The sequence below is a fragment of the Camellia sinensis genome, chromosome 8 (genome assembly GCF_055761805.1).
Source record: "Camellia sinensis isolate YWXY chromosome 8, ASM5576180v1, whole genome shotgun sequence".
NCBI lineage: Eukaryota > Viridiplantae > Streptophyta > Magnoliopsida > Ericales > Theaceae > Camellia > Camellia sinensis.
The window spans coordinates 12,946,756-13,017,827 of record NC_138968.1 but is presented as its reverse complement, the minus strand read 5'-3'; the positions used below and the strand labels follow the sequence as shown (position 1 = coordinate 13,017,827).

The 71,072-nt window shown below is 34.5% G+C and overlaps 5 protein-coding genes and 2 long non-coding RNA genes across 11 annotated transcripts; 3 read left to right on the top strand and 4 right to left on the bottom strand.

The window, feature by feature from the left end:
- The first annotated feature begins 3,113 nt into the window (after positions 1–3,113).
- LOC114258349 (uncharacterized) lies at positions 3,114–7,912 on the top strand. 2 transcript variants are annotated; one of them, XM_028198314.2, is made up of 4 exons: positions 3,114–3,437; positions 4,035–5,258; positions 6,093–6,991; positions 7,274–7,912. In XM_028198314.2, exons 2-4 carry the CDS (start codon positions 4,055–4,057, stop codon positions 7,616–7,618), a joined length of 2,448 nt encoding a protein of 815 aa, XP_028054115.2. In that variant the 5' UTR covers positions 3,114–3,437; positions 4,035–4,054; the 3' UTR covers positions 7,619–7,912. The 2 variants fall into 2 exon arrangements, with proteins under 2 accessions (XP_028054115.2, XP_028054114.2); XM_028198313.2 differs by having other exon boundaries at positions 3,274–3,437; positions 6,084–6,991.
- Positions 7,913–8,977: 1,065 nt separating this feature from the next.
- Positions 8,978–9,301, bottom strand: LOC145798414 (uncharacterized). The gene is made up of 2 exons (XR_014339263.1): positions 9,233–9,301; positions 8,978–9,154 (listed from the first exon to the last, which is right to left on the bottom strand). It is a non-coding gene; the product is annotated as an uncharacterized LOC145798414 (long non-coding RNA).
- Positions 9,302–29,553: 20,252 nt separating this feature from the next.
- LOC114258350 (protein ABIL2) lies at positions 29,554–36,813 on the top strand. Of its 4 annotated transcripts, none has more exons than XM_082882080.1 (10): positions 29,554–30,010; positions 30,552–30,691; positions 31,377–31,459; positions 31,569–31,719; positions 35,020–35,119; positions 35,221–35,325; positions 35,444–35,486; positions 35,841–35,929; positions 36,148–36,290; positions 36,469–36,813. In XM_082882080.1, exons 2-10 carry the CDS (start codon positions 30,587–30,589, stop codon positions 36,649–36,651), a joined length of 1,002 nt encoding a protein of 333 aa, XP_082738206.1. In that variant the 5' UTR covers positions 29,554–30,010; positions 30,552–30,586; the 3' UTR covers positions 36,652–36,813. The 4 variants fall into 4 exon arrangements, with proteins under 4 accessions (XP_082738206.1, XP_082738204.1, XP_028054117.2 ...); XM_082882078.1 differs by having other exon boundaries at positions 29,574–30,010; positions 35,826–35,929; XM_028198316.2 differs by lacking the exon at positions 29,554–30,010 and having other exon boundaries at positions 30,014–30,691.
- Positions 36,814–37,510: 697 nt separating this feature from the next.
- On the bottom strand, positions 37,511–42,013 carry LOC114258352 (uncharacterized). Its single transcript, XM_028198317.2, has 4 exons — positions 41,798–42,013; positions 38,131–38,203; positions 37,977–38,032; positions 37,511–37,775 (listed from the first exon to the last, which is right to left on the bottom strand). Exons 1-4 carry the CDS (start codon positions 41,863–41,865, stop codon positions 37,661–37,663), a joined length of 312 nt encoding a protein of 103 aa, XP_028054118.2. The 5' UTR covers positions 41,866–42,013; the 3' UTR covers positions 37,511–37,660.
- Positions 42,014–44,763: 2,750 nt separating this feature from the next.
- On the top strand, positions 44,764–51,465 carry LOC114258354 (uncharacterized). Its single transcript, XR_003627925.2, has 5 exons — positions 44,764–45,121; positions 45,509–45,563; positions 46,457–46,558; positions 48,632–48,693; positions 50,941–51,465. It is a non-coding gene; the product is annotated as an uncharacterized LOC114258354 (long non-coding RNA).
- LOC114258353 (uncharacterized) lies at positions 46,147–55,040 on the bottom strand. The gene is made up of 11 exons (XM_028198318.2): positions 54,788–55,040; positions 54,452–54,671; positions 53,440–53,522; positions 53,033–53,133; positions 51,216–51,311; positions 50,912–50,965; positions 49,414–49,562; positions 49,141–49,258; positions 47,402–47,489; positions 46,838–47,059; positions 46,147–46,534 (listed from the first exon to the last, which is right to left on the bottom strand). The coding sequence occupies exons 1-10, from the start codon at positions 54,903–54,905 to the stop codon at positions 46,863–46,865; spliced, it is 1,224 nt and encodes a 407-aa protein (XP_028054119.1). The 5' UTR covers positions 54,906–55,040; the 3' UTR covers positions 46,147–46,534; positions 46,838–46,862.
- A 1,885-nt stretch (positions 55,041–56,925) lies between these two features.
- Positions 56,926–69,879, bottom strand: LOC114308571 (uncharacterized). The gene is made up of 4 exons (XM_082884940.1): positions 69,479–69,879; positions 68,256–68,590; positions 67,587–68,174; positions 56,926–56,948 (listed from the first exon to the last, which is right to left on the bottom strand). The coding sequence occupies exons 1-4, from the start codon at positions 69,877–69,879 to the stop codon at positions 56,926–56,928; spliced, it is 1,347 nt and encodes a 448-aa protein (XP_082741066.1).
- Positions 69,880–71,072: the final 1,193 nt, after the last annotated feature.

Sequence of the window (71,072 nt, the reverse complement as noted above, 5' to 3'; positions counted from 1 at the left end):
CATACGTGTACGTATTATTTATTTTATTAATAGTAATTGAAGAATGGTCTAATAGGTATTTTTGTTTTGATTGCTTTGGCTTATGATAGAATTATATGGTTCAACAGGAACATATTAGTAGTTTTGTTTTTTTATTTGCACTTTCATTTACATATAAATCTCCAATACTTTGGTGTGGTTTAGGATGATTTAAATAAGTGTAATTTTTGACTTTTTATAAAATATGGATTGAGTAAGGATTGAATTTGAAATGATATGGTAAAAAAATAATGTGACTTAAATAAAATGATGTGACCTAAATAAGATACTAATGACTTTTTAACTTGTTGACTTTTTTAAATTATAACAAACGAGGCCATTGAGACATATTATAAGTCTGAATATGAATATACAGATTGTCGCATTTGCAACTTGAATTGCGAAATCAGAATCCATCTGATTTTATACTTATATAAATTAAATCTAATCTTAGGCCTCGTTTGGGATGCTACCTTTTTAGCCAATTAGTCAAAAAGTTACTAAATTAGCCAATTAGCCAATTAATCATACCAAAAAGTCAACAATTACGGCTTCTCTCTACTTTTTGCACAGCTTTTCGTAATTAGTCAAAAAGTCATCCCAAACATATAAGTTTTTTTTACTTACCTTTTTAGCCAATTAGCCAAAAAGTTACTAAATTAGCCTGTTCCCAAACGAGGCCTTATACTCAACATAATGACTTTTTGATACCAAAAGATACAATTTTTTTTTAATTAAAAATTACCCATAAATATCGAGTTGTCATGAAAGGGTACCGCATTCACAGCCAAAACTCTTCATTAACTAATATGGGATCATGATTTCTCAATCGTATGACAAAATGAGAAAATTTTCTTAAAAATGTGTGACTGAAATGCAATAGGTACAAATAACAAGAATTTTATATATGTATATCATTGGTGCAAGCAACATTGACATTGTGGTCATCGTAATTTTTTTTTTATGGGAGTGGTCTTTGCCTTTATTTATTGAGTTTATGTGGTTTAGAAGATAACCACCCAAAATCATGGCTGATTTATTAGAGGTGGGTGAGACTTAGGCCTCGTTTGGGAATAGGCTAATTTAGTAATTTTTTGGTTATTTGGCTAAAATATGAGCTAAAAAAAATTAGTATGTTTAGGATGACTTTTTGACTTTTTACGAAAAGATGTGTAAAAAGTAGAGAGAAGAGAGAATCTTTGACTTTTTAGTATGTGTTATTGACTTTTTGGCTAATTTAGTAATTTTTTGACTTTTTGACTAAAAGAGAAGGTTCCCAAACGAGGCCTTATAATATAATACACCTTAACCCAAAAAATTTCTCTTTCACATATTATTATTATTTGATTTATTATAATAAAACTCAATTAATTATAATCATAATGATGAAGATCAAATATAATATATATTTATATGTAATTAATACAAATAAACTCTTAAAAGTAAGAAAGAAAAATCTAAATAAATACATAAAATATAAGACACACACAATTTGAGAGATTCAAACCACTGAGGTTTCGTTTGGCAAGGAAGTTTGGAGTTATTTTAGTCACAAAAGATAACATAGGCTATTTTAGCCACAACAAACAAAACATCACATTCAACACATAATCATTACATTCTTCTCTCACAAAAAAAGTCAAAAAAAGCCAAAAAGTCTTTCCTAAACCAAACTTTTTAGTCCAGGCTAAAATAGCCAAAAAAGTCAAAAAGCCAACCCACTTCCCAAACGGAGGCTGACAAGAAAATAAATCACTATATTAGGCACCGTTTGGGAAGGTGGATTAGAAGCTTTTTTTGCTATTTTAGCCACAAAAGATAAAATAGGCTTTTTAGCCACAATAAACAAAACATCACATCCAATCCATAATCATTACACTTTCTCTCACAAAAAAAATTTAAAAAGTCAAAAAGTCATTTCCAAATCAAATTTTTTATCCTAGAATAAAATAACTAAAAAAATCAAAAAATTAAAAGATTGACCCACTTCCCAAACGACACTAAAGAATTAACCACAATCTTAGGGTATGTGAAAAGTACTTTCACTGCATTAAGAATTGACCACTCTCTTAGGAATAATATGATAATGTTTGATTGAGTTTTTACAATTTATTTTTTTTTAATATTTAAAAAAATATAGACATTAATGAAAAAAAAATCACATTCACATGGTTTGAAAGAAAGAATCTCCTTATGGTATGTGAAAAGTACTTCAAACAAATTTGTATAAAATTACTATTATGCACAATATATGTTTGTGAAATTATTCATACTATGGACACAACATACAGGTATGACACTCTGGAAAATTATAATAATTGAGTGTCACTTTCTGATATAGATATGCCTTTTTATTCTTTTTCTTTTTTCAGCTTTTCATTTTCTTCCCATGTGCAGTAAGGCAACGTTTGGTTTTGGCTTTTGACTATTTCAGCTAAAAAGATTTTGCCTATTTGGCAATGAATTCGGTTAGGTTTCACAATTGTGTTTTTAACGTTTTGTTGTTGATAATTTTTTCTATTGAATTTTTTTAAAAACAATTCCAAAAAACTTTTAGGTTCTATTAAATAAACCAACTTGGAAAAAGAAAATAAAACATTTTTGAAAAACGTAAAAGCAAAAAAGTCAATTTTTTCACTTTTTTTCTTTTGGTTTTTAGTAAATTTTATTTGAATTTTTACAGGTCGGTCTAGATTAGAAGAATCTAATGAGTATTTTTTTTTTTTTCGATAACCGAGTGTCCAGACTAGTACCTCTTCGGAGTGTCGCACCTCGATTAATCTTGGGACTCTGAACCGATCGACCAGGCAAAGACGCAATGTCCTAATGAGTATTTATTGACACAAAAACTCACTAAAGACTAAGAAAATTCATTTAAAAAAAATATGATTTATTTAGCTATTACCAAACAAAGACAAGACCAACCAAAAAAAAGAAAAAAAAAATTCTCACTCAAATTTTTCACTAAAAAAAATATTTTTTTTAGCATTAGTCAAATATATCAATTATTTAAAAAATTAGAATTATTAAAAAAATATATATATATTTCTTGAATCACACATAAATGGTGACAAACCAGCAGGAATCTAATGCTTTTGCTTCATAACAGTCCTACCATAACTGAAAAAGAAGAAAAGGAGGTGGAGGAGAAAAGGGTTGCAAGTGAGGTCAGAGATGGGTCAGACTTTCACTGAAAACCAGGAAAAAAAATTCATGATTTCTCTCTTTCAGTTGCATTACAATCCCTTTTTAACTGATTTTTGGCAGTCTCACACGTGTAAAACCCATGCTATTGGCATTCTTTCAATTGGGTATTGCTTGTTTTCTTTGGATCTCCATCAAAACTCACATCCCTCTGAGCTTCAACACATTCCCAAGAGCCTCCATTTCTGGCTTTAAAGTTGAAGCCTATATTTCTTGTAAGTTTTCTATTTCTTTAATCTTTGACACTATTGGATTTCATATAGTACCATGGTCTGTCTGGCTCTTAATTGGCAATGGTTTTGTGGTTTTGAGTTGAAGAAGCTCTAATACATGTTTCTTTTTTAATCTTGACCCTTTTGAATTTCATATAGTATCATGGTCTGACTTCTAATTGAGAATGGGTTTTGTGGTTTTGGGTTGAAGAAGCTTTGATACCTGTTTCTTTGAGGTCTGTTTGGTCCTGACCCATTTGGTAATTCCATAGTTTATGGCTTATGAAAGCATCTATTGTAGTTTCCAATTGGTTCTCTTGTTTCTTCTATTCTTTCTTTATATTTTCCCAAAGCAAGTTTTGTGGTTTTGAGTTGAATTGAAGGAGCTTTAATACCTGTTTCTTTGAGTTTTGTTTGGTCCTCACCCATTTGTAATTCCATACTTTTATGGTTTATGAGAGCATTTATTGTAACTTCCAATTGATTCTCTTGATTTTCTATTATTTCTTTAATAAAATTTCACTTAGATAAATCCATTTAAATTGATGAAGATGTTTAGGTAGTGTTTGATGTAGTTTCTCTGATAATTTTGGATACCAGGAGGAACATATTCTTGAGTAATGGATGAAAAGGGGGTCTTAAATCCATGTTTGGTTACATCTGAAGATAAAAGTGAAAGCTTATATCCAATGTTCTTTGGTGTTTCTTGTGCATTATTCGCACTCAGGCTCTTATCAAGGTCTGAAACGAATGATGAGAAATGGTTAGAAACTAGGAATAGATTGCTTCAAGGAAGTGCTCACCTGTTGGGATTGCTTGTTTGGAGAGTTCAGAGAGATGAATGCAACAGTACTGAAAAGGGTGAGATCCTTTGTAAACTTGAAATTGCGAAGAGAGAGATTGAAGGGTTGAAGAGAGTGAGAAGTGAAGATGCAAAGGCAAATGACAAAGTCGTGGGCATATTTGCTTCCCGAGAGCAGAGTTGGTTATCTGAAAGAAAGAAGCTTCAACGCCAAATTGGAGCACTTTTAAATGAATTAAGAGTCATGCAGACTAAAAGGGACAAATCTATTTCTGAATTGAATGATAAGTTAGAAGAGAAGGCGTGTTTGTTGCGGTCCAAAAAAAATCTAATGGAGTTAGAAGAGAAGAAGAGAAGTGAGCTAGAAGAAAAACTAAATGAGTCTGTAAAAGGTGTGGAGGAATTGAGAGAGAATGCGAAATGCCAAGCCCAAGAGCATTCCTTGGTGATTTGGAAACACAAAACCGCTTTCATTGAGCTTGTTTCTAACCATAGACAGCTTGAGGCTGAGATGGGTCGAGCCCTCAAGCAAATCGAGGCTGCAAAGCAAGAGCTTGAATCGGTTTTAGAGCAAAAGGATGAATCTGTTTTAATGGCTAGGAAACTATCAATGGATCTGATTAAAACACAAAAGGATTTGGAACAAAAAGACAAGATCTTGTCAGCTATGCTGAGGAAATCAAAATTGGACTCAGAACAGAAGCAAATGCTTTTGAAGGAAGTGAAATTATTGAAGGCAAAGAGAAAGCAAGCTGAGGTTGAAACAGAAAGGTGGAAAGCAGTTTCTGAGTCTAGACGCGATAGGCATTCGTTGAAAAGTATGATGTTTAAGCATTCCAGTTCAAAATCGGAGGCTTTATTAGATGGGAGAGGGGCGCGTTCTAATGCAATGGTGCCATCACAGAGTGGATGGAGTAGAACAAAGACAACTGATTTTCTTCCAGAGGAGCATCAAAAAGAGATGGAAGTTATTATTTCTCCACTTTATGAGCAGTACTCACCCGAAGGAAATGAGGAACTCGGTAAGTTCACATCTTCATTATGCCCCTTCTGATTTCTAGATTTTAAATGGTTTTCATTTTCAGAATCAGTTTTCACCAAACTAGTTTTTCAATAGTTAGCTCTTGGTCTTCTGGTAAAAAATAATGTCAATGACGGCGTTTAGGTGCACTATTCCGCAGTGGGGACTGGAACTTTTGAATTTCCCATTTGTCACTCAACAAATGAACTTTACTTTTTTGTTTTTTTTTTGAGGATCGATGAATCAAAGGATATTTCTGTTTCAATTTTTTCCTGTTCTTCTCCCTCTAAATCAAACTTTTCCTTGCCATAATGGTATTGAAGATAAGATTATATAATTAAACATATCAGAATATATGGAAGATATTAGAATATATATTATGATACCTTTAATAATATAATCTTATCTCCAACAAATGGTTCAGTTCATATTAATATCTATGATACAAGTCGGATCCTAGCTTATATGAAGGTAGAACTTCTCCCCATCAAAATAAATGAGATTATCGTGGATACAACATGCTAAAAAAATTAACCAAATTCACTTGATGTAGAGGCAATCAAAAAAGCTACTAAAAACTACCTTGGTGAAAACAGATTCTAAAAACTAAATAAAAAAGAGTGAGTTTTTAATCGATTTTGGGTCGCCTACTTGAAGTCCTCGAGTACTACGCTATCCGAAAGCTAAACATTAAAGATGCCATTTTTAAAAAATAAAAGAAAAATATTTATACCGTCATTAAGTGATAATAAAATGAACAATCAGTTGTTTGATTCTGTTTTATTATTATAATTACTAGGTGATAATAATAAATTTGCTTGTGAAGTGTTTGCAGATGATGTTAAGCAGTTGGAGGGTTGGGTTCGATCTGAAGCTGAAAAATATGCTAATTTAGTTGAGCAAAGGCATCACCTAGAAATAAACGCCTTTGCAGAACAACTGAGACTTAAGGATGAGAAATTAAAAGCTTTTCGTTGGCATTTACTAAGCTTGGAACTGGAATCAAAGCAGCTACAGTCCCACATTGAAGGGCTTAACCATGATCTATCACAACTCAGGCAAGAGAATGTGAAACTGGAAGCTTTGTTATTGGATCGGGAAACTGAGGTAAATTTATTGAAGCAGAAGTTAGAGCCCCTAAGTTGCCAAAAGACAGACTTAAATTCATTTTCACAGAATCAGGCAATGGGCTATGAAACTGTTTGGTCCAAAGTCAATATCATAAAGAGGAAACCAGGGGACAAAGAACAAGAAACAAATTCAATGGACATTTCACAAGAAGTGGAGCATCAAAAAGAAGAGGAATCCTCAAGCACAAGGCAGTCCAAAGATATAATTTTGACGGTCCAATCTCCAGAAAAGGAATTTGAGGAAGAAAAAGATGTCGCTTTGGACCCAAGTTCCATTCGAGAGTTTCATGCTAGCCCAGAAGAGGTTGACATTGTTGAAAATTCAGCATCATCCAGCCAATGCTCGAGTAAGAGCATTGTTTCACCCTGGAAGATGGACCTTCACGCTCTCGGAGTTTCTTACAAGATCAAGAGGCTCAAACAACTCCTTCTCATGATCGAGCAGTTGATAGGAAAACATGAAAGGTGTGAAGATAGGGAAGGTGGTGATGATAATGTGCAGGCTGGAATAAAGGGATTGCACATACTAATGTCATTGTTGAATAAACAAGTTAGTCGATACGAGTCCCTCCAAGGGAAGATTGATGAACTTTGCAAGCGGATGGTAAGTCCTCAATTTTTAACTTTTAATGCAAATTTCAAAATTATAGATATATGCAGTTTGTTTACATATTTAAGTTTTGGTGACTTTGTTGTAGCCTAGACAAAGTGCGAGCATTGTTCGTGATTCTAACCATTTTATGTTCTACATCCCTTACATAACTCATCTCTAAACAAATTAACATGCCATTGCTTCTAAGTTCAATAGGCACTAACCCTTTACTCTTTAACATTCTGCAACCGAAGCATGTACTTGCTTTAATAATTTTTTCTCGATTATTTTCAGCATGAAAAGGATTTGGATGTGACGTGTGGAGGTTCTAGTATTGCCAAAACAAAAGAGGAAATTCGAACACTAGAGCAGTTCCTCGAGGAAACATTCCAGCTTCAGAGATACATAGTTGCAACGGGACAGAAGTTGACGGAAATACAATCCAAGGTTGCCTCGGGATTTGTTGAAGCTATGGAGAATATAGATGGGCCTGCCGACTTTGACATGAAGAGATTTGCTGATAATGTTAGAACCTTCTTTCGGGAAGTCCAAAGGGGTCTTGAAATCCGGATAGCTCGGTTCATTGGCGATCTTGAGGGTACATTGGCTTGTGATGGGATTATACATCTGAGAAAGTAGTAAAAATGAGGCCTTAGAGGATTCTGAGGTATAGGTTTTTCTTGCTGAGCAAATTTGCATAGTGAAATTTCTCAGCAATTTTTGTATGCAATAGAAATCCATTGGGTCTGTCTTTTGTGTTTAGTTATTGACCCAAAATCATATATGTAAACTACACATGTCCTGTCATTATAGATGAGAACCTTATTTGTATACCTTTTTGCATTTGTGACTGTACATGTCTTCTGAATAATATATATATATATATATATATATGTCATTGTCATGTCATTCTAAATGAGAATCTTGTTTGTATACTGTTTTCAGTTTGTAATTGTAGTTGTCTTGTTTTCTATATTCTCTAGACAAAGAATATTATTTATTTACCTTTCTTTTCTTTTCTTTTCTTTTTTTCTTTTTTCTAATCATTTTTTAGGTTTGAATAAAAATTCTCTTGAATTGTGTAGTAGTGTTTCAAAAATAATGCTAAATTCTGTGTTGTTTAGGATTTAGCAAAAGAAAAAATTGACAGAAAATTTCAAATGTAATTTAAAAAACAGACCAAAAACATCCTAGATTATTGGCAAATAAAACATAGCACACATCTCCTCAAAATTTCAAAGAGTTGGTCGGCTTCTTCGCGAACAATGAGCCTCAAATTCTACAACCTAATAAGGAAGCACTGTATATACCAAATTTACCCCATTCAAAATCTGTCTCACATGCCTAGCTAGGGCTTTCATTTTAGCCCACTTTCTCTGATCATGGCCCAGTAAGTCCGAGGGTTTACAAAACAACTGGGCCAGAAGAGTCCGATCTGAATGAAAGCATTGCAAACCCAAGTCAGTTTTGTAGCCCACTGCATTCCAGACAAGCCCACGCTAGGCTTAGCAAGTCTCTGAATTAGGGCGGTAGAATGAACCAAATTACCCCACCTCGACTCCTGTCGGTCCGTTTGAGATTAACTCTTTATGTAAATATGTCAAAGTTAAATATATTTTAAAACTCATTAAATTTTGATTAATTTAAGTACTAGTTTTAATTAGATTATGTGCACCGTAAAAATAAAATCATTTAAACTGAGTTTGTGATTGAATTGATTAAAACGTGTTTGAAATTAACTTAAAATGTAACAAACCAAAATTGAATACATCCGGTTGGGTTGAGTTTGGAGCTATTTTGACTACTAAAAGATAAAATAGACTTTTTAACAAAGCATTACATCTAATCCATAATCATTATATTATTTCTCTCACAAAAAAGTCAAAAAAGTTAAAAAATTCTTCCCAAACGAGACTTTTTAGTCCCAGGTCAAAAAGCTAACTCACTTTCAAAATAAACCCATGTTAAGGGGAACTACATGCAAGTGGAATAGAAAAATTTAGCCAAAACACCTCCATTTGATTCTTATTTATTAGGATAACATGTTACTATCAAATAAAATAACATGTTAGTGTTTACATCATATATTTATTTGGCCAATGTAATACTTTTCCATCATTTCTCTAGCAGAATCGCTGTGGCCAACGTCTTCAAAATCGTTCGTTGCGTCTTTTCCTGCAAAATTCAACAACCTCGTCTTAAGAGTGTCATGATTGACGCTCATCGATCCAGAATACAAGAGATGTGTTGTACCAGTTGCAGATAGCAAAACTTCATCGCCTCCGGGATGATCATCCATGAATGGAGTGACATCATACACCTGATATAGTAATTTGAGATTCAGACCTCGTTTGGGAACAGGCTTTTTTAGTAACTTTTTTGCTCTTTGGCTAAAATGTGATGTAAAAAAAACTAGTATGTTTGGGATGACTTTTTGACTTTTTACGAAAAGAAGTGCAAAAAGTAGAGAGAAAAGGGAATCTTTGACTTTTTGGTATGGGTTGTTGGCTTTTTGATTTTTTTAGTAACTTTTTGACTTTTTGACTAAAAATGACAGTTGCCAAACGAGGCCTCAGAAATTCATCAATTGTAAAATACTTATATTAGACAAAGAAACAAATTTGCAGGAAATAGATTTCCCCGTCTCATCAACAGTTAGATTAGTGGTGCTAAACAAGAAAGTTTTGGAGTAGATACACACCTCAACAAGATGAAACACTATGACTCTAGTATTGTAAATGAAAGTAACTAGGGGTACACAAACGAGCTGAATTACCAACCAACTTGAGAAGCAAACCCATCCTGACCACCTCGGTTCGGTTCAGGGTTGGTAGGTCAGTTTACCAACCTATTACTAAAAAAATTATATGGTATAAACTTAAGCCCTCACACGTCATAGGCACAAAGTATTACATTGTGAAATTTTTTATGGGTAATTTTTTTCTCATTTTTCCACCTGTGTATAATTCTCCCTATATTTTAAAAGTCGTTAAATTTTCAAATCTAAATTATGATTGTATTAAATAAAGTACCAAAGAAATTTTGAGTATAGAAATTGCTGGCTGAATATATTAGGAAAATTTCAGTTTAATGTAATTTTAAGAAAATAATTATAAATAAATGATAAATTTTATAAATATCAATAATTATAATTTTTTAAATAAATTTATAATAATTTTCTCTAATATTTTTTTTTTTCTGTTGTCACGTGAAGAATGAACAATCATTCTGGGCTTCAGTGGGACCACTCTCACACTCACACCATTCGCGGCGCTGATTATCATCTCTTACCCGAAAATGGGCTGCTGTTTGAAAAAGTTGAAGCACTCACTATTCTCACACAATGTGGGACCACCTACTTACCATGATCGAGCAAGGATCCTCGGCTGCCGTTTTCGGCAGCCGTTTCGGCAGCCCCCCAAAACGACGTCGTTTTGGGGGTGTTTTGATTTTTTTTCTTCTTCCTCGTCGAGCTCGACAGAACCAGAGGGGAGGGGAGGGGAGGGGAGGGGAAGGAGAGAGAGGGGGAGGGGAAGAAGAGCCGCCGGTGGGCCGGACTGGAGGGGGCCATAACCAGTGGGGGAGGAGGAGGAGGAGGAGGAGGAGGCGGAGGCGGAGGAGACGGCGGTGCTGCGGTGCTGCGACGGCCGGGGTGAGGCGACGAGCTATGCTGCGACGGCCGGCGTGAGGCGACGAGCTACGACGGCGACGATCGGACCTCCCCCTCCCTCCTCCCTCTTCTCCCCTCCCCTCCCCTCCCCTCCCCTCCCTTCTGGTTTTCCCCTCTGGTTTTGGATCAAGAACGAAGAAGAAGAAAGAAAAAAAAAAAACCCCAAAACGACGTCGTTTTGGGGGGCTGCCGGGTAGGGCGGCCGATGATCCAAATTCACCATGATCATGTTATGCTTACAATCATATGATAGAAATTATCCTGTATGCTTACGTTTGATAATAGCGTTTTATGATTTGATTTGAATATTGTATTTTTTATTTTTTAAATCATACGGAACTCTTTTCAAAAAACTATCTTTCAAAATTGATTCTCAAAAAACAAGGAATTAAGCAGTTTCTCTCTCTCTCTACATGAGAGTTTCTCTCTCTACATGAGAGTTTTCCCCCTAGGGTTTCAGGGTTGATTTGGGTTTATCCCTAGCTAGTGGTTTTCTCCATTTGGTCTTCTTTATTTGGGTCTGCACCTCTTCTGCAGATCTGCCCCTGTTTTGCTCTTTGTTCTGAGTCTGAACTTCTGGGTTGCGTTGCTCTTCTATTTCAAGCGTAGTAACCATGGCGGCATTGGAATCTGTTTCTATTGAGCTGGATGAGGGCTCAGATGAAAGGTGTGACAATTCAAATTTGTGTTTGGTAGGGAAAATACTAGCCCCAAAGATTCTAAACAAGAATGCGGTCTCTAAAATAATCCACAGTGCTTGGAAAACCAGAGCCGATGTCTCAATTTCCTCCTGGTCTGAGAATGTTTATCTGTTTCGTTTTGGAAACGAAGAAGACAGAGATACAGTCCTGAGGGCAACCCCTTGGTCTGTCATGGGGAATTTGTTGGTGTTGAAACCATTGGTAATGGGGTAAGCGGCCTCAGAGATGGACTTTTCCACAAGCCCTTTTTGGGTCCAAGTGCATGGCCTTCCCTTGGAAAAAATGACCTGCCGCAATGGTCAGATTATCGCTGAATCGATTGGAACCTTGATTGGAGTTGAAGCTCCCCATGATGGCCTACTGTTATACCGAAATTTTCTTCGTATTCGGGTCGAGATCAATGTCTCTAAACCCCTCCCCAGAGGCTTCATGCTGAAGAGAAAAGATCCTACAACCCAAGAGTTAGTGGAGAAGTGGGTAAATTTTAAATTTGAACGATTATCCAATTTTTGTTACAATTGTGGAAGGATTGGGCATGATCAACACTCTTGCAAATTTGTCGACCGTAGTATAGGGAGCCAATCTGGTTATGATTCTGAGCTGAGGACAGGGGCAGCTCCAAACTTGGGGTTATCAGTAGAGTTTCACCAGAAGCAAACTGATACCATGGAAGCTAGACTTTCTTCGTCGGGTTCTCGCAATGCCACACCGACGGTAAGCTCTATGAACAACCCATCGGCGCGTGAAATCAGGGCGAGTATGCCTATGGCAGTCATTCCAAACTGTACGTCAGTGGACGAGGTGAGGGGGCAACCTCTGTGCTCTGTTGCTACGGCTGAATTCAACCCACTACTCCATGACCCTGACATTCCACGTGTCCAACCCCCAGTCCATATTCCCCTTCCACCAAGCACCTATACGTCTGTGGCCAATCATCTTGCTATCCACAAATCCCACCGCCATAGCTCTTGCTGGCGTCAGGACCTGCTCTCACCTGGGGTCTTTACTAATCTGCCCTTACATCCTATACAACCTCCACTTCATGCTGGGCCAGCCTACTTTGTTACTGAACCTTCAGAAAGCCCATCTTCTCCAAAAAGCCCACATTCTCTTCTATCCATCCCACCCTCCCCTGACTCAGACCAAAGCCCACCTCCTAGCCCACAACCTGTTTCCACCTCTCTCCCTTTGGGCCCTATTATTCCTGATTTGGTCTTGTCCAAAGCCTTCAATACATTATCCTTGAAAAGGAAAGCCCAAGACCTGGACCATCTCCAGCTACCCAACCCAAAGCTACTTAAACCCACACCTGAATTTAGAGTGGCTTCACACTCTCTCTGTCTAAACCCAGGCAGTCAAATTCCACCCAGGAAGGCACCCAGGAAAACAACGACCAAACGGGGGGCGCGGCCTCAACAGCATGCATTACCTGTTTCCCCCTCTCTTGCTTTGGTTGAGGTCACAGTGAATAATGATAAACACCTGGACTCACTTCTCACCCTCCAATCTTCTTTGAACAAACCTATACCAACTCCGGTTCTGGATGATTTCGAGACATGCTCACAGGTCCCCAGCACATATCCAGAACCGCCATCCCGGGCAAATTCTAAAAGGGCTTTGGTGGCTGGCCCATATCAGCCACACGCCCCATGCTGATTATCAGCTGGAATTGTCAGGGGCTTGGGCGACCTCTGACAATCCAGATCCTTAGAGGGTTGTGTACGACCCATCGTCCAAGCTTGGTGTTCTTGATGGAAACAAAGAATAAATGTTCCCGGTTGGAACGAATTCGTCGTAGTCTTCGTTTTCACAACAGTTGCTATGTTGAACCAAATGGACTTGCGGGTGGATTAGCGTTATGGTGGACTCAAGAGGTGGATGTGGATGTCAGATCAAAAAATAGTAACTTACTGAAGTGTCTTATTTCTGCCAATGGCCATACCTGGTTGGCAACTTTCCTTTATGCTCCTCCTAGGGAACATATCCGCCGTGAGTTCTGGGACTTGATTAGGAATATAGCCAAGGTTAACCATCTTCCATGGCTTTGTATCGGGGATTTTAATGAGGTCAGAGCCTATTGGGAAAAAGTGGGAGGGTCAAGTCCGAACATTCAACGGATTTTGGGATTTCAGCAAGTGCTCCAGGACTGCGCTCTAATGGACCTAGGATTTAAAGGGTCTGGATTCACATGGTCAAACAATCAAGCAGGCCAACACAATGTGAGGGAGAGACTGGACCGAGCCGTTGCCACGGTCAAGTGGAGAGAGCGTTTTCCTTGTGCCCAGGTTTTCCATGAGGTCATCCTCGGTTCGGATCACTGCCCTCTCATTCTCAATTTATGCCGTCCTCTAAAAAAAGTTGCCCGGTTATTTAAGTTCGAATCTATGTGGACTACTTCTCCAAGCTGCTTCGATGTAATTTCTACCAAATGGGAGGAGTTTGGTTCAGGCTCACCGATGTTCAGGTTGGTTCAAAAGCTGAAAGGGTGCAGACTAGCTCTAAAATCTTGGAGTCGGAGGGAATTTGGGGATAATCGTATTAAGCTTGAGGGCCTAAAGAATACTCTTTTACATATCCAATCCCAAGAATGGTCGGAGGATAATGTGCAGGCCCAGCGTCAAGTAAAACAAGCTATTGCCGATGTGATGCTTCATGAAGAGATGTTTCTACATCAAAGATCGAGGGTTCGGTGGCTTCAATATGGGGACCAAAACTCGGCATTTTTCCATGCGTCAATTATTCAACGTCGCCAACAAAATCAGATGATAAAATTGCTTCGGGAAGATGGCCGGTGGCTTACGTCTGAATCTGAAATTAACTCTCATCTGTATGACTATTTCTTTAGCCTCTTCTTGAGCTTACCTCCCCGAAACTTTGACTCAGTTCTGTCGGTGGTGCATTGTGTTATTACAGCGGACATGAATACCTCTCTCACCCGTCCTGTGACCCGAACTGAGATTAAATCTACAGCTTTCCATCTGGGAGCCTTGAAAGCTCCAGGGCCTGATGGGTATTCTGGCATCTTTTTTCAAAGGTACTGGGAGGTGGTGGAGGAGGATGTCTGCAATGCGGTCCAATCTTTTTTTGTGAACGGGTTTCTCTTAAAAGAACTGAACCAGACAAATCTTGTGCTTATTCCAAAGGTTCCAAATCCAGAAAAGCTCTCTAAATACCGACCCATCAGCTTGTGTAACTTCGTCCTAAAAATCATTACCAAGATCTTGGCGAATCGGCTCAAGGTTGTGTTACAACAAGTCATCTCTCCACATCAATCTGCTTTTGTCCCGGGACAGGTTATACAAGACAACATCTTGGTTGCTCATGAAGCTTTTCATCACCTAAAGTTAAAGAAAAAAGGGGCAGTGCATGAAATGGCTTTTAAACTGGATTTCAACAAAGCGTATGACCGGATACAATGGGATTTTCTGAAGGCTCTCTTGCTTAAGATGGGATTTTGTCCGATTTGGGTCCAATGGATTATGGAATCAGTGTGTACAGTGTCTTTTTCTATCTTCGTCAACGGGGAGCGACGGGCCTCCTTTATTCCGGAGCGAGGGTTACGGCAAGGTGACCCTCTTTCTCCTTATTTGTTTGTTTTGGTGGCGGATGTCTTATCTCTTATGATCTCGCGAAGCATCTATGCGAATCACTTGGATGGTATCAGACTTAGAAGGGGTTGTCCCATTCTCTCTCACCTCTTCTTTGCTGATGATGTCCTTATTTTTTTTTCTGCCAATGATTCTCAAAGTCTTGCCCTGAAGGCTATTCTTGATGAGTATTGTAGTGCCACGGGTCAGCTTGTTAGTTTTGACAAATCCAGTATCACTTTCTCTGCTAACACCCTTATGTCAGTCCAAAACGACATCTGCACATCCATGGGCGTTTCATTGACTAGCAAGGATTCGAAATATTTGGGGGTTCCTTCCCTTTGGGGGAGATCCAAGTCAGCTGCTTTTGGCTTTTTAATGGAAAAGGCGATTCAAAAAATGCAAGGTTGGAAGCGTACTCTCTTATCACAGGCGGGGAGAAAAGTTCTTATCAAATCTGTTGTCCAAGCAATCCCGGCTTATGCAATGGCGTGTTTTGCCTTCCCAAAGAAATTTTGCGACCAACTCAATGCCCATTTGAGCCGATTTTGGTGGGGAGGTGATCCAGATAATCGAGGTATACATTGGCTAAGTTGGGACTCTATGACTCTGGCCAAATCAAAGGGAGGATTGGGATTCCGGGATTTCAAGGCCTTTAATATTGCTCTATTGGCTCGTCAAGCTTGGCGTTTGTTGAAATACCCAAACTCATATTGTGCTAAAATTTTAAAAGGAGTTTACTACCCACACTCGGATATCCTGCATGCGGTCAAAGGTCGGAGTGCATCGTGGGCCTGGTCAAGCTTGCTTCAAGGGCGAGACTTACTGATCAAGGGGGTCCGTTGGCAGGTAGGGAACGGCGATTCTATCAACTTTTGGGAGGACAATTGGATCCCTAGTAACCCAAACTTTAAACTCATCTCAAGGCCTGCTCCTCACTGTCAAATTTCAAAGGTGCGGGACGTGATTAAGCCACATACCAAAGAATGGGATCTTGATAAGTTGCGAGTTCTAGTGTCCAAGGAGGAGCTTCTGAAAATCATATCTATTCCCATCTCTCACGAAAACCAAGCCGACTCCCTCGTTTGGCACTTCACAACTAAAGGTAACTATGAAGTTCGAAGTGGTTATCAAGTGGCTATTGAGGATCATCTTGGTAAAAGCACAACAAGGGCCTCCTCTTCTTTTCTTATTCCAGAGAAGATGTGGAAGCTGATTTGGTCCTTACAAATTCCTCCCAAGATCCGTCAATTCTGGTGGAGAGTATGCAGTAACAGGATTGCCTCAAAAGAAAATTTGTTCCGTAGGAAATGTGCACCTTCTCAAGAGTGCCCCATCTGTGGGAGCCAGGTTGAGTCTATTGAACATATTCTCTTTCAATGCCCTTGGACAAGAGGTGTGTGGTTTGGAAGTGACCTGGGGTTCAAAGCTGACCTGCAATCCTTTGGTTCGGTGGCAGAGTGGGTTGTTAGGCTGATGAGTTTTTGTCCCAACAATGAACATTGCAGATTTTTGGTGGGTAAAGTGGCAATTATCTGCTGGCAAATTTGGAAGGGTAGAAATGAGTTTATCTTCAACCACCAACCTACAAATCCGTCGCTTACGTTGAGTCTTGCTACATCCCTACGGACGGAGGTCCTCACCGTGAACCAGCCTTCTCCAAGGCATCCTGTCACACCTGAGGGACCGGGGAATTCTGTGCGATGGATTCCTCCTCCCCAAGGGCAGTTCAAGCTTAATTGTGATGCTAGCTTTGCTTCGGACAGTCATAGGACTTCTTTAGCTGTGGTTCTTCGGGACTGGAAAGGACAGCTGCGGGATGGTCTTACCTTTACTGTTCAATCATCTTCGATTACCCAAGGGGAAGCACGAGCGGTTCGACTAGCCTGTGCCTTGTCTTCAACCCTCGATCTCTTTCAAGTTCATGTTGAAAGCGATAATAAAGCAGTTATTGAGCTAAGTGTATCCGAGTTGGATCCTCCTTGGGACTGTCAAGCCATTATCTATGACATCCTTCAAGCTCGAGCTCGTCACAATATCATTTTTAGCTGGTCCCCCAGAGAATGTAACCGTGTCGCCCATTGGGTTGCATCTAAGCACCTAAAGGGCTCACTGCCTTTGGACTGGGTTGCTCACCCCCCTTGTGAACTTTCTGCTCTGTTAGCTAATGATGTTCTGTAAGCCATTTGGCATTTTCATGTTCAAAAAAAAAAAAAAAAAAAAAAATCATACAAATATAAATCTTTTTGTTATTGAGCAGACAAACAATTAGAAGTGTGCACAAGTCTAAATAGACGGATTGAGATAAATAATCTCAACTAATATTTTTGGTTGTTGATAATTTCTTAATCTACTACCAACTTACGAGATGTCGTAGTTGACGAGTTGATTTAAGTAACTAACGAGAGGGTCACAGGTTATGTGAACAGATTATATGAACACATTTCAAAGTCATTTTATATTGTGATAGTGAAATTACAAGATAAAAAATAAAAATACTTAGGTCATGTTTGTTTGAACGGACTGAATTAGGTTGGATTAGTATTTTCATGATTAATAGTCTTAGAATTACGAATCCCTTTGGATTGTATATCTTATCCTATGTTTGGATTGAGTTAGAATTATAAAAGGGGATTAACAAAATATTATCTAATACAATATTTGTTTAAAGGGATTGGAATGGATAAGACATGACAGGACATGGAACATCCAATATATTAACCATAATACTTCTATTATGGTGATTTGATAAGTTAGTCCATAATTTTATATCCCACCCCTTTTGTGGGATTAAATAGTCTATCATATGTGGGATATCATATCCGGATAGATTATTAATCCGTACATTAATTTTTTAACCAAATATTAAATTAATAATTTTATTGAATTATTAATCCAATCTCAAACATATATCCGTCCAAACAAACATAACCTTAATGATATAGGAAGCCGCGATGCCGGAGACATGGGTAATGAGGAAGGTGTGCAGCAACGTTGATGGATTTAGGAGAGATGAAAAGACAAAAAATATTTATTTAGAATTGAGATATTAATTTTATTATAATTACTGATAAGTTAAGCTAATTATTTGGATGAATTGAAGACCTAACTCACATAAATTGAATATGTAACTAGTCTAATTGAACCCACCAAACCTAGAGAATGGTTCGGGATGTTTGATAATATTAATCAATACTTAAAATTAAATTGATTAAGTAATAACTAATTAAATTTATTTGATAATCATAATTAACATCACTTAAAAAATTAAGTGCTTAATATAGGTTAAAATTAAAAAAATAAATAAATCACATAAAATTTATTTAATTCTGATTGAATTTATATCTACTAAACATAAGTATCCATATATATTATTATAAATTCACCACCATCACCACTACTATTATGCCACTATCATTGCCGTTGCCACTGCCATTGCTGTCACCACCACCGTTACCAGTACCACCGCCACTATCACTACAACCATCATCATCATCATGTCACAGCCACTATTACCACCACCACCACCACCATCATAACTATCGTTACTATGCCACCACCACTATTACCATCACCTTCATCACTATTGTCACTGTTATAAGCGCCACCATCATCTTACTATCACTACCATTGCTACCATCATCACCATGCCACTATTATCACTACCGTTATCACCACCACCACCACCGCCATTATGCTACTGCCACAACTACCACCACAACTATCATATCATTACCACCACCATCATCATAATATAAAAATTAAAATATATAATTTAAAAATAATAAATTTTAAATTTGATCTTATACATATCAAATAATTTATTTTTAATTCAGTACTTAAATTTTTATCAAATAATTTTTCAATTTATAAAAATTAATATTTAATTTTTAATTTTCATACAAGATGCAAATTAGATACTTTAAAGGGTTTTTTTTTTTAGGGTCCCTGATATTAAGACTTTATAGTATAAAGGACATTCAATATTTTAATAATGTCTAAGTTCCCTCAAATTGATCCAGAGAAAATTCAACTTCACAGAAAAAATCTTACCAAAATTTCTCTAGACTCACTTCAACCCAGAGAAATTCTACTAGTCCAGAGAAATTCACTTCAACTCAGAGAAATTCACAAAAACTTAGAAAAAATTTCCTTCCAACCCAGAGAAATTCACAAAACCTCCTTAAGCAAGACCCTTCACTTTGAGGAAAAAACAACATAAATCAAAATCTTGAAATCATTGAACAGAGAATGAATATAAATACTATGATATCTATGTGATGGAAAAAAACAAAAATTCATACACTTTTCACAGAGATTTAGAGGATAATCTTAGTATCATATACATCTTGCTAAGGACCAAATTTACAAAAAAAACTATCCTAACAAAAGAACCAGATACTCAATTTATTTGCTTAGATAGTAAAAAAAACAATAATAATGACTACACATAATATTATTGATCTAGAGAAAATTCAACTTCACAAAGAAAATCTCGCGCAGATAAATTCTGAAAAGAATTTCTCTAACCTTCCTTAGACTTCCCATTCTCCAGAGAAATTTGAAATTTCTTTGGCCTTTCTTGCCTTCCCTTCTCTCCAGAGAAATTTCCCTTCTCTAGCCTTCCTTAGACATCCCACTCTCCAGAGAAATTTCAAAATTTCTCTGGCCTTCCCTAGACTTCCCACAAAATTACATTTCCAGAGAAATTTTGAAAATTCTTTGGCCTTCCTTGGACTTTCCACAAACCTCTTGAAATGCATATGTGAAACAATATCAAACAGAACACAATTCAATTTCCAAATCTTAATTGTAACAAATCGAAGTAAATCTTTAATTACAAGCCTCTCAACTCCACACACACAGTGATTTCAGAGAACCAATCACACAAAACAAACACAAAATCAAAGGCTGTGAACATCAATTAAGGAAAAAGGTGAAGATGCTCCTCCGATCACCGACCTCAACGCCCTACTCGACGAGTTCCTGTTGGCTATCATGATTTCGCCAATCTTCGCCGCGTTCAGCGTCGCTCCGCTTTGAAACACCTCTTCAACTTGTGGAAACAGCTTGTGATCCCTGAGCCCTAGATAGTTATTCGTTAAGCTCTTGAAGAAATTGAAATCACAGAGGGGAAAATGACTGTGAACATCGATTCGTCCTGGTCGATGAATCAATATGTTCTTTGTTTGTTCAGCGTGAACACCATCACTCCCTCATCTTTGCAACACGAACTCACAAGTCCATCCATGAAGTTCAGTACACCGGACAAGGTCATCGTTGTCGATTTCTCAATACTGAAATCATGATAGGACGACTCTGCAAGTAGGATTTGGAACCGAATCAGTGCTGGACAAGCCTCCAAATCAATGTTGAAATGGTTCATGGTTGATCGAATCAGAGAGAGAGAGAGAGAGAGAGAAAGATGGATAAATGAGGTCAGGTCAGTGAATCGAAGAGAGGGAAGAAGAAATTGTTGGGTAGAAAGAGAAAGAGAAAGAGGAAGAGGGAGTGAATTTTCTCTGTGATATATGTGTGTAGGGTTAAAGGATCTTAGATATTACAAAATAAGATCGCGAATCTCTTCTATCACAAAAAATGAAAAAGGGACTTTAGATTAATTTTTTCTATTTTAAATTGGTCAATAATTATATTGAAATTTTTTTCCAACAAGTATAGTTTTATTCAGACACAAGTTTTAAGGGACCCCATGCCAAGCTATAATAAAACCCAATTTGGTAGCCAATTGTTGTTTGCTTGCCTTTAACGGCTGAGATTGTCCATTAGGGGACCACAAATTCAATGGTCTGGATCTGTAATCCTGGTAGAGGGTGCATTGAGAACAATGGACGCTCTAGGTATATGTATGAGAAATTTCAATAATAATAATGTCTTATTTGGAACAGACTTTTTTAATAATTTTTAAAATTTTTACTTAAAATATGATATAAAAAAATTAGTATGTTTAGGATGATTTTTTAATATTTTTACAAAAAAATATATAAAAAAAATATCTTTAACTTTTCAATATAAATTATTGATTTTTTAATTTTTTTTAGTAATGTTATCGAGTGGTGTTTTGAAAAGTTAGTAATTTTTTTTGATAAAAAATTAGGTTATTTTAGATAAAAAAAAAATTAACTTTTTAATTAAAAAAATTAAAAAGCTAAAAAATTAATTATTTACCATTGTTCCAAAAGATACCCGAATGAGATCTATGTATGAATGGAAATGATTTGATTGAGTGGGGGTCGTGATAGAATTTGGGATTATCGTAAATTGTACCAACTCATGAGTGTCTCCAAGTTCACGCTTTCATCGAGTGTTGAAGCCCCCACTTAACTAAACAGTGCGTGTAGTTCACTCCCCTAAGCAACATTTGATCAATAAAATTTCATTTTTATTTGTTTTTGTCACATTGTATGCATCACTAGAGATCAAACGTTAATAGAAAAATAGAGTAATGTGAAAGATATCAAACTCTTATGTTACATTGCGAATGGATTTTACACAACGATTAAGAAATGTCTTCATTTATTAATACTACATATTTTGTTAATTAAATAACTGAAATTGATCACATATTACCGTTCAATTTTATTAATTTTTTGATTTACATTAAGTGAAAAATTTACTATAAACTTTAAGAATTTTATAGAATCACACATCGAAAATAAATGAAGAGAAAAGATTATCATTGCTCTATAAATCCATCCATCCTAAACTCTATTGCAAAACATATAAAAGTAATTATTTATCTTCTAATACTTAAAAAAATTAAATATATATTGTTTTGACTGATGTAGTAGAAATCAATTTAATTGTTTTAAAGATTAAATCATATTATTATATGAGTTAATTGAACTTCTTTTGTTATCATTTGCATTTTTTTTTTTCAAACATTAAATAGATATCAAAATTCATGTTCTTATCTAAACTGAGTATATTGTTAATAATTGAACTAAGCACTGTCAGAGAATACAATTTTGAGTTGACATTTTTTTTCTTCAATAAAAATTTTAAAAAATATATATATATATATATATATATTTTTAAATGAAAGCATGCTTAAAAAGGAAAATTTCAAATTGAAGGAAGCCTAATGGAGTGTTTCCGCAATTATGAAAAACTAAAGGGGTATTAATGCAATTTGCCGTAAAACTATCGGACTTAAAAAAGATGCCACGCGCTTGAAGTGGAGCGTGGCAAAGGAGATATATGAATTATAATCATATGCCTCGCGTGGTTTTGAAGAAGGCGTGGTGGTGTGATTGTACGCAAAGATATGTATATCACCGTTTCAGTGCCCGAATTCCACTTTAAAGACTTCGTGGGCCAACCCATTTGTCGCTACGCCCACATCCGAAGGCGATGATCACTGCCACTGATTAAATCGGACGGTCAATACGATCTAATCAACTCACAACCATACAAACCCTAAGGAAGGCTTAGATGGGACCCAATAGAGGTGTGTGATTTGATGAGGTTGGTGTTTGGGTTTGCCTGCTTTTCCTTTTGACTGTCTCGTTTCACAACTCATTATTTTAGTTTAAAAGGCAAAAAAATATATATATATATATTAAAAAAATTAATAATTTATATTAAAAAATTAAAATTTTTATTTTTTTAAAGATAAATTACAAAAATACTTTTTGAGGTTTACTTAAATTATAAATTATCCCTTGTGATTTTAAAAATTACATTATGCCCTTTAAGGTTTCTAATTTCATAACAAATAGATTATTTTATTAATAAATCATTAAGTTAACTAACAATTTTTAATAATGTTAAAATTTTATTTCAATTAATAATTAAGATAATTTTATTATTGTATAAGTTTTAGAAATTTCACTTTTTCAATTAATTCTATTAAATAAAAAATTTAATAGGAATTGTTATTTGTAATTTTTCAAATCACATGGCGCAATTCGTATTTTAGACAAAACTTATGAGGTTTATTTTTTGAACATCTTTTTGTAAAAAATTTAAAAGTCATTTCAATACTATTTTTTTTTAATCTTATATTTTAATCAAAAAAATCAAAAAATTATTAAAATAACATATTTCCAAACGAAACCTTAGAATTTGTTTAGTATGAACTAAAAAAATGTATTTATTTATTATTTTTTAATCACATTATCTTTATATTTTTTATATATCTTTTCGTAAAAATTCAAAAAATATACTTATTTAGATCATTTCAAATAATTCCATATTTTTAGTAAATTTTTTAAAAAGAAATTTTAAAAATTGCTGACTTTGTATTTTACTCGACAAAAGAATAATTGAAATGTTATTTTTTAAAAATTTCAAAAAAAAAGTTTAAAAAAACAAAAAATGGATTTTTTGACTTATTTAAAAAAAAAAAATTTGATTTATCTTTTACTTTTGAAATTTGTCTACACAATATAGGGTTCTTTTAGGATGTGGGTTAACTTTTTAATTTTTTAGTTATTTTAGCTTGGGGCTAAAAGTCTCGTTTGAGATAAATTTTTTAACTTTTTCAGACTTTTGTGAGAGAAAAAATGAAACAATTATGAGTTCAATGTAACATTTTGTCATATTTAGTTAAAATAGTCTATTTTATCCTATATGACTATTTTAGCCAAAATGGGATCACAAACGGGGCTATAGATCGAAAAATTAAATTTTTTTGAAATAGTTAAAAAAAAAAAAAAAAAGAGTTGGCTTACTTTTGTGTTCCCAAACCCCCCACTATCGAGCTAGGGATTAACTTAATTTTCTGTTAGTTATATAAATAAAAATTATTATAAATTACACTCTTTTTTTTCTAAGGTTTATAAAAAATATAATTAGTTTCACATTTTTTATATGATTCCACTAACCTTACTTTTTTATAAGGCTAAAGTGGTCGAAATTAATGCATATGGTAAATTAGTATTGAAATAAATAAAGATAAATATACATTTTAATATAATAGAGATGACAACGTAATTTTTTTGATTCATACAATTATATAATTATTAATGAAAAAGGGCTTAATGTTATGTGAATTAAAATATTAAGAGAGACCAATATAATTATATTAGAAGTTTGAAATTAATTGTGTTTTCTCCAATCTTAGGGGAGGTGAGTGTAATTTACCTTACAACTTAACATTGTTATTTTTATATTAAAATGTATATTTTATCTTCTTTATATTTGTCTTTTCATACAATCTGTATTAGTTTTTATTCATTTAACTTCACTAAAATGAAGGTGGGTGTAACTACATTAATAATATCATATTTACCTTTTTTTTCAAATCTTACAAGAGATCAATGTAATTTACTAAATTTAAAAAAATAAAAATAAAAACAACATAGTGTAGGTCATATAAAAATATATAAATTTAATTCATACATAATAAATTTTGACACTTTTCTAAATATTTTTTGAATAGTATTATTGGACAAATTAAGAACCCATCAAATTATAATGACGAAGGAGAGAGAAAGTTGAGTTCCGTCTCAACCCCACTCGAAACACAACTCAAGTGAGTTTTCAATCAAAACTGCATGTATAATTTTATTTATATTTATATTGTAATTTAAAAATATGAAATAAGAAAGATAATAAGAAATATTTTACTTCTTAATTTTAACCCTTTTATATGTAATTTTAAATCCTTGTAAGTTGTAATTAGTCCAAATTTACAATTCGGTGCAAAGGGACCAGCATAATAATTTAGAATTAATTATCTAAAAGTTCAATTTATAAATATTATGGTTAGCAATGAGCAGCGGATATATCCATCTGTCCAAACCAACCGAACTGATATGCCACATTTTTTACGGATGCGTGATGATAAGTGGACAGTTGCGGATTGATTTTTTCCAATCCGCCTAATTTTTGACGGATGGCGGATTTGAGATTCTTTTGGCCGCAATCAAACCACCAACCGCCAAATCGTGAGAAACCCTAGTAATTTGAAAGATTTTGTATTTTTAATTTGTTTAGATATTTTATTTGTGTTTTCAATTCAAAAAGAATTTAAATATTCTATTGAATACATTCTGTTGAAAAAGAGTTTTCAACTTAAATATATTTTTTGAATTGAAAAAAATAAATGTGTTATTTATCTATATTTTTTGGTTTTTAAATATAACTTTAAAAATAATAAATAAAAAAGATGATATATGCTGGTTGGTTTTTGTTTTAAAAAATAAATATAGATGTAACAATACAGACGCATACAATTTCTACTACTGCTCTGTTCATGGTTTTGGTGATTTGAATTGTTTTTATATTTTAAAAATTGTAATACTTTATGTGGATAAGGCATGCTGTGATTGTAATATGTGGATGATGCATGTAGTGATTGTCATATTCTAAAGTTTCAAACTTTCTTTTTTTGCATGAGGCATGCAGTGATTGTAACACTTTTTTAAGTCATTGACTATAATATATATATATATATATTTTTTGAGGAAGTACACAAATTGAATTATATTAAAAATTTATAAAATTTTAAATCGCCAAACCGATTCGCATCTATCCGTCAATCCGCTCAATCCATATCCGCCAGATTGGCGGACGGATGCGGATTAATTTTTTTCAATCCGCCAATTTGGCTGACGGATTAGAGGTTCCGTGGCCGCAACCGACCCGCACCCACCCCTAGTTATGGTAGTTCTAATCCTATTTAAACTATTTTGAACTAATAAGTCTTATTTAATAAACTGAAAATATTATCAGGTTTTTTCTCAATTTTTAAAAGTAAGAACATTATCAATTTTGCATAATAATCTTCAAGATAATTTTTCACTAATTGATGAAAAAAACAGAGTATGAGATTAAATATTTTTGCCATTCTACTTATTGGTTTGATTCAACTATCCAATAAAAAAGAGAACATTACTGTTTTTTACAGTTTTTAAACTGAGAACATTATCAGTTTTTTTTTTTTTTTTAATTTTGCATATAAATGTTCCATCATCATACTCCTTTATTGATACAAAATTTTCAATTTTGCATAAAAAATAATTCAGTTTTTTTTAATTTAAAAAAAACATTATTTTTTTTGTTTGCACATATTTTTTTTTTAGTTTTTTCAATTTGAAAATTGATATTTTAAAGTTTTGAAAATCAAAATAATTGTCAAATCATCGTGTTCCTTTATAAATAATTATAAATGATGAACAATCCTTGTTTGAAGGGTAATTTTGACTATTAAAAATTTAATAGGACTTCAAAATCGAAAAAATCTTAATTAAGATTTAACGCAGTATAAGTTCATAAATTAAAACTTGTGAATAAATGCCCCAGTAATTTAAAGGGACAAAGTGAAATTTTCACATAATCTGAGGGGCAAAGTGAAATTTTCTTAACGTAACAGGAAGCGTTACAAAACTCGATCAGCTTTCAAATTGGAGTACTTTGCTTGTTCGTATTATCAAACTGAGTCAACTCGGACAAACGGAATTGAGTCAAAATCTCATATAGATATATCGGTGGTGTTACATTTATCAATTAATGTACATATTAATGTATAATTAGTGTTATATCATTATTACTAACTCCACTTATTATACAAATTACAAATATTTAAAATTTTTAAAATCATACTATATTATCCGTTAGTATACTAACTAATACATTAATTAATACACATATCATTATTCATTGTTATATAGTGATAGAACTTTTGGGTTGCATTTGACAATATTAATAAAATGTATAGGCTTTGTTTGGCTTAATTTTTTTAAACTAATTTTGAAACAGATTTTTAGTTTTTTTTTAATTATATTTTAATCATTTTATTTACTTTTTAAATGCACTTAATTTAGATACATCTAAAATAATAAATTAACTAGATATGATTTTTTTTACTAAAAACAAATGAAAATTCAAATAAAAATATGTGTGTATTTTTATTTGAGTTTTCTTATGTTTTTTGTTTTTTTTTTTTAAAAAAAAACTTTTTAGAAAAACTAAATTTTGTTGACTAAATTATAAAATTTCACCAAAGGCAAACAAAAAAATATCTAAAACTAAAAGTAATTTTTTTTTTTAAAGTACTGAAAGAAAATCTTTATTGCAAAACTAATAAATTGAATCAATATAGTAAAACAGTATCATAAAATAATTTGGCTTCTCTCAAGTTGTCATCTCAATTTGAGAGAGTATTTGGACTTGGTGGACTTATTTTGAAATTAATTCCGATGATTTAAACTGTTCACTTTTTTAAACTCGTTGAGTGGAATATTCATGCAAAAAATAATATGATTGGACATCATTAACTATATTTGAATCATATTTGTTTTTAAAAAATTGACGATAAATGTAATTTCAAGAACAACTATCAATTTTTTATAATATAAATTTGATTCAAACATATAGTTACAAATGTCCGATCATTTTAAGTTTTTGTATGATTATTCTACTCAATAAATATTAAAAAGTGAACGATTTAAATTACCAAAATAAAACTTCTAATAAGCTCCACGTATCTTTCAAATTCTTTCATATTGAGATTTACAAGACAAGTCGAAAGAGGAAAATCTCAAAAAGCGATGAGAGCGGTTTATAATAGAGGCTTTTCCCAATATAAGCCTTTTTTACATTGTATTTTCAAAACTAGGCCAACTTCTGACGGAATTCCAAAACTAAGCTAAAGCGCCATTACTATTCGCGCTTTTACTGTTAGGAGGCCAAAAGTTGATGAATAGTGAAATCGCTATTTGAAATCGCGATTTTAATTAAGAAAACGCTGTTCCAAATCGCGCTTTTAACATAAAAAAAATTTCTGAAAAAAACGCTATTTAAAATAGCGCTTTTACTGTGCATATAATAATTTTTTTTTTTTTTTTTTTAAAAACGCCATTTGAAATGGCGTTTCTACTATTGATACACCAACCAAAGCCAACACACACTCACACACACCAATGAAATAATATAATTTTTATATATAATAATAATTTATAATAATTAATTATATAATTTTTATAATTTTCGTAAATATAAATCATTTTTAGGTTATGAATGGTTTGATTTATAATACGTATGTAAGGATAAAAATAATTTATAAATTATCAAAAATAATTTATAATACGTATGTATTATTTAAATCTTTACATTTTTTATTTAAAATTTTTTACAGTAAACCGATCTTCACATTTTATAATACGTATGTATTATTCAAAAATAATTTATAAAAATTTATAATTAATACGTATGTAAATAATTTAATACGTATCTTCACATTTACATTTACAGTAAACCCATCTTCACATTTACATACGTATGGTTTAAGGGTAAATTTTTTTATAAATGACTTAAATGATAAATCAAACCATTCATAACCTAAAATTTTTTACCCTTACATACGTATGGTTTAAATAATTTATAAAAATTATTGCCATACGTATGTAAAAATCGATTATAAAAATTGCAAAAATTGATTATAAATTTTTTTATATATAATAATAATTTATAATAATCAATTATATAATTTTTAAAAAAATTTAATTTTTACAATTTTTGTACCCTTTATTTTATAAATAAAGGGTAAAAAAATGATTTATATTTACGAAAATTATATTTTGCAATTTTAAAAATTACAAATAATCTAAATGTGAAGATGGATTTACTGTAATAATTTTTGAATAATTTTTGCAATTTTTATAATCGATTTTTACATACGTATGACAATAATTTTTATAAATTATTTAAACCATACGTATGTAAGAGTAAAAAAATTTAGGTTATGGATGGTTTGATTTATCATTTAAGTCATTTATCAAAAAATTTACTCTTAAACCATACATATGTAAATGTGAAGATGGGTTTACTGTAAATGTAAATGTGAAGATACGTATTAAATTATTTACATACGTATTAATTATAAATTTTTATAAATTATTTTTGAATAATACATACGTATTATAAAATGTGAAGATGGGTTTACTGTAAAAAATTTTAAATAAAAAATGTAAAGATTTAAATAATACATACGTATTATAAATTATTTTTGATTATAAAAATTGAAAAAATTATTTTTGATTATAAAAATTTTTATCCTTACATACGTATTATAAATCAAACCATTCATAACCTAAAAATGATTTATATTTACGAAAATTATAAAAATTATATAATTAATTATTATAAATTATTATTATATATAAAAATTATATTATTTCATTGGTGTGTGTGTCAGTGTGTGTTGGCTTTGGTTGGTGAATCAATAGTAGAAACGCCATTTCAAATGGCGTTTTTAAAAAAAAAAAAAAAATTATTATATGCACAGTAAAAGCGCTATTTTAAATAGCGTTTTTTCAGAAAATTTTTTTATGTTAAAAGCGCGATTTGGAACAGCGTTTTCTTAATTAAAATCGCGATTTCAAATAGCGATTTCACTATTCATCAACTTTTGGCCTCCTAACAGTAAAAGCGCGAATAGTAATGGCGCTTTAGCTTAGTTTTGGAATTCCGTCAGAAGTTGGCCTAATTTTGGAAATACAATGTAAAAAAGGCTTATATTGGGAAAAGCCTCGTTTATAATATCAAACTGAGTCAACTCGGACAAATGGAATTGAGTCGAACTTTCACAGTGATTGAGAGCCCTTTTGGGTTTGCTCGCATTTCCCAAAAACATTAATCAAATAAGAGTTTTGGTGGGTTTGTTTCATTTCATCAAATAATAGTTTGGGGTTTTGGTGGGTTTGTTTCATTTCAGCTTCTAAAAAGGGTGGACTTTTATTGCTCCTCTCGGATTATGGTTGTGGATTCCCTCTTCATTCAGACGTGCTCTCCTCCTCTTCTTTTTCTTCTTCAATCATTCATCTCTCTCTCTCTCTCTCTCTCTGTACTACACACGTCTTTGCACTTTCTGGCCTTATCATTCTCAAACATGCCTCCAAAACCATAGTTGTCGTCTTCTCCTTCTTTAGTCAAAATCTCATTACCAAACTACTTTAGTCTCTTTCCATTCAATCGCCCTATTTATCTCTCCTTTTCCCCTTCTTTCTCATATGGGTTGATCAATTTTGAATTGGGTACAAGTGACTCTCTCGACACCCCCCCCCCCCCCCCCCCCCCCCCCCCAAAAAAAAAAAAAAAAAAAACCCAGGTTAGTCTCTTTGCATTTCATTGTTTGGTTTCTGAGAAAGTGCTTAAAAATGGGTTTTTTAATCCTCCATTCACAAGGTTTCATTTTTCATTTTTCTGGGTTCTTGGATTTCTTGGCAACCAAATGGGGGGTTTTGTGAAATACACAGCTTTTTGACGTTTTTAAGGATTGAATGTTAAGTTTTTGATATGGGAATATTCTTCTTTTCCCTTTTTTTGTTTTGTTTTGTTTTGTCTGTGTGTTATGATAAACAATTAATTAATCTTTGTTTGAATACCTCCTTTTGAATATGAATCGGAATCATATCTTAGTTCGAACTTGTAATTTAAGGCTGTCTCTATCTCTGGCATTTCCTTTTGATTTTCTCAGTGCTGATTGGGGTTCCTGTTTTGTAATTAAAGATTGAATTATAGCGCAACATTTAGGCATAGAATCAGAACTAGAATGTCATCTAATTTGTTTTTGTTTTTGTTTTTAGTCCTTTTCGTTCCCTTGAGTTTGATTTTGGATGGGTTTTGCTTTTATTCACAATTTTTTGTAGTAGGATAGACAATTCTTGATGCAAAATTTTCCTTCATGGAGACAATGATTTCCTCTGTTTCACCGGCAATCCCTCGAGGCCCGGCAAATTTTGATGAGGTTTCTATGCATCAGAGCTTGCTCTTTTCTGACAGTCTCAAGGTAATTTCTGTTATCTATTTGCACTCTGTTTGGATTGAGGGGTTTGGTGAGAAAAGAAAAGAAATGGTGATAATGAGGTTTCTCATCACTTGTTTAGATGATTAATGAGGTGAGTGATGGTGAGAAAGACAAATCCTCCTAGTGCTTTTGTTTGCACATTAGGGACCTTTTTAATTTTTTTTTCTTCTTTTAGTGCTTCCTTCAGTTCGGAGGAATTTATGGGTGTTTTTACAATCTAACTTAGCGATTTTTTTGAAGTATCCAAAATGAGAATTTCAGTTGCTGTATTTAGGACAAATTTTTCGGGTCAATTTTGAGTATATTAGCTTTATTCTGTCTGTAAAGGAAAGTGCCTTGGTGGATTGCATTGAACATATGAGGTAAATTATTTAATTGATATATCAAAGAAGTGCTTGCAGCTTGGAAATGAATTCAAAATGATGAAAGCACTTAGCTCTTTGTGTTTTGAAGTAGTCGAGAAACTTGTACATTCATTTTCTTCAATCCCTTTATGCTCCGATCACTCTCAACTTTGCGATTAATAACTACGCATACACGCATTTAGTATCTACAATTCCAGTTTTTCAGCAAATACATTGTGTGGCCTGTGTTTTTTTAATTGAGGCTAGCGATTATCCAAAGAAAAACATGGTTTTGAAACTATCTATTGTATTTGTTTCTTTAGGATTTGAAGAATTTGAGAACACAGCTGTACTCAGCTGCCGAGTATTTTGAACTTTCATACACCAATGACGACCAAAAACAGATGTGAGTTACTCCGATTCATTAGAGCTCTCTTGTTTACTGAAGAGGAGATTGATATTATCTAATTTATTTTCTTTTGGTTTGTCAAATATTTCTATTTCTACACATACAGAGTAGTGGATACATTGAAAGATTATGCCATTAAAGCCCTCGTGAATACAGTGGATCATTTGGGTTCTGTTACATATAAGGTTAATAATCTCGTGGATGAAAAAGTTGATGAAGTTTCTGGAACAGAGCTTCGGGTATCTTGTATAGAACAGGTATTCTAATCTTCTTTATTATAAAGGATTCGACGGTTATAGTGTTTAGTTCGAAGAATTACTTATTGATGAAATTTATGGTTGAGAGTTTGGAAAAGTTACGGAAAGAATATGGCCATCATTAAGTCACAGATCCTATTTGTCTACCTTAAATCTCTTATAAGCTTAACAAACATTACTGGATCAAAACTTTTTATATAAACTTGGAATTATGAATCCTTAAAATAGTAAATCTTAAAACTAGGAAATTTTAAGGTTATTGAAGGATCTACAGTTCCTCAGTTAACTAGTGAAAGATGATGTGGATTGCTTCACTTCTCCTACTATCTACTTTAGATACAGTAATGGTTACTTTAAATTTGAAAAATGATGTTTCAAAAGTTTTGCATCTGCCGTGCTAGATAGGATAATTGAAAGTTCCTAAGAATGATCATAGACTTACTTGTTTTGGTAATAGATGCTGAACATGGGGGAAAAAAGAGGGGCAAATTCTGGAATTTTACGTGGAGCAGGATTGTGTATAATTATGTTTAGGGTCAATTTGAGTGTTGCTTTTATGTATTTTATAGATTAGAAAGCTGTCAAACAAATTTTATGGCTTTTTATTCATAGGTTTTAGGTGGTAATTTTAAGGACATTTTGTTAAGTTGGCAAATTGGTGGCATAGACTTTGGTGGTTGTCAATGGGTCAAAATTTGTTTTTGGGTCTTATATGAAAATTTTATTTGATCTAGAATATTCTAATTAATTAAATGTTTTTTCGTTTACTAATTTTTGATTTATAATCTTTGTACAGTTAGGAGAAGTCTAACAACCTATAAATATGCATATAATATTTTGTTTTATCGGAGTTGAGTTTAGGGAATTGTGTGAAGCTTTTATGGCTTTGTGTAACTAGTTCTAGGTGTGATTTCTGTTTTTTTTTCTTTCTTCTACTTATTCTCTCTCATTACTATTATTCCTGGTTTAATGTTCACAGGTCCCAAAAAGGGCCCATTTCAGTCCCAAAAGCCTACCCGATCATGCACAAATCAACGTTAAGCCCTTCCTATTGATCGTTACTTTAACCTTTAAAACTCGAAAATTGTTCATGTCCAAGCCTTCTAATTGCACCATATTTGAAAAATTCTACTACCCTACAACTTTCGGAAATTGAACTAAAACTTTCATAAACCCTAGAAACCTTCTTATACCATTTAGAACCTCAACCTTAGAATCCATTCCATAATCCCTATTGCATGTAGCCTTACATCTTAGTTTCCTAATCTGTCTTGTATCAATTTGGTATGAGGGGTGATTTGCTGTTTTAACCGACACCATATTTACCAATGCGGAGCTTTCATCAAAATGCATGCTCAAAACAAACATGAAGCTAAAATCACAAGTTTGAAGCAAAATATGATTTCCATAGAGAATATTCTTGACAAAAGATTTGACTGTTTGGAGAATAAAATTCAATCAAAAGTTAAGTTGATATTGATGCCATCCTTTATCAAAGTCAATGGAGGGATTATAAATAGTAAAATGCATGAAGATTCAAACTTTGTAATTCAATTGCCCACTTCTTTTTCATCCTATTGAAATTCATATTATTATTATTATAGACTGGTGAGAGGATGTTAAAACCTTTACCCTGGAATCCATTCCTACCCTGATCCTGTCACAAATCCTATTGTGGGTAGTCTTAGGCCTTATACTTTCCTAATATATTTTTCATCAGTAAGAGCCAATTTTTCAGGGAGTACTTAGGCCGTGTTTGGATCAAGTATTTGAGAGGGATTTGTGGAGGGAAAGGAAAAGGGAAGAGAGAAGTGAAAAAAAAAAGAGAAAAGCTTCTATTTCGTTCACTTTCCCTCCACAAATCCCTCCTTATTTAACTGACAAAAGGATTAGTTGGAGACAAATGGCTGTTGCAGACACTCGCACTGCATCCATGAATCGCCTGCAGATCAGCTTTATATTTAAGGATATCTTAATGTAATAGTTGTTCATACATGATCTTAGGTTAGATGGGATACGACTGTAAAATACATTAAGGAGTTGTTTGAGACGTTCTAAATAAGTGCACATTTTGACTTTTTATGAAATATGAGTTGGGTATGAATTGGGTTTGAAGTGATGTGGTAGAGAGGTGATGTGATTTAAATAAGATGATGTGACTTAAATAGGATAGTGATTTTTAACTTTTTGACTTTTTTAGGGGATGATAAACAAGGCCTAAATGTAAGCATGGAGAAACCACAAACAAAACACAGAGATTCATAAGGTTTCAAGTTAATACTTTCCTGTGGCCAAAATGGTAGGAGAGAAACTTAATGCAAATTTGCCCAAAACTCTCCTAGATTGAATGCCAGTTTCGGCAAGGCAAAATTACCTTTTTGTTTTGTTTTGGGGACTTGCTGATTCAAATGTATGGCATAAGTTAGTCACTCGAACTTACCACAAATAAGTTAGTTATGCGAGACTTGAGATGCAACTTTGGCTGGGAGGTAGCTTCCTCTTTTTGCTTTTGCATTGTATATTTATTAAAATTGACTGGTGTATTTATTTATTGATCGGTTGCAAAAGAAATTTATTTATTAAAAAAGTCAACAAATACAAGAAGAGGGGTACAAGAAATACACTGAAATCAAGTGAAAAGAAAAAGATGAATCCTCACTCTACAAATAGTACTCCAGTCTCTTGAAATTAAAAAATGGGAATCCTTCAAAAGAAAGGGGTCTCCGAAATCCAAAAAGAAGCCAAACAAATTTTCTCCCAAACGCTCTCAACATCTTTACTCTTTTCCTAAAAAATCATAGCATTCCTTTTTAGTCATAAACCCTAAGAATCGCGCAAACAACTCATCTCCAGAGATCTTGAGCCTTGACATTTCGACCAAGTCTTATAAAATCAATGCATATAATATTCTCAAAAGAGGGTGGAATAACCCAATCCTCCTTTGCCAAATGAAAAACTCTCCACCATAAATGTCGAGCCAAAGGACAATGCAAAAGTAAAAGATCTATACTTTCCTTTTTTTCCCTACACATAACACACCATTGCAGGGACAGATACCATCTCGGCCTTCTCTATGGAACCAAATCACTTGTAGTATGAGCCGATGCCATGGAAGTATTTTTCTTTAACCTTAAGAGGCACACAGGCATTCTAAATCATCTTATGAGGAGGAAAAAATTGTACACTTATTAGATTGAATCAACTAGTATGGTTGCCCACTATGCTTTTTGCTTTGAAGAGAAGGAATCGAGATTAATGCAGAATATTGACCCTCTTCATTCCTTTGACATGGTATCTTAGAGAATACGGACATGCCAGGAGAACATTGATCGTGAAGGCCTTTCCCAGCAGTCGCTAGTGATAAACACTCCCAAGTACCACAAGCGATACATCTTGCCAGGCAATTACTCTTATCTTATCCTATTCATTTTTTCCCTCTTTTTCATGGAAGTTATTTATTCTGTTGGAGTTTTGGAGTTGAAGATGTTTGATTGTTCACAGATTCACACATTTCAAGCTCAGTTGGGGAGACCATGCAAGGCACTAATTCAAGTTATCAAGGGTTTAGTCTGGACGATGAAGACAACTGGAATCAGTTTAGGCACGGTACCACGTTCTTTCATTTGCTATTTTGACTCAAATTGTACTTCATTGATCATGGTTTTGCTGTAATTTCCTCACATTTATAGTTGCTTTTTGTTTTTTGTTTTTCCTCTCTCTGAAGTTGTTCGGCCTACAATTAGAGAGACCCCATCATCCTCTGCCAGGTAAATTCCAATGTTACATTTTGCTTGCGCATGTCATGTAATATCCTCTATCACTATACTCAGAAAGACAATAATCACCCTCTTTGGCTTTATTTCATAATCTTCTTTGAAAAAATAGAAATTAGTTTGGCAAAAATAAACTCCAAAACGATATTTTTGAGTTTCAAAACCTATTTCCGCCCCAAAAAAGAGAACCGTATGAAAATGATGAATGCTTTTTTTTTTTTTTTCATTTTTTCACCAAACTAGATATTAGTTTTTTTTTTTTTTTGAAAATTTTATAGAAAACATATTCTGAAAGCGAAATTAAAACTATTACCTGGATCATTAGAACTTTAGCTTTATGCCATGCAGGAAAGGGCGATCCCCATCACCTTCTCCAGGACCCTTGCAACGATCTGGAACCTTCTTGTTCACTAGCAGCATGCCAAAAACAGAACTAGGTTTGTACATTTCAAGTTAGGATCTTAGGCTCTGTTTGGATATGGATGGATTTTAAATGGAGTTGAGGTTGGATTTTATAAAAGACATAAGAGATTGAGCTATTATCTTTATAGGACTAGAAAGTTTTCAAATAATTACTTTCACGTTATTTTAAATTCATCATGACAAAGCTCTCAAATTCAATCTTGATGTTTCATTGGCAAAACTAATGAATCAGAAAGGAGGACAGTTTCACCTCATCGATTTCCTCTGCGACGTTCTGGATCTGTCTCTAGTCGGCCAACCACCCCAAATCGAAGATCGACCACCCCAAATCCAACTCGGCCAACCACTCCCACCCCTCCTGCTGGAAGACAGCGGGTAAGCACCGGAAACTTATGTTTCTTTATTCATTCTCTTGTTAAAATTGAATGTTTGATCTTTCAATAGAACAACCCATCTATCTTTCTAATACATTTATGTTTGTTCTGTTTAAATTCATATTATCTATATATATACCTGTTTTTTGGATTCTTAAATATCATTTCATCTGTACCAGTATGCTTCAGAGCCTCGGAAATCGGTTTCAATGCGCCTCCGTCCTGAAAAAGAAAAGGAGAAGGAAAATTCCAAAGAGATAGAACAATACCCGAGTAAAAGTAAACGTCTGCTCAGGGCCTTGCTCAGCCGGCGCAAGTCCAAGAAAGATGATGTGCTCTATACATACTTAGATGAATACTGAGAGAAATACAGCCCTATTTCCGTAGGCATTTGTGCCATCATGTAACTTTTCATGATTTTTTGGGCTGTCCTTTTTCGTAATTATTCAGCAGTGATGTAATTTATCATTCACATAATAATTTTAAGTTGGTTGATATATATCATTTTATTAGGTTCTATGGAAGGTTGATTAGTGTCTCAGTACTTGGAACTAAAATTCTTTCCCAATGATGGCTTCAATGCCTATAATTTGAGAGATAACATGATGCCTTCTCTCGAATTCAAAGATGTGACACAAACAATGACTCTTTGCTGGAATTTAGAAACAGTTTCTGAATATTGGAATTGTAATTTACTTCGATTTTCCATCCACATTATTGGTCTCATTTTGTTTTTGGGGTGGATTGAGAAATTTAGTGAGAAAAGAAAACAATGGAAAGGAAAAGAAATATTTTTACTTGTTTGTGGATGATAGGAGAAATAAACAAACTAAAGGGAGAGAAGCGTGCTAAATATATTTGTAATATCTAAATTATCACTTTAAACTTGAAGCAAAGAAAATGAACATAATTATTTCCTTTTATTTTCTTTTCTCACACAACCAAGTTCAAAAAGAAAAAGGGAAAAAAAAGGAAAAATTCCAAAAAGACAAGAAAAAAAAACACGAAAGGTAGAATAACACAACGCTCGCTGTTGGTGTGCTTATTGCTCACGAGGAAAGAAAGTGCAACAAGCTTCAGTTCATGTTCGACTGCTTGGAGCATGGGGGCGGATTACCCACAAAATCAACAGGAAAAAAAAAATCATGATAATACATAACTGTTATGACATCACATATGTTGTCCCAGCAAAAGTTAGAAAACGACCAAAACAGCTGCAGATTTCTTTAAAAACAAAATGGTTGTAGATTAATCGAGTATAATTAGGGTCCGCCCTTGTAACAAAATAAAATTAATGGTATCCAAAGAGGACATGAACCAAGAATTCAAGCTACAGCCAAAAACTTAGGAAGTACAGAGCTCTATGGAAAGTCATAATTCCATTCCTTCACTGAATTCTTCAATGGTTTTTGTGGCAAGTGTAAGAACGTCTACAAAAGCACTAAATGATGCACGAAGAAATCTTGCTTCAACAGCTTCAAAATGCCTGCGCAATATGAGGATGAAAATGATAAAAAAGAAAAATAAAGAAACATAATGTAAAACATGTCACGAACTTTTGAGCTGTTCAAGGGTTTTTCTTTCGAACCATCCAAGAGAATCCAATGGATAAGTAGATAATAAACTAGGGTGTAATTTTTCAAAAGAGATTCATAAAACCAATCTTTGATGAGGTCAAGGAACTTACACAGAAAGCTTTCCATTAGACACCGACATCTGCCTTTTCACTTTGTCTGGTTGCAACTGCAATTGAATATAAAATTTAGCAAAAATCTAATTGAAGAATCAAGAACTATTAAAGGAGCAAAGATGGTAGGAGTGGGAGCATCATGAAACAACACCTCCTTATCAACAGCTAATGCCGAGTAGACAATGTGTGCATTTTCATCAGACTCATAATCTACTTCAAAATCACTGCCAAAAAAATAATAATAATAACGTCAGTCAAAGAAAAAGAAGCAAACATTGATCTTCAGAAAGAAAATTCCAAAGATTGAAAACTAAACATCATCCCTTATTCCCATATACCCTCCAAATTACCAGTTTATTTATTTATTTATTTTGTTGATAAATTGAGAAGTACTATTAAAGAAAAAGCATCAAACCAATGCTAAAAAACACAACCAATGCACCAAACTCAAAAAAATAACAAAACGAAACTTAGCCCTGCAGAGTATCCAAAAATCAATGAAGGAAAACACATCAGGATCCACTTTACCAGAGACTCAACTATACAAAACCACCAAAAGATGATTTTTCAGACGTGACACAGGCGCTGCCACCCATTAAATATTCATTCTTAAATCGTTATTCTTTTCTTTTTTTCCTGAGTATCAATAACCTTTCCAAATGTTGTTATGACCTTTGCCTATATTATAATTAGGGGTGAGCAGCGGTTATACCGATCCGCCAAAACCGACCGAACCGAACCGATCCGCCGCATTTTGGACGGATGCGTGATGACGAGCGGACGGTTGCGGATTGATTTTCTCCAATCCGCCAATTTGGCGGACGGATGGCAGATTTGAGATTTATTTGGCCGCAACCGAACCGCCGAACCGCCAAACCACGAGCACCCCTAGTAATTTATAAGATTTTGTGTTTTCAATTGAAAAAGAGTTTAAATATTCTGTTGAAAAAAAGTTTTCAACTTGAATATATTTTTTGAATTGAAAATAATAAACGTATTATTTATCTATAGTTTTTGGTTTTTAAATCTAAATCTAAAAATAATAAATAGAAAATATGATATATGCTGGTTGGTTTTTGTTTTCAAAAACATATGTAGATGTAACAATATAGAGACATACAATCTCTACTACTGTTCTGTTCATGGTTTTTGTGGTTTGAATTGTTATTATATTTTAAGAACCACAGATTGTAATACTTTATGTGGATGAATCATACTGTGATTATAATATGTGGATGAGGCATACAGTGATCGTGATATTCTAAAGTTTTAAACTTTCTTTCTTTAGATAAGGCATACAATGATTGTAATACTTTTTTAAGTCATTGACTGTAATACTTTCTTTTTTTCTTTTTTTTTGAAAAAGTGCACAAGTTGAATTATGTTGAAAATTTATAAAATTTTAAACCGCCAAACCGATTCGCATCCATCCGCCAAACCGCCAATCCGCTCAATCCACATCCGCCGGATTGGCGGACGGATGCGGATTGATTTTCTCCAATCCGCCAATCTAGTGGACGGATAGCGGATTGGAGGTTCCATGGCCGCAACCGACCCGCGCCCACCCCTAATTATAATGTACAGCTATGGAGAGAAGATGTTGATTCGTCATAATGCTTTCTCCATACTTTTTAAAAGGACTCAAATGAAGCATGAATGGACCGATAACCCTAAAACTGGGTAACTACTGACCTGAGTTTAGTACTAGTAGCTTGAGAAGTGGTGAAGGAGTACATTCTATCATGTCTCTACAACTTGGTTTCAAATAAAAAACATGAGAAGAAATTGGGTATTTCTGTTATTCATCACATAGCAAACATTGTGTCAAAGCAAGTGCAGCTTCTCGTGATGAACAAATAGGTAGAACACTACTTTATTCATCTTTTACTTCAAGTTTCTGAGTCATATAGTTAATAACACGTAGTTTGGGAAAAGGGGAAATAGTGGAAATAATGCGTTTGGAAACTTTAAGTTCAAAGAGGTTGAAGTGAGCTTAAACACTTGTTATTACAACAAATCTAATATCGTTGGGAGGATAAAGAGAATCCAACGTAAAGTGGCCTGCAAAAAGTTGTTCAATATAGGGGTTTATTGCTCTAAATTTAAACCATTGCAAGTTTAAGTCTAATTTTTTGCAAGAAAATGTCTCGTCTTTTTAAAAAAATTATAACAAGAAATTTAGAAAATAATCAAATCTCTGAAATGAATTTGGCTTAAATTATGGATTGAATTAGCTTCCAAGATAATTGATTAGAGTCATTAGACTTACAAAATTTGTCATTATATTTACAAAATCTTTAAACCTATATTGTTCTTCAAATAACGCTACAAACAATTTTCACATATTCAAGAGTTCTACTGTCTAACCGAAAATCAACAGAAAACACTAAATAATCATGGTTATATTTTTGATTGTATAAATGTTAGCTTAGGTCAATTGGCTTAAAAGCTGCTATGTGTTGCAAATTCATAAAACTCGACTAACTAACCTTGAGGTTTTGTGATCAAACCTAAGGGCGATCACTTTGTGCAAATTATGTCAAATGTTAGGTTTATACCCAATCTACCTCCCCCATCAAATGGGGACTAAACTGGGTACGAAATCATAATAACATCAACTGAATCACAAATTTCAACATCAAAATCATAGGATTATAACTCTACTCAGCAATTTAAGCAGTTCTCTTCACGATTGCTTAAATAGAGAAACAAACACAACTGGGAGCTCATATATGCTTTAAATGTAGTAATAGAGTAAAACATACATATGCAGGTATGTATATGTAGTAAGAGGAAAAAGAAAATGCCTAAACAGAAACAGATGAGCAGAATATAAGAAGTTAACACGAGGAATTTCATAAATGAAACGGAAACAATATGGAGATTTAATTGGGTAATTAAAACAAGAAAAAAAAATGATTAACCAACTAAAATCAATGAAATTAAACTTGGCTTATAAACCAGAATCTTATCACACACAGAAAAAGAGAAAATCCCATCATAATGAAACAAACCAACATAAACCCTGTAAAACCTACACAGACAAATAGAAAGCAAGAGTGTAACCAGCTGAATCTAAAAAGTTAACATAAGGAATTTCATAAATGAAATGGAAACAATATGAACATTTAATTGGGTAATTAAAACAGGACAAAACAGATTAACCAACTTAAATCAATGAAATTGTGTTGGATTATAAACCATAATCTTGATTACTTACACAAAGAGGAACAAAAAATCCCACCATAATGAAACAAAACAATATAACCCAGTAAAATCTACACACACATGTAGAGAGAGTATAACCAGCTGAATCTGAGAAGTTAACACTAGGAATTTCATAAATGAAATGGAAACAATATGGACATTTAATTGGGTAATTAAAACAGGACAAAAAACAGATTAACCAACCTAAAATCAATGAAATTATATCTATACCTTGATTACACACAGACAAATAAAAAATCCCACCATTATGAAACAAAACAACATAAACCCAGTAAAACATACGCACATAGGAGAATATAGAGAGTGTGCAATCTAAGAAGTTAACATGAGGAATTCAATAAATGAAATGGAAACAATATGAACATTTAATTGGGTAAATAAAACAGGAAAAAAACAGACTAACCAACTAAAAATAATGAAATTATATCTGTATCTTGTTTACACACCGAAAAATAGAAAATCCACCATAATGAAACAAAACAACATAAACCCAGTAAAACCCTACACAGAATATATATATATATATATATAAACATGTATAAATGTAGATACACAAATATAGATATATAGATATATAAAGAGAGAATAACCAGGTGAATTCCCAGTGAGAGGGAAGAGTTTTGCAATCTCCTGTAATGTTGGAAGCAACAGTGTCCATCTTCTCTACCTTCCCAAACCAACCCACCAAAAAAAAATAATAATAAAACTATGTAGAAAAATTAGGGCAACACCAGGAACGAACGAGTTGTGAACGATGCAAGTCGGTTCCGATTCGGCCGAGTATAGGATTAGGGGAAAACGACCCATGTTTGGTGATGCTTAAGGTTAATATATATTTTATTATTATTTTTTAATTTTTAAAATTTGTGTAAAAATATATTATGTATTTTTTTTTTATATTATAAAAAAAAACCTCAAATAAAAGTTGATTATAGAAAAGTTAGTGTGATTAGAATTAATGCAAGTGAAGCTTACAAACAGGAGTAAACAAGGTTAAAATATATATTTTAGTGTAAAAAATATATTAGAATTATTTTTTTAATTGAGATGACTAATAAATTTTTAATAAAAATGAGACATAGAGAATTAAAATTTTAAAAGAGTTCAAAACAATTACGCTAAATTGTAAGATTCAATGCATTTTATTTATTTTTTAAATATCCAAATAACCCAATAAAAAATGTTAATAACTCTTAATAAATTACACATTTTTTTTATCAGCGAAAATCAATTATTAATTATTAAATTAATACTTAGAAAAATTAATCTTTCTATTCTTATAAAATATCAAATACTTACCTTCTAATTCAACTTTTTCATAAAAAGAATATGACCCCATAACTTTTCTTTGGAAAGGTGTGTTTGATTGGACGGACTGGATAAGGGGATTAGAATCGATCGAACTTGAATCCTGGGACTGTGAATTTCCCGAACTATTTGGTTCGATTGAATATGTATCCTGTGTTTATTTTCTCACGAGATTAGATGTACTATTTTTAGTAAATCTAATGTTTGGTTGGACGGACTGAATAGGATAAATGAACAAAAGACTATTTTACCATTTTTCAATTATTTACTAAGTAATAACAATATTAAACATATCTTTAATATTTTAATTATTTTTTGCTAGATTAAATAAAAATTTATTTTATTTTAGTTTTTACACAATTAAATAAATTTATTTTTAAAAAATAACATAAATAAAATATCAATAAAATATATGTTATTTTTTAAATTAAAATTTTAAATAAATTTTTTTTAAAAATAATAATAATTAAACAATGAAATTAAATAAAACATCTATTGAAATTTAAATAATGAAATTAAATAAAATATAAACAAAATTTTAAAATAAAACATCAATAAAATATCTATAAAAAAATTATTTTTAAAAAATTAAATAAATAAAACATCAATAAAAATTTAAATAAAATTCTTTTATTTTTAAATTGAGACATTTAAATTTTATTAAATATAATACATAATTAAATAGTAGATGGTCAAAATGGTGATTTTATCACCTAATTCCAACAGTAAATAGTTCCTCCAAAATTGTCCCACACCTCCCCTGGGATAGTATAATCTCCCATATGGGCGATAAGAAGTCCGGCAGACTAAAAAAAAAATAAACAAGGACTACTTACTCCTTCAGATAAGCAATCCGAACAGTGAATAATCCCCCCTTAATCCTCCCAATCAAACACACCCAGAGAGTTATGATGGTGTCGGTTGAATAAATTGCACACTTACCAATCAATTTATTGAAAGGGCTGGGCTTCTTCCCGATCTGTGATCAAATTGATGGGTATTATTGGGTCTATGGGAGCCTATTATAGATTCTGTTTTGATAATTCGAACTGTTCAATGTGTAAAACTTGCCGAGTACTATATATTTGTAAAAAATCATATTGATCGAATATCGATAGTTATCTCATTGGATCAGATTTCTGTCAACCGTTTATTTTTTTACCATCCATTTTTTTAATACAAAACTAATTTGATCATGTAGCTATCGATATCTGATCAACGTGATTTTTTACAAACATATAGTACTCGACGAGATCTACATATTCAATGGTTCAAATTATCGAAACGGGATCCGTAGTGAGCCTCCACAAACTCAACAATACTCTCTAATCCGATCACAGATTGGAAGGAAGCCAGTCCCTTATTGAAATTTGTTAGAAGGATTCAAATAAGACAAAATTTTAAATTGGTTAAAAATAAATTTAATTTAAAATGAAAGGTTATCATTATTTTAATTAAATAAAATTAATATTTTGTATTGTTAGATGTGTGAATAAAAAGTTGAACTTTAAAATTGTTATCTGTTGCAGAAAATATAATCTATATAGAGTACTAACGTGGTGTTTGAATTTTATGGATTTAGATAGGGGTTTGAGGAGGGGGGGGGGGGAGATAAAAAAATTTATTTTATATTTTATTCATATTATTCTTACGTTTTAATTTTTTTTTATTTAAATTCATAATTCAAATACAATTTTTAAGAATTTAACTGAATGAGAACTTATTATTCCGTCACTAGATCATAAGTTTAAAAAGAAAAAATGAAGTAAATGCAACTCAAATATAAGTTAATTTTTTTGTTGATTCTATTTCTCTTTCCTTTTCCTTTTTGAATTTTTTATTCAAATTAATAATTCAAACAAAAGACAAATTTCGAACTGTAAATCCTATATGCCATTTAGTTTAGACATTGTTTGGTAAGTGACTTTTTTAGTTAAAAAGTTAAACAGTCATTAAAAAAATTAAAAAGTCAACAACTCATATTAAAAAGTCAAAAATTTTCTTTGTCTCTCTATTTTTTACACATCTTTTCATAAAAAATCAAAAAATTATCTCAAATATATTAATTTTTTTTACATCATATTTTAATCAAAAAATTACTAAAAAAATAAACGAGGCCTAAATCCTCCTCCAAACAAACGGAACACAAATGATGTCATTGAATTTGCAAATTTTGAGACTTGAGAGAAATTAAAAAATTGTGAAAAGACAAATTAAGATTAATTACTTGTTTGGCTGTTACCGTATTGTAAGGGTTATATTGCTTGGTTGGTTAAAATTCCCTTGGGGAGTGGGGTTTGCGTAAGCACATTTTAGTATATTCCTCTCGCATATTACTCATTTCATTCATTCCCCCTTCTTCCATATTCTTCTTCATACCTTCAATTCCCCATCTCTTTTTCCTCTAACCACTTCTTCTTCTTCTTCTCTCTCTCTCTCTCTCACACAAAACAAGTATTTAGTTCGTATTATTTGATATCAGAGCCAATCATTATGTCGGGAATCAGATGTAACATGAAGAGAAAGGACTATTGTTAGGTCAGTATTGATGGAGTGGTCATTGTGGATGCCAGTTGCAAGAGAGCATAGTATAGTCGGTTTTTAAGGTGAGTTCTAGCCTAGTTGGTATCCAACTCTCTCTCTCTCACTCACTCTCTCTCTGTTTGTTTGTCTTATGTTATGCTTTTAGGTTTATGTCATGTTTTGGCTGCAACATAGGTGGTTCTGTTTAGCATATCAAATGAAAGAATGAACAAACAAATAATAATGAATATAGTTTCAATTACATGAAGACCCTAATAAAATATCACAGTATAATTTTGATATAAGTTATAAAATTATATTATTTTCATCTATCAAAAAAATATTTGTACAATTTTTATAGTTGAGAGAAGTAATATATACGGATTCATAGATGAAAGCTATTAGATGTTTATTATGTGTAATTGACCCATTAATATATTTAATATCATCTGCTTTTGATAATTTTTTAGCCGCACTGACAGTCCAAACCAGAATTTGTCGATTGGGCCACCGTAATCAAATCTGGTATGTAACTAACTATGATCTGTGGTGTGGTGTTTTATTTGTAATTATTACCAACAATCTGTTTTACTAATTTTTTGTAATTGTGACTTGATACCCCAATTCTATATCTATAGTCGGGAGGGGCGGCTATATTTGTATATGGTTTGCAACATTTTGTGCTCATAGTAAAATCGAACATTTTGTGATCATAGTAAAATCAAACAACCATGAACGTAATTAGTTTTAGTGAAGTACATAAATTTTATGTTCGTTTATGTGCGTATAATTACTATTTTTGATTATTTTCTCTTTTTCAATTTTTTTTTGTTTCACTGTTCCGAATTATGAATTCCTAACAATTCTCAGGGTAACCGTAGGGCGTGTTTGGTGTGCCAAAAAGTGGCACTTGACTTTTGAGAGGCAACTAATTGGAAACAGCTTTTGTTTGTTAGGCAAGATTCAAACCCAGGACATATCATGAACCTACCTTGTTTATCACATAGGTTAGGCAAGGGTACAATAGGTAGTTCACCTTGTTCATCATACAAAAATGAAAAATAACTAACATCACTCTTACACTTTTAACACCAAAAGCCCAATCACCTTAAAAACTTTGGATTAAATTAAATTTGTCACCTCTATAAACCATTCAAGAGCTTTGGGAGATGTTTAGTACAACACATCATTACATAGAATACAATTATTTTTTCTGTACTTCAGAAGCATAAAATTTGTTGAGCAAATTGAAATCTTTTCAAAATCCAAAGATAAATAAGTTCACTTCGGGAAAAAATAAATTTTGTTGGCTCGGAAAGAAGAATCCGCCTTGATATCGGTTGTTTAATCTCCTTCGTCACCTGAATTGCATCCTCACATAATCTCCTTCCATGTCAATTGTGTATGTTATTTGACAGATTTCAGTTGCGGTAATGTTACAAGCGCACCACTTATATCTTGAAAGAGCACCAGGGCGACAATCTAAAACACATCCCCTGCAAAGAGAAGGGACACAAGCGGTTAGGTCTCCTTATTCTTGTTTGGTTATGTTTTTTTTGTTTTCTTTGTTTCCATTTTTCATGTTTTCGAGAACAACCACTTTATCATTTTTTCATTTTTTTTTTTTTTTTGAATTTTCAAAAAAGTGGATTGTTTTCAGAAACTTTTTCCAAAAAAAAGTTCATCAAACAATGCTTTTTGGAAATAGAAAACAGAAAACATGAAAACACAACCAAATATGTCCTCTAACAGGAGTAACTAGAATGCTGGAGTCGGAAAAGCATGAGAAATCGGCTTACCAGTATAAAAAAGAAGTTTTGCGAATTATATAGAACATGTTAGGGCAGGTCCAACTTTGACCGGTTTTAGACTTTTTAAACCTCGTCGTAAATACTCAAACGCCAACACAAAGAGGCTGAAGAAGTATAATACAAAAACATGTAGCTTCTCTAAAATGTAAATCATGAAAGATAATTTGCTTCCTCCTTCAAAATTTGGTTTGAATGATATTACTGCAGACCCTGAAAAAACACAATACATATTAGGAAATCAAAATTTTTAGGAAATGCTCATAAAACAGAGCATGCGATTATATATATGCAGAGAAGTAGAATTCAATAGATATATGCAGTTTCTTTTTCGATCACTATTAAAACTCATTGTAGAATAGCCAAACATCCACACTTCTGAGGGTAAGGTAATGGCTGAGCAGGGTTGTACCCTCAAACACCCTTTTCTGGTTGCCATGCCATCTCATCTCTCTACCCCTCACCCGAGAGAGAGAGAGAATTGAAAATAAAGCTTAAGAAGCCTCAAAGTAGAGCCTTTTAGGCAATTTAGGTGAAATGACATATAATGCTTACCAGAGTTTTTCTTGTGTATATTTGTCCAGTCATATGGGTTCATCTTTTTTTCCGATGCCTGGATCAATTCAACAAGAGCTTGATTGACCTGAAATTTGGCAATGAAATCAATGTATTGGTAATCAATCACAAGCTAATCTAGTCAAACATTGCCTGCAAACTCAACTGCACAAAGTGCAAGTGAGGAGGGGTAATGACAATCGCAAGTTTAAAATGTCAACAAAGTGGGCACGTCATATACAACTACCAGAAAACAAGAAATAATTGAAACATAATTTGAAAAAAAAAGAAGCTCTGGGTTGTTGAGTGCTTTGATAGTAGAAAAATGTAGAACTTGATGCTAATGCTTGCATTGCAAATTCATTTTAATCCGTGAGTGTTACTCATTTTTAGCTAGTTAAATTGTAAGTTCTCAAGCCACAAATTTTACAGCTGCAACTTGGCCACAATGTATCATGCTTGCACTCTATGCATCAAGTCTTCAATTTGACCCCATCATAACATATGATAAAAACTTTCAAGTGTGCATGTGTGCCCCAAAAATTAAATTTATGGAGTGATGGATGTCATGATAGTGGCAATGCCATGGGAAATTCATATGTAATCTGCATAATCTTATGATTCAAGAATTTTAAAGTTGAAAGTTGGCTTTATTTGTCATTTCACTTATTAAAACAATACATAAATATTTCTATTTGCTTTTTTTTTTTTTTTGGTCCATTTGCAAGTCTCCAAGCTAATTGCTAATTGTAAGGCATGTTTCTCATTAATTAGAAATTTTACACGATCCATGAGTGTATGGTATTTAACAGCCCATCTCATTCAGTTTTTGATGTCTGAATTGTAAAAATATTTAGCAGGCAGATATATTTGAAAGTAAACTTTGCATTTGAGAGCATAGCCCTTGTCAAGCATAGTAGGTTAACTTTATTTACAGAAATTGGATACATAAAAGAATTTTGAAAAGATTGTACCACCTTGAAGAATTCTGAGGAATAATTCATTTATAATAGGGCCTAATCCTGGTATTTTAGTTATTTGTTGATCATTTGCAAACTTCCTGTATTTCTTGTCTTGAAACCTATGATGCATTGAAACTTCAAAACGGGTTCTGTGTTGGACACACCACATGTCAAAATTTTTAATTATTATCTTTTCGTAGGAAATTTTGGGGACTCGTCGGACATGACACACAGTGTATCAATTTTTTTAATCATTCTCTTTTTGTAGGACATTTTGGGGACACTTGACAGACATGTGTCTTGTAATTGGACACAACTCAAGACACCTTTGTGAGTATCTTTTTTATAATTTTGGAAAGTTGATTTGGGATCTTAGTAAAATATATGAAAGCAAAGAGGGAGGAAAGTGGAAAAAAAACCCACATATACATAGATGCCTCTTATATCACTGTGCCCTAAAGTTATATTCATATACATAGCAAAAAAAGAAAATCCTGCATCCCTGCCGTGTCTGTATCCTAAGTTTTTCAAAAAATCATTGTGTCCTATGTCTATACTTGTGTTCATGTCCATAATTTTTAGCTTGAAACCATGCTATGTTTTAATCAAATTCATTACCAAAGTCGTTCTTTTTTTCAACATACTCTTGATGTATTGCCTACTATGACCCAGACCCTGCAATATTTAAGTTGGTCCTGAATTCAGAGTTGCCACCAACCAATTGTTTTTAATGACCAACTTCATCATATTTAAATCCATCACAAAAAGATTAGATACCTCTTCAGTCCTCTCATGACTCACTAGATGCCCTCCATGTAGTTCTACCATTCGAGCAACAGGGTTCAGCTTCTCAGCAAGTTTTCTTGCATAGTACAATTGAGCAATTATATCATGCCTATTCATTCAGAAAAAATCTGGTTAGAGCAGGAATATTCCCGAAGAGTGATCTTAAAAATAAATAAATAAATAAATAAAAGGGAAAGAAGAAGAAGAAGAAGAAGAAGAAGAAGAAGAGGAGAATTGAGTAATGCTTCTGAGCTGAGAAAATACCTGCCATGGATGACTGATATTAGAAATCCCGCAGAGCAGATTAATTCAAGTTCTTTTCTTGACATTTTATGCATCCAACATGCATTAATTTGGCCATCAAAACCACAATTCGATTGCATCCCACTTGCTGATATGCCTCTCACATATTGCTGCATAAATGTGTCCCAAATGAGGCCGTTGACATAAAAGCAAACTCAACTTGCTTGTGTGATATTACAAAATTCGCTAAGAATATGATGACTTCTTTATCTATAGAAAGAGAACAGAAAAGCTAATTTGAAGAAATTCCACCAATTTCAACATAATGATCAGCCAAATACATAGTTGAAGTAACATAGAAGCGATTGTCAATTGTTGATAGAAGAATCTTAAATGAGCTGCTTAAGTTAAACTAATATTGTTTAGCAACAATTACTTAGTAAGTTCTCTTTCTTAGAAGGTAAGCAAGATTAGTTTAAGTTAAACTTGACCCCTTAAGCTAACGAAACAATGAGTGGCCTAAGCAAATTAATTCCTAGAACAATATAGAAAAGGACGGAGAAAGTTAGAGAGAAACATTTTTCTTAAGAGCTAGAAGAGAAAGTTAAACAAAAGCAAGAGAAATAGGAAGAAAATCAAAGGGAATTCAAATTCATCCTTTTGGACTTGAGAAGTGAACAGTTCGGTGATTTAGAAAACCTTAAATGAGTTGCTTAAGTTAAACTAATATTGTATAGTTACAATTACTCAGTAAATTCTCTTTCTTAGAGGGTAAGTAATATTAGTTTGAGTTAAACTTGACTACATAAGCTAATGAAACAATTAGTGGCCTAAGCTAAATAGTTCCTAGAACAAAATAGGGAATGATGGTGAAAGTTAGAGAGAAATGTTCTTCTTGAGTGCTAGAAGAGAAATATAGAGAAAAGAAAGAGAAATAGGAAGAAAATCAAAGGAAATTCAAATTCATTCTATTGGACTTGAGAATTGAACACTTAAGTAATTTGAAAAACTATAAATGAGGTGCTTAAGTTAAACTAATATCGCTAAATTTGGGATTTTCAGTAAGGGGAGTCTTTGAAAAGACTAGCATTGCTCTGAAAAGCTTGTCCTGTGAACTAAGAGCCAAGCCAAAGCAATCCTTCTCTTTTTTTTTTGGTGGTGTGAGAGACGTTAACATAATCAACTACTTCAATGTCTTTCACAGTGATAATAACAGTTCCGTATCATCTTTCACAATCATTGCCAAATCCAACGTCGATGATGGTCACATAAAGCTTTGAGCATTCATGTAATTTTTATCCCATTGTTTGTATTTTCATCCATTTAAAATCTTGGATAATATTTTCCATCTTTAATATGTGTCGACTAACGTAGAAGGAAAGTTGACCAATTAAATGAATTTGAAGGTTAGGCTACATATTATGGAAAAAATTTGAGAAAAAAAAAAGAAGTAAAAAGAAGCTATTAATCAGCTTTTGTATCCCATTCAGTTAAGTTTGATCAGCTTAGCGTTCCTTACTTGATACAAAATTGCTCTTCTTGTGTTAGGTCCTACATATTCCTCAAGATATTCCTGCACAGCAGACGTAACATGAAACCCGTTAAGTTGTCACATGACCACGTAAAGCATGCAAGAACTATGTTCTTCGGGTCAGATCCCAAGAGTACACATAATTTCTGATGGATGACTGAGTTGAAAATCATGAAAGAATATTTCAGAGAGAGAGAGAGAGATGCTTCTGTTAAAAACAAAATTTTCCAAATCAACAATGACCAAGATGAAGAGCAGCACAATGAAAGACAAGATGAAGAACAACAATGACCTTTGAGTAATGGGTGTCCAAATCAACAGCTGCCCTCTGCTCAGGAGTTTTAGCCCTCAAGAAACGAATTGCAATGGATAATGTTTTCCGGTCAAGCTGCAAAGGAGTAAAGAGCATGAACATCAAATGGGGTAACTGGCTTCAATTGTAAAATAAATATTCTTGATCTTCTTCAACAACAAATAAACATTTGGTACACAATATGACTCTAAACAGAAGTTAAATTTATATTAATGCGAAAATTCCGAAAGGTGGGAGCCAAATGGTCACTCTGATGAATGATTCCATGCCTTTGAAGAAAAAAAAAAATCAATGAATTGAGATTACTTTTCTCATTCACTATTTGTTTGATATTTTCCACAAAAAAAATAAAATAATAAATAAAATAAAATCAATGGCATAAGCTACAATCAAACAACATTTCTATGAGTGCAAGATAATCAGGCTGTGGCGCCATGGTAATGACTACAAGCAAATATGAGAAATATATTCCAACGCACCACTGCCGGATTTGTAGTAGATTGAAAAGTATTGGAGTTTTGGAGGACTAATTTCTTACAAAAATGGGTCAAAAACAGCAGTCAATGAAGACTGTTTTAATTTAACCACTGTTACATGTTTGCAATCTATTGACTTTTTATGTTTGAGTAAACAGTGAGTTCTTTGTTTTAAACGCAGTTCACCTCATTATTTTAACCAATAAAAGTTAAGAATTTGGACCAACAAAATTATTTTCATTTTTTGGTAAGCTTTCACCTCGGTCTAGAAAGTCAAATAACCAAAGAACCTTCGTTGGATTACATGTCAGATAGCAGAATAAGCCCTCTTCGACCAGGTCTTCAAATTTTATTCAACTCTGTCTCAGTCTTTCTAGAAACTCACCCACCTCTCCAATTTGCTCCCCCATCTGTATATACCTACTACATCTCCCCCTCTTCCTCAGCAATCTCTCTCATATTAAACCTGCCTACACTTCTAGTCAAATTTTGTATCTATAGAGCAATCAATCCTTGAATTCACAATGTTGATATCGATTTTCAGTTCCTTCGATGCCCTCTGTGCTGAATCCTTTCGGCCAGAAAAAGGTCGGTCTTTCTTGGGCTCCTTCTACCAAAAATATTTTCATAATTTCTTTGGGACTCTCCCGGGCAGGTGTGGTCTAGGAAATAAAAATGAAAAATAATCCCTAGTAAATCATATAACTGCCACAAAAAATTAAGACTTTCATGCTCACAATATGCCATAATGCACACACAGGCAAATGTATTTACAAATTACAAATCATGACACAGGCAGCATATTTCATATGGAAGTTGAGTTCATAGCTAAAATTTAGTGCTAGCAGAAAGGCAAATGCTAAGGACCAAACATTTTGGAGATCCAAATGATCAACATGTATATAAGAGAATCGTAAAGTTTGGCCATTTGAGAAAGAATATTTTATTGTATAGTTTAATTTTTTGACAAGGAGATTATGTGAACAAATATATTCCCAGCAAACACATTCAACAGAAAATAACTAAAATGCATGCACAACATAATGAAAAATTATTGATGAAATCTTAGTGTCTTATATAGATATGAACTCCGTGCTTGTTAATTGGGAATGTTTAAGAATCTGCACCACATCTGTACTTTAAAATTGTGTCCTTACCAGCAGTGAGCTGGTGGATTACAACATTAGGGTCTTTCTCAAATTTCAAAAAAATAAAATCACATAATTCGTGTCCATTTCATGGAACTCAAAATTTTATGGGCCACAGTTTATGTATATATCGCACGTAATCCGTGGCATGGATCCTAAAAATAAATGATACCTTTGGAAGACATTGATAACCTCCTCCAGTTACATTAAGTAGAGCCAAAGACAGAACTCTTTCTGGAACCATTGCTGCCAACTTACAAGATATCATAGCTCCTGTGCAATAAGAAAAGAAAAAGACAAAAAAGAAAAAAATGAGCCAAAAAGTCATTAACTCAAAAACAAATAAAATCTGGAACCAGCATTATGCATAATGAAAGGTCAAGTTGCAGTCATTATGCAATCGAATTAAAGATCAAATGAAAAATCATTGAACTTTGCATGCTAGGAATATTTTCATGTGGCAATGGCACAACATGAAGGCCCCATTTCAGTCATTGTAGACCAAATGGTAAAAATATTCATTTTTATTAAAGAGTAAGGCTAAAATTTTATCGGAGATAATACGAGTCATGGACTCACCCATTGAATGGCCAAAAACATGGGCTTTTCTCCAACCCAAATGATCCATTAGGGCTACTGCATCTTTTGCCATGATTGTTGTTCTGCACCCAAAAAAACATAGAACATTGATTGTAATTTCTTTTGAAAACTTAATCCACTGTTTGGTAGCTGGGAAACAATCTAAAACAACACCTCAACTAATTCCACTAGCTGTATTAGGCCCACTCAAGTGGAGATTTTTATATCTTCCAATCCCCACATAATCTAGACCACAAAATTTCCACTTTTTCCCCCACACATTTTCTCACCGACCAAACAGATCAAATATAGGTAAAAGGATAGGAGAGATCAACAATTTTGAATCTGTCTGGATTCTCAAAATGTAAATGGGGATTAATTTCAACAACAACATAAATAATAAACCAATTTAGGAAACAATCTAAAACACCACCTCAACTAATCCAACTAGCTGTATTAGACCCACCTAAGTGGAGATTTCTATTTCCTCCAATCCCACATAATCTAGACCATTCAATTTTCACTTTTTCCCAGCAGATTTTCTCACTGACCAAACAGACCCAAAAAAAGGCAAAAAGGACCAGACAGATCAACAATTTCGAAATCTATCTGGATTCTCAAAATGCAAATGAGGATTAATTTCAATAACCCAGAAAGCCATAACATAACACAAATAACAAACCAATTTAGGAAACAATCTAAAACACCACCTCAACTCATCCAACTAGCTGTATTAGGCTCAGTTAAGTGGAGACTTTTATTATTTCATCCAATCCCCACAAAATTTCCACTTTTCCCCCCCACAGATTTTCTCACCAACCAAACAGACTCAATAAAGGTAAAAAGGAAAGTAGAGATCAACGATTTCAAAATCTTTCTAGATTCTCAAAATGCAAATGAGAATTAATTTCAACAACCCAGAAAGCCATATCATAACATAACACAATAAATAAACCAATCAATCAACACCATATCACACAAAATTAATACTTTAATCATTAATGAGACTCACGCATAATCTGATTTTTTGGTGGGTACAGAGCTGCGACCCATTCCACGATTATCGAAAGCACACACCTCCACACCGCCACTCTCATCATCTCCGTCACCACCAAGCTCCGCCGCCGCATCACGGTGGTCGACGGCGGCCATCAATTGATCAACATTGGGAATCACGGTACCAGTGAGTCCCTCGATTTGTGGAAGCCATGAATCGTGGGTTCCAGCTAATCCTGATCACCAATCACAAAAATCATCAACTACCCATTAAAATGGATCCAAAACCCAATTCAGAAAACAAGAGATTTAATTAAAAGATAGAGAGATAATGATTATATAGTAGTTGTACCAATGATCATGAGGACTTTGATGGGTCCGTGGCCGTATGTTCTGTAGAAAATCTTGATTCCATTGTCAACGACTCCATCTTCGCCGCTCTGGTACGAGGCAACGTAACAGAACGGCATCTCTCTGCTCTCTGAGTTGTAGAGAGAGAGAGAGAGAGAGAGAGAGGGAGAGAGAAAGAAAGTTGGAGGAGAATGGGTGGAGAAGAGAATGAATCAAAATGAATTAGTGTTACTATTTAAAATACTACAAAATTTAATATACTTATTTTTGGTTTTTTTATTTTATTTTATTTTATCAAAGTGTGTTAAGATGAACAGTTAACCGTGTCTTTCATAGGAGAAATTATTCCATGGATCTCACCAGTATGTCTTACTAATGAAAATAATTAAAATGGGAAATAATAAAAATATAATTGCAAAAAAGTGATAACATTTATATAAACTACCTTATTCCCCCTAATTAAGCCCTCGTTTGGCAATGGGCTAAAATGAGATTAGTGACTTTTTTAGTTATAAAAAAATAAAATAAATTAAAAAATTAATAAGATAAAATATTACATTCAAATTATAATTATTTCATTTTTTATCTCATAAAATTCAAAAAGTCAACCTATTTCTCAAACGAAGCCTAAAAATGCTAGAAATCTTAAATATTTTACTAATTTTTTTATCAAATACTCACATGGTTGTTGCTCAAATATTTTGTATTCCTAGCATTACTTGAAAATAATATATAAATAAAAAATCGGATGTACATAATCTGGATTGGATAAGCGCTATTGGAGCTGTAAGGCTCACCATAGATCCCATTTTAATAATTTAAATAATTTATGTTGTTAGACTTTTTGTGTATTTTATCTAAAAAAATATTATATCAATTCAATAATCGTAACTTATTCAATTTATTACGTTTGTCAAAAAAAAATTAATGACAATTGTGTTTTTGAAAATAAATTATTTATTTTTTTAGTAACAAACACGATAAATTGAATGTGATACGATTATTGAATTAATACAATTTGTTGTGTGAATAAAATATACAAAATACCTAACAAAATAAATAGTTTAGATTATCAAAATGAAATTAGAGAACCCACCTTAAAAAAAAAAGTCACAATACATGAAGAAATTTTAAAAATTTCGTCAATGTGTTATTATTTTAATAAAATAATTAGGGTAAATTACAATTTTTTTGTGATTTAAAAAATTACAAATATTTACTTATCAGAATTTTTTATTTAATAAAATTAACTGAAAAAATAAAATTTTTAACCGCACTTCTATACAATAAAAAAATTACCTGAATTATTAATTAAAATAAAATTTTAATATTATTAAAACTTATTAATTAACTTGATGATTTATTAATAAAATGAGTTATTTGTTATGAAATTAAAAATCTCAGGAGGTAGGATGTAATTTACAATTTTATAAAAAAATGATTTATATTTTAAACAAATTTTAAAAATGTATTCCTAATTTACCCAAATAACTATCAGTTTTTTTTAAAATTTTATTATTTGGCATACTATATCAACATGATAAACGTGATATACTGAATAATTTCTTTCTTTAAAGAAGGTAGATATATAGACACGTGGCAGATAAGGAGTGGGTGGTTGCCACGTAGATGGTCGGCTTTGGCTGCTGTTGAAAAACTCATAAAAGAAGTGGACCAGGCGAGGCGATTTGTTCATATATATGATGTTTTGTTTAGAAAAATAAAATTATAATTTAATTCATAATTAAAAAGTTGAAAATATTTTGTGAATTTGAAAAGGTAAATAGTTGAGAAATAAAAAAAAAAAATCTATAATATTTTTTGGTAATAAAAAAATTATTATATATAGTTTTGAATTTTTTATTTTTTGTGTTTAATTGTCTTTAATTAATTTTTCTTCTTCATATTTTAGTCTACATGTTTTAGGTTTTAGATGCATTTAAGTTAAATGTACTTAAAAAGTAAATAAAATTTATAAAATAATAATAAATCCAAAAAAAAGAAAAGAATATACTGAATTTTTGTAATTAATTAAATTTTAAAAGATTTTTTATAAATATTTTACTTTTAAAATATATTTAGATTAAGTAAATCAAAAAAATAAAAATAAAATTTTGATTAAAATATTTAAAAAGTTCACTAATCCATGATCCAAACACTCCCTACAAACAAAACACATACAAAATTCAAAAACAATATTTGAAAATTAAAAACCAAACAAAATGTAATAATTTCAATATACATTTCATAGATTTGCATACATTTTTATATATTGCTATATATATACATATATTTATATATTCAATACACTTTTATACATATACAAACATTAACGAAAAATTACACTGAGGTTTTAAAAAAATTCAATATGTTCTACAAGTTTAGCATATTTTTACACTGAGCTTCCTTAAGATTTTTTTTTATTTAATATTTGACATTTTTTTTATTAGAAATTTATTAGTCGTATAAATGAAAAAATAATATTGTCATTTCTTTTATATTAAAATATACATTTTACATTGTGTATCATTGTCTTTTTATATTATCTATATTAGTTTTGGTTTCTTTAATTTTACTAAAATGGAGATATATGTAATCTATATAATACTAGTGTATGCCCGTGCTTGAAGGTACGATGTAAATAATGTTAGAATTAGAATATAATTGTAATCCCAACACTATTTAATAAATTATCAATTTAATATAATTGTAATCTCAACCCTTCTGTCTTATAAAAACAATACTATTCTTGGGAAAGGAAAGCAGACCCACATGGGTTGCCCCCCACTCCCTTTGTTTTTTCTTTTCTTCTTCTACTTTTTCTTTTCTTCTTCTATTTCTTTTTGCTTTTGTTCTTTTTTGAGCAAAGAGTTTGTTGGCTACATATTTTGTAAAAGCCAGTTACAGTTCGACACGTGGCAGAGTAAGGGTAATAAAGGAAGATTATTCAAGCCTTTAATCCTGGTCGTACACGTGACAATAAATATAGGTCCTCACATGATCTGAGTAACACTAGATCAATAACGGAATGCAAGATGACATATCTTCAACGGTTACTCATATTCAAATTCAAGTACAAGAGGGAAGCTCAACTGCCAGTAGTGGCGTAATGGAGCTACTTGTAAGGAAGCATGATCAGCGATCATGGAGGAGCAGTTCGACGGTTCGAAGTGCAGTTCGAAGGTCATCACTGACGAATATAAATAGCAGGGCAGCCCCCAGAAAAAGGACGGACTCAGATCATACAAATCAGTCATTTACTTCATATATTTTCTTTTCCAGTCTTTTACATTTCCAGTCTTTAAATACCTGTTCTTTAAATACCTGTTCTTTAAATACCTGCACTTTAAATACCCGCACTGCACTTCGATTCATAGGAGTAGCTTCAAGTAGATTCAAGTAGATTGCTGTTGTAAACCTCTCCGAGGCTGAGTTCGGACCATTGTAAGTGTTCATTTTTATGAAATACTTCAATTGTTCTTCATATTACTGTTATTTCTCTTAATTTCTCCTAAGTCAAGCCACCAGTAAAAGTCCTCTTCATTGAGGCTGAAAAGAACTAAAACACAATCGTCTGATAATTGGTTGGCAATCACAATTTCTGTAAGGACTGATTGATCCTTGCTGGCACGCTCACATTCACAAAAATACCCTTCGAAAAGCCAAAAAGCCAACATATATTTTTGGCACGCCCAGTGGGACATAATTAAAAATGGCTAGAAGAAGACGACAGGGAGAAAATGAACGCTTCGAAGAAGGCGTGGAAGGAGAGGTAGAAATACCAGATCCAGAGGATAATGTGGTAACACATCCTGTGGAAACTCCTATATTGTCAGAACCTATGGTCGAACAAACCAGTACTTCTGGACAAGAACCATATGTTCATATTACTGGACGAAACCAAGGAATTGGACCATCCACTGTGCCATTTACTCAACCAGCAAATCCATGGGATGGTTTAGTAGATGCCATGGGACAACAATTAATGAACACAATGGAAAGGTGGGCAACATCCTTTTTGGATCGAATGAATAACCACCAACCAACAAACACAAGACACACGGAGGAAGTTGTAAATGTCCCCCAACAAAGATTAGCTAGAGAAAAACAGCCTATGCAAGTTAATGGACATTCTAATGGTCAAACTAGTACCCAAAACTTTGAAAGACCATCACCTCAGTCTTGGTATGAACCCATTTCAAGGCCTATAGCAGGCCAAAATGCCTCAGTACTTAATAATGAAGCCACACAAGTTGGTGGATCTGGCCAAGTACAAGAAACTGGCATAAGAATGGTTACAAATCCCATGTTCGAAGCCATACCTAGCACAAGGGGGTACACTAATCCCCTATTCGAATTTACACCCGGGGGGTTGGAGGGTTTTCCTACAAATGGCAGAGACACAACACCTGTTCTAGCACCTTTTGCAGGTCCTTTCGTAGGTCATGCTCAAAGAGGTTACCCATACCCTCAACAGCAACCTGCACCGCAAGGACAACCAGCCCCAAATTTACCACCTTATGGACCAAGAGGACCACAAGCACAAGTTTGTCCACCAAATCCTGTGTTTGGCCCTCCAGTAGTGGTTCAGCAAGCACAAAATATGGTCCCTAGAGACCAGATTGCTGATATTGTTAGGGAGATATGTGGACCAATGGCTCGGGGGGTCCAGACTCCTATATACAGAAAACCATACCCAGAATGGGTAGATAGGGTACATGAATACCCAAGGGGATTCAGGATACCAGATTTTACCATTTTTTATGGGACTGGAAATCAATCAACGATAGAACATATTGCTAGGTTTGCTGCTCAATGCAGTGAATTTACTAACCATGACTATATGAAACTGAGATTATTTCCAAATTCCCTAACAGGGGGAGCATTTGTATGGTACATCAACCTTACACCTGGCTCTATTCAAAATTGGCAACAAATGGAAAAGGTATTTCATGCCCAATTCTTCCAATCAGAGCCAGAAGTATCTATGGCAGATTTGGCTAGATTGAGTCAAAGGCCTGAAGAAAAGGCTACTCAGTTTATTGCCAGATTTAAAAGGGCTCGAAATAAATGTAGAGTCATCCTGCCAGAGCCAGAATTCGTCAGACTGGCTCAAAATGGTTTAGAATTCAGGCTTCGAAAGAAGTTTGATTCAACTGAATTCAGAGATTTGGTCGAAATGACCTATAAGGTGTCTCGATATGAAGCATTATTAGAAGAGGAACAAGATCGAAATAATGCATCATATAAGACATATTATAGAGATCCTAATTATGAAATAGATGCAACAGAGATTGTAGGCAAAGAACCTATAATCTGTGAAGCATTAGTTCATAAGGATACAACTATAGACCAACAGTTTAAAAAGAAAGACTTTCACAGAAAATACTCTTTCGATTTAACAAAAGCAGATGACATCTTTGATCATTTGCTCGCGGCTAATTTCCTTAAGTTACCTAAAGGAGTAAAACTACCATCTCCAGATGAACTGAAAGGAAAAGTATACTGTAAATGGCATAATTCTTGGTCTCACTCGACTAAAAACTGCATTGTTTTTCGAGACAGGATCCAAGAACAGATTCGAAAAGGAAGTTTGAAGTTCTCAGCTAAAACAGAAAAAGCCATGGGAATTGACAGTGATCCCTTTTCCAGAAGTTGGAGAGGCAGCAGCCAATGTCATTACATCAGACTTCCAGAACTTGTCCTTGACAGAATTGGAGGAAGTGAATGTGCAGATGCATGTTGCTAATCAAACCAACATTAAGAAGAATACTAGAAGCCCACCAGTTATTGAACAGGGTTTCTCGCACCAGATGGAACGTTCTGATGAAGAATCACTGGATGATGATTCTTTAGAAGCAGCGGTGATGCAGAGAATGTGCCCCAGGTGCAGACTCAGTTACAAGTGGTTGAAGGGGCTTCCAACTGATGGAAAGCAATACTACAGGGATGTTCAGAGACATCCTAAGTCAACCAATGCTTACAACAAAAGGCCGTATCCGGCTAGTGATAGGCAGAGACCACCAGTGGTTGAGCCTGTGGTAAACAGAATGCATGACAAAGGCAAGAAGCTCTTGCATGAATCCAGGCCACATAACTATTATAGAATGGAGAGTAGCCATTCTGAAAGAAAACTGGAGAGAGGTTCAGTTCATGGAATCAAAGCCAGAGATTGGCCCCCTAGACCAGCTTCATGCAGGACAGAAAATGGTCACCCTTATCGAAGGTCTGAATCAGATTCAAAACATGAGGACAAAACCAAGCACTTACCTTCACGGCCAGTTTCGAAGATGGCTTCGAAGGTGGAAAAAGGCAGGTCAGCATCTGAATCAGTAAGCTCATGGGTACCTGGAGTCCCGGATTGGTTTGTAATGCAAAACAAACCTAGGGAGGTGCTTGCTTATGGAGATACTGTAAACCAAGGCAGGATGATCAAGCCTCCTATGGTGGCTCCGAATAACTGGGTACTGCTTAAACACCCAAAGACGAGGGAACCAGACATGGTCCCAGTCATCTCAAGATCACAGAGGAGAAAAATTCAGCGCAGGTACACCCAGTACCAAAAAGATCTGAAGGAAGGTGGAGAAAATTCTTCATCAGTCAAAACGAAAGGAAGGAAGAACCCAAAGTCAGACCATGCTCCAAAGCCGGTTCCACAGAGCAAAGTGGTCTGCAGCCGAGAACAATTGGCTAAGGTTCATGCCGAACTAACAGCCAGAGAGAAGTCTAGTTTAGTTGGATTGGAGAAGACTCTGATGGAGAGTGATAGTGGGACGGAAGAAGAGATTGGCACAAGCCAAAAGAAAGAAATAATGGAAGAAGAGATGTTCGAAGCCTTCATGGCTGAACAAACGTTTCTGACTGAAGAGCCAGTTGAGAAAGATCCTTCGAAGGGATCAGTTAGCAATGAAATACCAGAATGCATCATGCAAGATGTTTCTGAGGGAGTCGACCAAAGTAACCAAGAGGGGAAACAAGTACAGCCAGCCATCCAGTTTGGCTCGTTTCCCCCAGTCTCAGTGAACATGGTACACATACTACCACAGGAATTCCAAGCTGGAGATGAAAATCAAGAGGGGCAGGAAGCTGATCCAGTTCAGATCTCTAGTGAAGACTCACAAGTAAGTATGGTGCAAGATAATTTCGAAATGGTTACCCCGATGGAAGATGAATATGAAAACGAGGAAGTGGTCAGCATCAATCTATCATATCCATTTGAGTACCCCTCGAATTCGATGACGCAGCACGTCAAGCCTTTGTACATCAAGGCTTTCTTTGATGGAATACAGCTGAACCGAGTCCTGATAGATAATGGGGCAGCAGTAAACCTACTCCCGAAATCTTCTTTGAAGAAACTAGGAAAAAAGAATCCCAGGTTGATACCAACCAGCACAACCATTGCTGGTTTTGCTGGAGATAAGCAAATGGCTCAGGGGATTCTACCCATTAATTTAAGTGTGGGAACCAGGGATTGTATGACAGCATTCTTCGTAATCGACAGTAATGCTAAATATAATGCTTTGCTTGGAAGGGACTGGATCCACACTAACAAATGTGTGCCTTCTTCTTTACATCAGAAAATCATGATGGCTTTAGGCAATGGAGAGACAGAGGAAATCGATGCAGATCCTCAACCCTTCATAGCCTGTGCAGACTTTGCGGAGGCTAAATTGTATATTGAGGGAGTGACACCGCTCAGTATACTGATGAAAGATGACAGTTCAGCCGAAGTGACGGCTGATGAGGAGGTGACACACCTGAAGCACTTAGTCCAAAAAAGTGCTGATGAAGAGGTTGTCCTTAGAGATGACAATGATGCCTGGTTATAGGCAAAGAGAGGAACCACAGGAAGCCAGATCCTTGGCTTTGATTAATTTTTCAGCATTGGATATAAAAGCAATAGTCCAGAAAGTTCAGGAGCAAGAGAGAGAGGCCATGATAATTGGCTGCAAACAGCAGCAGCAACAGGCTAGAGTCTTGACTCTTGGTAAGTACTGTGCCTTGGACATTGAAACAAAAGTCCAGGAGATACAGGAAGAGGAAGCCTTGTGGACAGATTTTGTCTATGAGGAGGAGGGCAGAGATATTGAATTGAAGAACCTGGGGGCAGAACCAAGCTTGAAGATCACTTCAAAGGTAGCAGAAACCAGAGGGAGTTCTCATGCACAAGACCCTTTAGAAGAAGTAAATCTAGGGGAAGGTTCTGTACAACAGCCCACTTATGTAAGTGCTTGTTTGAATGCTCTGGACAGAAACCAGCTATTGGTTGTTCTGAAAAAATACAAAGATTGCTTTGCATGGTCTTATAATGAACTACCAGGATTGGACAGGTCATTAGTGGAACATAGGCTCCCTATGAAGCCTAACTTCAAGCCATATAAGCAGAAACCAAGAAGGATGAGTCCAGAAGTAATTCAGAAGGTCAAGGAAGAGATCCTCAGACTACTCAAGGCAGGTTTTATTAGGACAGCCAGGTATGTTGAATGGCTATCTAATATTGTGCCTGTAGTTAAGAAGAACGGTAAAATGAGGGTATGCATCGATTTCAGAAATTTGAATCTAGCAACTCCAAAAGATGAGTACCCTATGCCCATAGTAGATTTGCTAGTAGATAGTTCAGCAGGGCATCAAGTTTTATCAATGATGGATGGACACTCTGGTTATAATCAAATCTGCATTGCAGAGGAGGATGTCCATAAGACAGCATTCAGATGTCCTGGAAATATTAGCACCTTCGAATGGGTTAAGATGCCATTTGGCCTGAAGAATGCTGGAGCTACGTACCAGAGGGCTATGAACACCATTTTTCATGACCTCATTGGAGGGTATTTAGAATGCTATATTGATGACATTGTAGTGAAATCCCAGTCCATGGAGGAACACCTGCTTCACTTAGAAGCAGCCTTTGAAAGGATGAGGAAGTTCAAGTTGAAGCTCAATCCTCTTAAATGTGCTTTTGGTGTATCATCTGGAAATTTCTTGGGCTATGTTGTTCACAAGAAGGGAATACAGATTGATCAGAATAAAGCCAAAGCAATCATTGAAGCCAAACCCCCATCAAGTAAGAAAGAATTACAAAGGTTCCTTGGGCAGGTTAACTTTCTTCGAAGGTTCATTTCTAACACTGCAGGGAAAACTAAAGTATTTTCTTCCTTGTTAAGGCTGAAAGATGAAGAGGAATTTAGGTGGACAGCAGAGCATCAAATCGCTTTCGAAGGTATCAAGGCCTACTTGGCCAACCCTCCAGTACTGATGCCACCAAAGGGTAACAACCCCTTGAAGTTGTACATAGCTGCAGCAGAAGATTCATTGGGAGCTTTCTTGGCCCAAGACAATGAAGAAGGCAAGGAGCAAGCTGTTTATTACCTTAGTAGGTTTTTAAATTCTTGTGAATGTAAATACTCAGCTGTTGAAAAGCTGTGCCTTGCTTTGTATTTTGCTGCAATGAAATTGAGATACTATGTTTTACCTACAACTGTCTTGGTAATTGCAACCACAGATTTGGTTAAATACATGTTATCTAGACCTATGTTGAGGGGAAGAATTGGCAAGTGGATACTAGCCTTATCAGAATTTCATTTAGAATATGTCCCTCAGAGGGCAGTAAAAGGGCAAGTTTTAGCCAATTTTCTGGCAGACCATCCATCTCAAACAGAGAGCCAAGAAGTAATGGAACTTGGTATGGCCAGTGTTGAGCCATGGCAAATGTGGTTCGATGGGTCGAAAGCCAATGGCTTAATTGGAATTGGTATTGTAATCAAGTCTCCACAAGGGACAGAAACTACCCATGGTTTTAGAGTGGATGAAGCTACCTGTTCCAATAACCAGGCTGAATATGAAGCCTTAATTGTAGGACTAGAGATTCTTATTGGATTACAAGTACATGCAGTTGACATATTCGGAGATTCTCAATTGGTGGTTAACCAAGTGAAAGGAATTTTCAAGTGTCAAAGCATAAGTATCTTGCCATATTATGTTGTTGCATTACATTTGCTTTCTCAGTTTCAAATAGCAAATGTAACCCATGCTCCAAGATTCTTGAACAATAGAGCCAATGATGTGGCTCAGAAAGCTTCGAACTTCAAGAGAAGGGATAATGCACAAAGGGACATAAGCCAAACAACATATCAGAGATTGATACAACCTTTGAATAAAAGGAATGTGATCTTGGAAGTCAATCATAATGACTTACAAGAACAAGATTGGAGGCATCCAATAATGCAGTACTTGGCTGGTCCATCTTCGAAGGCCAGTAGAAAAGTCAAATTGCAGTCTATGCAATATATGATATATGGTAATGCTCTCTACAAAAGGGGGGGGGGGAGATGGCTTATTGTTAGAATGTCTAGGCCCGAAAGAAGCACTAACAGCCATGGCTGAGGTCCATGAAGGTATCTGTGGTGCTCACCAACCTGGTGTAAAAATGAGGTGGTTGCTTCGAAGGCATTCCTATTATTGGCCAACCATCCTTAAAGACTGCATAGAATATGCAAAGGGGTGTCAGGCATGTCAAAAGCATGACACAATAAGGCACGTGCCCATAACTGACCTACATGCAGTAGTGAAGCCTTGGCCATTCAGAGGGTGGGCCATGGATATGATGGGAAAAATACACCCACCTTCTTCGAAACATCATTGTTTCATTCTAGTGGCTACTGACTACTTCACTAAATGGGTCGAAGCTAAGCCATACAAGGCCGTAGACCAAACAGAGGTTATTGGTTTTATTAAAGATTTGATCCATAGATTTGGCATCCCGCAAACTATAACAGTTGATAATGGAACTGTGTTTGATGGGAAGATGGTGAAGTCTTTTGTGGCAGAATTTGGAATTAGTCTTGTTAATTCCACACCCTATTATGCACAAGCTAATGGTCAAGCTGAGGCATCCAATAAGTCATTGAAAAAAGGAATACAAAAGGTTGTGGATGACAATCCTAGGGATTGGCATAACCTATTATTGGATGTTCTGTGGGCATATAGAACCTCACCGAGGTCAAGCACAGGAGTCACTCCCTATGCCTTGGTGTATGGACATGATGCAGTCTTACCAGTAGAAATTAATGTTAAATCTTTGAGAGTAAGATGTTAAGATCAATTGAATCCTGAACAATACCATCAAAGTATGTGCTTAGAATTAGAAGGCATAGATGAAGCTAGAATTTTGGCATTAAATAGCATTCTTTTCCAAAAGAAGAAAGCAGTCAAGAATTATAATAAGAAAGTCAAACACATTGGCTTTGATGAAGGTGATTTGGTATGGAAGACAATACTCCCAATTGGGATTAAAAGCCATAAGTTTGGCAAATGGTCACCTAACTGGGAAGGACCATATCAAATTCATAGGGTTCTGCCTTTTGAAGCGTACCATTTAAGAAATTTGAATGGTTATGTACATCCCAAAAAGATTAATGGCAGATATTTAAAACCTTATTTTCCAACCATTTGGGAAACACAAGGGATAGAGTGAACACCATATGCAAAAACACAAGCTTGTTCAAATGATATTCAAAATATTGTGCTTTCATAAAGAATCAAGTACATTGTGCCACAAATTGGCCCAAAAATCATTACAATGCTTTAATTGTTTTTGTACAATAGCTTTCCTATTGCTAAGGGAAGGAAATAATTGAATAGCTACAGCCATGTCTTCTTTTCGATCAGCCAGCCCTTGATTGGTGATGTGCAGTTTCTTATCAGTTCGAACCAAGGCTTGGTTTACTGCGGCTAACTCCTCTTCGAGCTGAGCTTTCTTCTCCAGAAGTTGGACTCGAAAGTGGGAGGCAGAAGAGTGTTGTTCTTTCAGAGTTGATACTTCAGTATGCACTTGAGAAACAAAACTCTGGTCCTTAGCCAGCTTATCATCCGCAGCCTTAGCAGCATGGCAAATGTTGAGATAAAAATCAATAGTAGCTGTAGCCTGAGATAGATGACTTGAGACACTCATGGCAGACTGCTCAGCAATGTTACAGCATTGAAGGAACTCATTCCTGATGATAGGCCTTTGTAGAGCCTCGAAGGGGATCCTTGAAAAGGAAGTCAACAGTTGCAAGCATGTGTCCAAATCTACTGAAGGTACAAAAGGCTTGTTGTTGGAGGAAGGAGAACTCTCGAAGATTTCCAATAGGGAGTCAGCCAAGGCTAATGGCTCAGCTTCAGCAGTAGAGGTGGGAGAGGTAGAAGGTATGTCAAAGAGACTAGCTAGTCTTCCTTCAAAAATGTCTACCTCATCCCTTGACATGAAGGGCATAGAGAGTGTTGTGGTGGAAGACGCAAAGGGCTGCATAGGGATGGGAGAAACAGATGGAGCATCTTTGGCAGCCTCTATGGTCTTGGCCACCAGCAAATCAAGAGAAGAGGGGCTGGAAGTGGGCATTGGTGATGAACCATGAATTGAAGGGCTACCAGTGTCCTCTGTGGAAGAATCAACTGCCATTGGGAATGGAGTAGCAGTTGGAGTTTCTATAAAGGACGGAAAAAGAGCAAGGCTCGAAGGAAAAGTAGACTGAGGTAGGTCACGAGCCAAAAAAGGGAGGTATGGCTTTAATCCAAGAAAAAGAGATGCAGGAATACTGGAGTTTAAAGAAGGTACGACAAATATAGGCTTTGGAAGTGGAAGTACGACTCGAACAACCCTGACATTCTGCATTTGGTCAACCTCAACCGAAATTGAGGAAGGTCTCATTGGAAAGGTGAGTGCAGTAGTTGTCGCTGCAAAAGGAAGAAATGCAGAACAATGTTAAACTTCAAATACCACAAGCTGACAAAGTAAAAAACAGCAGAGGTATGAAAGAAATTACTTGTTCCAGAGGCGCTAGTACTGATAGGAGAACTGCGGAGAGAGTAATGTCCAGCAGTCTGCTGCCTTCTTACCATTTCCCCTTGTGTTGCATCGGCAGTAGCAGCTTCCTCTCTTAGCATTTGCTCTTGCCATCTTTTCTTGGCCCTCTCAAATACAACGATTGCCTTGGAATGTTCTTGTTCGACTGCCTTGGCAGCTGCTTTATGAGTAGAGTCCTCAACATGGTCAGTGACAGGAACAGTCATTTTCTTTCTCTTCTCCCTTGGCAGAGATACAACCAATTCTTTTCCAACCTCCCCTTCTTCAGATCGGGGTTCAGACTCTCCAGAGATAAGTTCTTTCTCCGCTATTATGGTGGTTGCCTCGCTAACAGGATTTTCAATGGCATCAGATGAAGATACAGCTACCTTTTGTCTCTTTGTTCTTTGTAAGGGCACTTCCTTCTCTGACTCAACCTCTCTTTCTTCTTCAAGAGATTCAGGTACTTCAGGAGGAAGGACTAGTCTCCTTTTTGTTTTTTGTTGTTGTTTCTTCTTGAGAATAGCTAAAGTCTCGGCTCTCTTGGGAGACTCTTCTTGTGGAGACCCTACACCAAAAGCATGAGTATAAGGAAACCAACAAAAGATTCAGAAATAAAAGGGGAGGAGAAGAACTTGAAGATACTCACCCTTCTTCGAAGCAGCTCTAGTAACCCTGGCTGGAAGGGGTAAAGTGGCAGGAGTGGTGGTGACAACTTCAGGAGGGGGAGAAGTGTTCTGGGCTGTTGTTGACTTATCCTTCGAAGGCAATCCCAACCCCACCAACAAGTCATGAGGGTGTGCAGAGAGGCGCACTTCCATATTGGCTGTCCACCAGTTCTTAAACCTTTTTAAAACTGAGCCAAAGGGGCGAAAGGGGATAAATTGGAATTCACTCAATTCCTTCAGCAGTCTGAGTACTGCTGCCTCTGGCTTGGATTTGGGTATTCTCAAATCCCTGGCAGTGAGATGGACATTTGAAAGACTGCAAAGAGGAACAGGTATCCCTTGAGAGAGCCCAAATTGCCTTGCAAATTGAGAAGGGCAGTATACCTCAGATATGCATTTATAGGCTCGAGGGTTCAAAGTGCCAATGAACAGCTCCCTTGGTAATAATATAGAGGCCCACATATCTTTGTGGGGAGAAGTGGAACATTCCTTATCAGCCAGAAAAGATTGTAGCCAGGTTGGCCCTCTATTGGCTTCGAAAGGACAAAAGAAGGAAGCAGATGGAGAGATAGGAAGTTGATAAAAGAAGGTAAAGTAATAAGCAAAGGAAGCAGGGTAAAGGGCAATCCTGGCATATTTTTCCCCCTAAGTACTAGGATCCTGAACAAGGAATCCTAAACACTTGGGATGTAGGTCAGTGAAATAAGCAAAGAGCCAGAGTTGGAGCACCCAGAGGGGACCTCCTTGGTTAGCATCGAGGGGTTTTTCGCAAAATTGGGAGCAGGTTCTGTAGACATGACCTAGAAGATAAGGAGCAAGAGCGATATGTTTCTTCAAGACGAGTGCCTTCGCAAGTGGAGCAAACTCAGGCATAATCCTCTGAGATGAGGTGCAAAAGAGGAATTTGCATAACCAGTATAATATGAAGGAGAAGAATTCTCTGTCCCGCATAGGACCTTCTCTCTTATTTTCAGCCTTTACGAAGTCACTATAAGAAGAGCTTAGGGCTGGAAGAGAAAATTTGACAGGAAGGTCTGGATAGTTGGGAGTAAAAGGAGAACCATGGGGTGAAAGCCCTAGGAGATGGCAAATATCAAGAACGGTGGGGGCCATCATACCGCACCGAAACTGGAAGAAATTGAAAGCCATATTCCAAAAACATAAGGCAGCAGGAATAAAAAAGGGGTCTTCAGGAATAATGAACCTGGAAAGTCGAAGGGCATCGAGGATATAAAGCTCTTGCAGGTCATCTTCTCTCGCAGGCACCACTCTGTCATACCATTCCTCCCATTCAGTCCTCAATGTCGGCCAGCAACGATGAGGACGATTTACCCTCCAATTTCCCCAATCAAGCCTTCCTTCGTAGAGAAGGAAATGGTCCTCCAAACGAGGGTACAGAGCTGGGAGTTGAGCAGGAGCCTCCCGGAAGATAGGACCTAGGACGTACTCCTGTTTGTTGCTGTGGCGAGGAACGAAAAGACGACCATCGATGTTACTTGACTCACCAGATGTCAGCTTGCTGATTTCTTCATCGATACAATATTTCAAAGCCATGGTAGGGCTGATATGGTCGCCAGCAAGTACTTTTAGAGATGAGGGATCCATTGGTAGTAAGCAAAAGAAGAGCAAAGAAGATCAGAAGAACCAGTAGAGAGAAGGGTTTGTAAAAGGCAAGAGATTTCGGAACACGAAACGAGAGGGTTTTAAAACCTTTGTGTTAGAAATTATACCCTGTAAGTCGTTAAGTACTAAAAGTACGAATGCGAGGAATTTCTTCCAATATTGATAGTTTTGGAGGGAAGAGCTTATTCCGGGGATTTGGGCCAGCTTCGAAATGAAATATTTGGCTTCGAAAATAAGATCTTGGCGTCAAAAAATCAAATAACAACGGCTTCGAAATACATAAGTCGGCTTCGAAACCTAGTATATGCTTAAAGGTGCTAAATTTTTTGATTATGGGTCTGTTTAGGGGTTATAAATCAAAGTAACGACCTTCGGAGCAAACCCTAGTATTCTCTGAGTATGAGAAACGCTGTTCGGAGCATACTACATGTTTAAAAATGCTTGAATGTTCAAAGTATTGGTCTACTTCAAAAATCCAAAGACCTGTTTGAAGGTTATCAGTCAAAATGACAACATTCGAAGCAAACCCTCGGACTCTTTAAGGAAGAGGGGCACTGCTCGAAACATCCAAGACCAATCATTGGTTTCTATATGAGCAAGAAGGAATTGCCATAGGTTGCCCTTCGAAGCCAAAAGAGATCAGTTTAAAATTGATTGGCTTTATCAACCATGACCATATATTGGTTACAGTTAGTGTTAAAGAGTAAAGTCATTGAAATCGAAGTACTAAAATAATATCTGCCATAATTGTCAATTTTACTCCATGAATTGGAAAAAGACATGATTGGTTCCATTAAACAATTGATTCGAAGGGTGAGATTGTTCAAATTCGAAGTTACGAGTTAGTTGTTAAAGATGAAAGGAAACAGAGTCAAACAGTGTTAAGTACAAAAAGACTTTGTTTATATTAAAGCCAAGATGATTACATTAAGTAACCCTATCTGGGTACAAATTCAAGCTCATAAAAATAAGGAATAGAATAAATAACAAGGTCATGAAATTTTGTCCAGCAATGGTCAATAAATTTCTGTTCTTTCTTTATTATTTCTTCTATCTCTTCTAAAGTTGGTTGCATAAGCTGATGAGCTCTCACTTCATAATAGAGTTCTTCAGCCTTTGCTTCGAAAGCCTCTTCCCTCGATTTTTGTTCCAATTCATCTATAACCAAATCATCC

Excerpts from the sequence above, each read along its gene's own strand:
- LOC114258350 (XM_082882078.1), top strand. The coding sequence starts at position 30,587 with ATGGAGACAATGATTTCCTCTGTTTCACCGGCAATCCCTCGAGGCCCG. Across the intron at positions 35,120-35,220 it reads CAAGCGATACATCTTGCCAG|ATTCACACATTTCAAGCTCA; the intron begins GCAATTACTCTT and ends GATTGTTCACAG. Across the intron at positions 35,930-36,147 it reads CATGCCAAAAACAGAACTAG|AAAGGAGGACAGTTTCACCT; the intron begins GTTTGTACATTT and ends CTAATGAATCAG.
- LOC114258353 (XM_028198318.2), bottom strand. The coding sequence starts at position 54,905 with ATGCCGTTCTGTTACGTTGCCTCGTACCAGAGCGGCGAAGATGGAGTC. Across the intron at positions 49,563-50,911 it reads GAAGAGCAATTTTGTATCAA|CAATATGTGAGAGGCATATC; the intron begins GTAAGGAACGCT and ends ACATTTATGCAG. Across the intron at positions 47,060-47,401 it reads TATACACAAGAAAAACTCTG|GGTCTGCAGTAATATCATTC; the intron begins GTAAGCATTATA and ends GTGTTTTTTCAG.
- LOC114258352 (XM_028198317.2), bottom strand. The coding sequence starts at position 41,865 with ATGGACACTGTTGCTTCCAACATTACAGGAGATTGCAAAACTCTTCCC. Across the intron at positions 38,204-41,797 it reads TCTCACTGGGAATTCACCTG|TGATTTTGAAGTAGATTATG; the intron begins GTTATTCTCTCT and ends TTTTTTTGGCAG. Across the intron at positions 37,776-37,976 it reads TCTAATGGAAAGCTTTCTGT|GCATTTTGAAGCTGTTGAAG; the intron begins GTAAGTTCCTTG and ends CATATTGCGCAG.
- LOC114308571 (XM_082884940.1), bottom strand. The coding sequence starts at position 69,879 with ATGGATCCCTCATCTCTAAAAGTACTTGCTGGCGACCATATCAGCCCT. Across the intron at positions 68,175-68,255 it reads TAGAGCTGCTTCGAAGAAGG|GGTCTCCACAAGAAGAGTCT; the intron begins GTGAGTATCTTC and ends CTTTTGGTGTAG. Across the intron at positions 56,949-67,586 it reads TACTAGCGCCTCTGGAACAA|GGAGTGTTTGGATCATGGAT; the intron begins GTAATTTCTTTC and ends TTTTGTTTGTAG.
- LOC114258349 (XM_028198313.2), top strand. The coding sequence starts at position 4,055 with ATGGATGAAAAGGGGGTCTTAAATCCATGTTTGGTTACATCTGAAGAT. Across the intron at positions 5,259-6,083 it reads CGAAGGAAATGAGGAACTCG|TGTTTGCAGATGATGTTAAG; the intron begins GTAAGTTCACAT and ends TTGCTTGTGAAG. Across the intron at positions 6,992-7,273 it reads ATGAACTTTGCAAGCGGATG|CATGAAAAGGATTTGGATGT; the intron begins GTAAGTCCTCAA and ends GATTATTTTCAG.